Source organism: Miscanthus floridulus, chromosome 10 (genome assembly GCF_019320115.1).
Source record: "Miscanthus floridulus cultivar M001 chromosome 10, ASM1932011v1, whole genome shotgun sequence".
In the NCBI taxonomy this organism is placed as follows: Eukaryota; Viridiplantae; Streptophyta; class Magnoliopsida; order Poales; family Poaceae; genus Miscanthus; species Miscanthus floridulus.
In genome coordinates, this window is record NC_089589.1 from 96,987,394 (window position 1) to 97,059,482 (window position 72,089).

The following is a 72,089-nucleotide window of genomic DNA, read 5'->3' on the forward strand; positions in this document are numbered from 1 at the left end:
GGTCACCTGTAAAGCCCCTGTTTAGATGGACTATGCTAATTTTGGATAATTTTTAGCTTGCTAATAATTAGACTTTGGTAGCCCAACATGTTCTTATCCTAGTACAATTTTTTTTTAAAAAAATCGTGCAATTAGAAATCCCAAAAATTCAATCGCCAGTATTAGTTTGACTATTGAAAGCCTAATGTGGCACAGGTGCATTTGTTCTCGAGCCAGGCGTACATGGTTTTCCTTGTTTTTTTAGAGTTGGGGCCAATTTTGGGGTGTGTCTGGATCTGGTTTGGGCCGAATTACTGGGGCCGAACGTACTTTTCTTCCGAGAAAACGCCCATCAGCGTGATGCTAACACGTGTGGAGCAATCACAATAGCGTCACGGTTCACGGGTTATTAACCCCCTCCACACCTTGTCCAATTAAAAAAAAAATACCCCGCTCCACGTAAACACCTTCTAATATTTTTTCACGACCATGTCACTTATAGGCACGTACATCTTCTTCTTCTACGACTAAAAAGAACAATACTAAGACAATTTTTGTTGCGACATTTATTTTGGGGTCGCCGCTCTGTCGAGTCGTGCGATCGCTCGGCTCGGATCGTCAGGCGCCCGCAGGTGGGACTTTCCTCCAAATGCCACTCTTCAACGGTCCCATGTGATCCATCTTCGCTGAATGCCACCCGGTAGCCACGCGACACGACCAAGATAAAAAAGAAAGAAAAACTCCCGAGCGTCTCCACCACCGCCATCCGCGCGCCCCTCCGTCCTCCCCACCGTCGCCGCCCTGGCCCTCGCAACGCCTCCAATGACAGCGGCCATGATTTTCGCCGCCACCTCGATTCCTACCGCCCCTACGCCATCGCCGAGTCCCGTCGGCGACGATCCCCGCCGCTGTGGTGGTCGTGGAAGCTGGCCGGATGGGACAAGGGGTTGTTCATGATTTTTTGGTGAGTGTGGATAAACTCGATTTGGGGTGGATTCGACGTTGGCTATCCGACTACAACGACCACAAGGTTACTGCGCCTTAGCAACAGGTACACCGGCTCCGATTGTGATGTTCTTGCCGTGCCAAGAACACCATGAACCTACAAGCAACCGAGAACAAGCAAGAACAAGCAAATAACTCACGGATTTAAGTCAAAGGCTGAATCTGAATCATAAGTTCGGGTCTTGAAACAAGCAAATCGGGTGGTCTAGTCGACACACGCGTTTACAAGGAAGAAGCAGCAGCTATCTTGCATCTAAACAAAACCCACCCTCATTCTGATGGCTGCTGGTTCTATTTATAAGGAGGAGAGCACAAGGGGGAGTGGGAAACCCTAATCTGGGCGTCCCTCAATGGGATGTAGTCAGTACAAGGCCCAGGCCCAAGCTATAGGTCTGTGCGTCCTTTTGCTTGCTGCGCACAGCTTCGGTAGATTCTGATAGTGGGGTTGGACCCATCTGAAAGAGGACGATGCGCTCTTTCCAACAAGTCAAAAACCAGCTTCATTGGATCTCGTATCAAGGAGTTATGGTACTTTTGATGGAGTGTTTCCTGCTGTCTCGAGATGAGCTGAGCGCCCCATTAATGATGATTCCCACTTGTTCGGCTGCTCCATCCTCATCATGGGGTCTAAACATGAGGCAATGGGGTCTTGACCAACATTCCTAAGAATAAGACAATCATCACCATGATTTAGTAGCATCCAATTCTGAGACGAGTTTGTATGAACAGCGAGGAACAACTTTACCTGATAATTAAGTTGTCGTGCTCGAGCTCTTGTCATCGGACCTTGTTGTGCAGCAGGTGTGGTTGTATCAATGGAAGGGATGTCCTCATCATCCTCCCCTTCTTGCATTTGAGTCGTCCTCGACTCTAGTTCATCCTCTTCTCACAAATATGGCTTCAAATCTGCAATGTTAAATGTGGGGCTAACCCCAAAAGCTGCAGGTAGCTCAAGTCTGTATGCATTATCATTAATCCTTTCTAACACTTTAAAAGGACCATCGGCTCTAGGCAGCAACTTAGACTTTCGCAAATCAGGGAACCTATCTTTTCTCAAATGGAGCCAAACTAGATCACCTGGTTCAAAAATGACATGTTTCTTCCCTTTGCTACCAGCTAGTTTATACTTCACATTCATGCACTCTATTGTCTCTTTAGTGGTTTCATGTAATTTTAACATCAGTTCAGCACGTTGTTTAGCATCAAAGTTCACTTGCTCCGAGGTCGGAAGAGGTAACAAATCAATAGGAGCACGTGGCACAAACCCATAAACAATCTGAAAAGGGCTTTTCTTAGTGGTAGAATGTTGTGAACGATTATAAGCAAACTCAACATAAGGCAAGCACTCTTCCCACATTTTTATGTTTTTTTTCAAAACAGCCCTAAGCAAAGTAGATAATGTTCTATTGACAACCTCAGTTTGTCCATCAGTTTGGGGATGACAAGTAGTGAAAAATAAAAGCTTAGTCTCTAGCTTAGCCCACAAAGTTCTCCAAAAATGACTAAGAAATTTTGCATCCCAATCAGAAACAATGGTGTTAGGCACACCGTGCAATCGAACAATCTCACGAAAGAATAAATCAGCAACATGTGTAGCATCATCGCTCTTATGACATGGTATGAAATGTGCTATTTTAGAAAATCTGTCCACAACAACAAACACACTATCCCTCTCCTTCTTTGTTCTAGGCAATCCTAAAATAAAGTCCATTGAAATATCTTCCCACGGTGCACTTGGAATAGGAAGAGGCATGCATAAACCATGAGGATTAAGGCGTGACTTAGCTTTCTAGCACGTTGTGCAGCGAGCAACGAACCTCTCCATGTCTCTCCTCATCTTGGGCCAAAAAAAAATGACCAGCAAGGATGTCCTCTGTCTTTTTCACACCAAAATGTCCCATGAGTCCTTCTCCATGTGCTTCCTGCAACAATAACAAACGCACAGAGCTAGCTGGAATGCATGGCTTGTTAGCTCTAAAGACAAACCCGTCGGTGAGGATGAATCTGTTCCATGTTTTCCCCTCTTAGCAATTCAGCAATACATCTTTGAAATCATTGTCATGTGCATATTGTTCCTTAATAGTTTCCAAACCAAATATTTTAAAGTCAAGTTGTGAAAGCATGGTGTAACATCTAGACAAAGCATCAGCAATTATATTTTCCTTCCCCTTTTTGTGTTTGATGACATAAGGAAAGGACTCGATGAATTCAACCCACTTGGCATGTCTACGGTTCAGTTTTGCTTGACTACGGATGTGTTTCAAAGATTCATGATCAGAATGTATGACAAACTCTTTGGGCCATAAATAATGCTGCCATGTTTCCAAAGTCCGAACTAGAGCAAGCAATTCCTTATCATAAGTAGAATAGTTCAAACTAGGGCCACTCAACTTTTCACTGAAATACACCGCAGATTTTCCCTTTTGTAACAGCACACCACCCAACCCAATTCCACTAGCATCACATTCAAGCTCAAAGGTTTTGTTGAAATCAGAAAGTTGGAGTAAAGGTGCGTGTGTTAACTTATCTTTTAGCATGTCGAATGCATTCGTGTGTGCTACAGCCTAAGTGAATGCCACACCCTTCTTGGTGAGCTCATGTAGCGGGGCTGCAATGGTGCAAAAGTCCCTCACAAAGCGGCGATAGAACCCCGCAAGTCCTAGAAAACTTCTTATTTGTGTGATCATAGTGGGAACTGGCCAGCTATGAATTGCATCGACCTTGGCTTGATCAACTTCAATACCCTGTGGGGTCACAACATAGCCAAGGAAAGAGACTCGATCTGTGCAAAACGTGCACTTCTCAAGATTACCAAATAATTGAGCATTACGTAAAGCATAAAAAACAACACATAAATGATCAAGATGTTCCTCCAAAGTTTTGCTATATATCAGAATGTCATCAAAGTATACCATCACAAATCTACCAATGAAAGCACATAAAACTTCATTCATTAATCTCATGAAAGTGTTGGGTGCATTAGTGAGGCCAAAAGGCATGACTAACCACTCATATAGACTGAACTTGGTTTTAAATGTTGTTTTCCATTCATCTCCTAACTTCATGCGAATCTAGTGGTAACCGCTACGCAAATCAATTTTAGAGAACACAATTGAGCCGCTCAATTCATCAAGCATATCATCTAGTCTAGGAATTGGATGACGACATCTAATTGTGATATTATTAATCGCTCTACAATCCACACACATGCGCCAGGATCCATCTTTCTTAGGAACTAAAAGTACGGGAACAACGCAAGGGCTAAAAGACTCACGCACATAACCTTTGTCAAGCAATTCTTGCACTTGGCACTGTATCTCTTTAGTTTCCTCTGGGTTGGTCCTATAAGGAGCACGATTTGGCAAGGAGGCCCCAGGAATGAGGTCAATCTGGTGCTCAATTCCCCGAATTGGTGGTAGTCCCGGTGGTACCTCCTTTGGGAAAACATCGGCGTACTCCTGCAAAAGGTTAGTGACAGCAGGAGGCAAAGAAATAGGAGTATCCTCAAGTGAAAACAAAGTTTCTTTGCAATCCAAAGCATAGCATATAGTAGTGCAAGTATCAATCTCATCCAAATCAGATTTCGTGGCAAAGTAACAAGAACCTTTCAGCTTGATCTCATTTTTATTATGATGAACATATTTGCTAGACTTCTTCTTATGTTTCTCAAGTTCATTAGCGACAATCTGATTTTCACTAGCAATAGCCTGATTCTTAAGTTTGCTAGCTCTTGCAAGTTCATCTCTTAGAATAGCCTCAAGGGACATGGGGTGCAACACAATCTTCTTGTCATTATGCACAAAAGAGTATTGATTTGTTTTACCAAAGTGCAAGGAATCTTTATCAAACTGCCATGGTCTACCTAACAACATAGAGCATGCTTGCATAGGCACAACATCGCAGTCAATGGAATCATGATAAGAACCAATGGCAAACTCTACCCTTACCAATCGTGTTACCTTCACCTTGCCGCTGCTGTTAAGCCACTGAATGTAGTAAGGCTGTGGGTGTGGTTTTGTGCTCAACGAAAGCTTCTCCACCATTTCAGCACTTGCCAAGTTGTTGTAGCTTCCTCCATCTATGATCACACGGCAAGAGCGTTCCTTGATCACACACTTGGTTTGAAACAAAGTGTGGCACTGATTTTGTTCAGCCCTCTCCATTTGGGCACTTAGCACCCGCTGCACCACGAGGCGCTCATAATGCTCAGCAGCTTCAGCCCCAATGTGCTCTTTGTCTTGTTGGAAATCATCTCCTTCTGCTACATTGTTAGCAGCAAGCAAAGAATATGTTTCTTCATCAAAATCACTAGCAGAGGAGTACCCACCATCAGCTCGCACAACCATCACATGTGTGCTTGGGCCGTCCTTACGTACGTGGCCATATCCTTTGCAGCATAGGCACTGAATATCCCTTGTTCTCCCCGTGGGTACCACCGAGGATGAACTCTTGGCAGATGTAGCCGTTGCTCCTCTAGTTGGTTCACTTGGGCATGGTACAAAATTTGTTGTAGAGGAGCGTGGCTTGATGGTTGAGGAAGATTGTGTGGGAGCACGTGTTGACGGTGCAGCTGCATTGGAGGGTGTCCATGGGCTAGCATGACCTACAGGAATGTTAGCCCTCATGCTAGCTCATTGTCCCTGCACTTCTTGTTCAGCTTTACAAGCAAGGTGAAATAAACGATTGACAGAATTATATTCCTTGTAAGCTAGAATGTCCTGAATCTCCTGGTTCAGCCCACCCATAAATCTAGCTATGGCACCATCCTCATTTTCCTCTAGCCCACAACGAAGCATACCCATTTGTAGCTCTTGATAGTACTCTTCTACAGTTTTGGATCCTTGCCTCAATTGTTGCAACTTATGTAAAAGATCACGGGCATAATAAGAAGGAACAAATCTAGCCCGCATGACCCGTTTCAAAGCATCCCAAGTTGGTGTGTTATTTGGGTTCTTATGATGGTATTCAGACCACCAAACAGAGGCAAAGTCAGTAAACTCACTAGTGGCAGCCCTAACACGTTTGTCCTTAGGGAAATCATGGCAAGTAAATTTTTGATCAACAGCTAATTCCCAACTAAGGTACATATCGGGATTATACCTACCATCAAAAGCAGGTATGGTGAATTTAATCTTGCCAAATGAGTCAGTGGCACGTACCTCTTGCCGTGGTGGGTGAGGACCTATCTCATGGTGGCGGCGATGTTGTTCGATGCATCGATGACCATTCACCTCCTCATCTAGCTCAGTGTCCACTGCATATTCTTCTTCATCATGACCAGCAGCACTGCCCATGGTGTTGTTGTTGTTGTGATTGCGTCGTTCGAAACCATCACATCGATTTTGTTCCATCCTCTCCAATCGCTCCAAGACACCTACAAGAGATGTATTAACAGAACCAAGAGTGCCTTCCAAGGAAGCCAACTTGGTGTTGGTCTCAATCTGAGCCATCTCCAATTGACCAAGGCGCTCATTGGTGACACGAACATCCTCATCAAGGTGTTCAGCATGGAGCCTCACTTTGCGTTCAAAGTGTTGCAGCAAGGCTTTTGATCGAGGTGATTGTGGAGGGGTCCTTTCACCTTCTCCTACCATGGTTAGTATGTAGCAAGGGAATCACAAGAAAATATGTCCTACCAACTAACTGAATTAGGTGACAACAATTTTCATTCTCTCAGCATGTGCAACCGAGTTCTTACATGTCCTTACCTTGCTATGCAGATGGTGTTGGCGACGACAAGAACAACACAAGTAGTAGCAAGTAGAACCCTGTGACATTGTAGATAATTTGTGGAGCTGTAGGTGGCTTAAAAATCAAGGTACAGCTGGAACCACATTAGTCAATGCAAGTTGAATAAGTGTTCAAAGATAGTACCGTGCTGGTCCTAGGCTAACCCGTGCTAGAGACGCGAGCCTAGACACAAATGTTGTCACCGGACAGTAGCAAACAATGGAAATGATGAGAGTAAATAGCATCAACTTAACCCTTCTTTTTTTTGTTTCTTTCTTTTCTCCTTTTCCTTTCTTTTTCTTTTCTATTTTCTATTGTGTTTTCTTTTTCTTTTCTTTTCTTTTCGACAAGCAGCACAAACTGAACTTTTGCAATATGATTATAACAAGAATGCAGCAAGTAGCGTAGACTTTCTTTTACTAGGGATAAGGATTGCAACAAGTAGTATAAATATGCAATTTGAACTCTCTTATTTTCAAAACTGAGTGTACTCAGATTTGCACCAAAAGGACATGTGCATAAGGTAGTGTTTGTGTAGGCGCGGCTGAAGGTGATGGTGGTGAGGGTTTCAGCGAAAAGGTCGAGAGAGCAGCAGTGCTTTTGGTGGTGGTATCGGTGGAGATTGCAGCGTCTGAAGTGGGGGGAAAGGCAACAACGGATTGTGTGGTGACTGAAACGTGACAAGAACTCGAAACTCTAAAGGATTAGAACCTAAGAACCAGCACTTGACACCACGATGTAAACCACAAACTCAACAAACAAAGAACTAAGCAGATCAGCAAAGGCTCAAACTTGTGTTTGGAATTTTAGTTCTATCCTATTTTTATATTTCTGGACTATAGGTAAAGTAATGAACGGTAAATCACTCACCAAAGAACCTTGCTCTGATTACCACATGATGGGACAAGGGGTTGTTCCTAATCTTTTGGTGAGTGTGGATAAACTCGATTTGGGTTGGATTCGACGTTGGCTGTCCGACTACAACGACCACAAGGTTGCTGCGCCTTAGCAACAGATACACCGGCTCCGATTGTGATGTTCTTGCCGTGCCAAGAACACCATGAACCTGCAAGCAACCAAGAACAAGCAAGAACAAGATGAACAAGCAAATAACTCACGGATTTAAGCCAAAGGCTAAATCTGAATCACAAGTTGGGGTCTTGAAACAAGCAAATCGGGTGGTCTAGTCGACACACGCGTTTACAAGGAAGAAGCAGCAACTATCTTGCATCTAAACAAAACCCACCCTCATTCTGATGGCTGCTGGTTCTATTTATAAGGAGGAGAGCACAAGGGGGAGTAGGAAACCCTAATCTGGGCGTCCCTCAATGGGCTGTAGTAAGTACAAGGCCCAGGCCCAAGCTATAGGTCTGTGCGTCCTTTTGCTTGCTGTGCACAGCTTCGGTAGATTCTGATAGTGGGGTTGGACCCATCTGAAAGAGGACGATGTGCTCTTTCCAACAAGTCAAAAACCAGCTTCATTGGATCTCGTATCAAGGAGTTATGGCACTTTTAATGGAGTGTTTCCTGATGTCTCGAGATGAGCTGAGCGCCCCATTAATGATGATTCCCACTTGTTCGGCTGCTCCATCCTCATCATGGGGTCTAAACATGAGGCAATGGGGTCTTGACCAACATTCTTAAGAATAAGACAATCATCACCATGATTTAGTAGCATCCAATTATGAGACGAGTTTGTATGAACAACGAGGAACGACTTTACCTGATAATTAAGTTGTCGTGCTCGAGCTCTTGTCATCGGACCTTGTTGTGCAACAGGTGTGGTTGTATCAATGGAAGGGATGTCCTCATCACCCGCCACTGTCGTGGTCGTGGAGGCCGGTCGGGCGGCAGCGGAAGCCGGCAAGCCGCGCACGCGTCCCTCCCCTGATCCAGCTCGTGTATTCGTCGGGCCCTTCACCGGTGACGAGCCCGCGGCAGCGGAAGCCGGTAGGGCTCGAGCATGTCCTTCCCCCGATCCAGCTCGTGTCTCCGTCGGTCCTGCTGCGCTGCCAAATCCTCCGCTCCTGCCGCACTTCCATCTCCCTCACGTCCTGCCTGCGAGTAGCACCACCAGGTGTGCCAATCCCTTCTCTTCCCTTCCTGTTGTGCGAAACCGACCACCCAAACCCTACCTTAAGCTAATTGGCTATTTGTATTCGGATCTGATCTAATTACATGTATTATGCCTGCTAACTTGGATCCCTTTCAAAGGTTATCATCCGTACATGTGCACAGCCATGTCCTTTACTGGATCTGTGCCTGCAGATCTTTGTTCTTGCACTAAACCGAGAACTTCTGCTCTTCATCCTCCCCACCTTGGTGATATCTTTATTTTTAATATTTGTCATGTGCACTATGTTGCAGGTTAAGCAAACAGTTACTGTTTAATATTTGGAAGCAAAGTTGGAAGCCATCCATGCTCCTGCTGTAGGTACCTCCCCGATATTCTCTCTCCCTCTGTCTAATGTGTGGAAGGATTGGGATGGGTTATGACTAATATTTAGTTTAGTTTATATTCTATTCGGTAGACTATCTACGAATTGGCTCTTCCGGCATAGATGGCCAGGGCGATGTCAGCATGAGTTAAAACAGATTATTTTATCTTTTAACTTTGTACACCTTTTGGTTAATTGCCCAAGATAGCTTTGTGTTTACAAACACGGAAGAAGTTTTTGTAATTCAGTGCATTGGAAATAAAAGAAGTCACATGTTTTCATGTATTTTCATATGTCCTCTTGGCAGCTTATGAATCTACATCTCATAGCCTTTCATTCAGCAAAGTTCTCCGGATATTACATTAGTTTTAGTAATTCAGTGATCAGTGCCCTGGAAAAAAACAAGCCACATGTTTTCATGTATTTTCATATAATATCCTCTTGGCAGTCTATGAATCTACATCTCATAGGCTGTCTTTCATTCAGCAAAGGTGTCCAGTTATTACCTGATCCGTCCGCCCTTTGGTACTTATGCTGAAGTCTAAAGCAAGCATAGCAGATAAAAGGACTGTGAAAAAGTTTGCCTTGCAATATGAGAACTGTGTAGCATTCAGTCTCCAACCTACATATTTTTTCGCATCTCTAAATATGTCTATCTTTTCAATTTCATTTCTGTTTTGATAGTACAATGGAGGATTCATTTAATAGCCAGCTAATTGCAATACCTCCACCATCTAATGGATGATGTTTTGCTGTTTTTTATTCAGATAGTGAACCATGGTAATAGGCCGCCGATTTCTCAAGGTCTGGCACTGATTCTCGTCCTCCGCTAAATTAGCCTTGCACCGACCCATTCTTGAACGACGCCTCTGCTCAGCGTCTCTCATCCCCAGGCATCACGCCAACTAGCAGGCCAGAGGTACGTACCCAGAGAAGCTGCTGGCAAAGTATGGATGCATTAGATTTGTACTTTTCTATTGTTGATACATATGAAGGTATTTTAACACAACCTATCTATTTAATCAATAGACTGCATTCAGTAAGCTAGTCAGAATTATTCTGTTCGGCTGGTTGTTTCAGAGCATCGACGGTAGTTGTAAGGTCGAGACTGCGGACTAGAGGGGATGAATAGTCCTTTCAAAAATTAATCGTGTCGGCTAATCGAAACAAGTGCGAAATTAAAACTACCGGTCTAGCCAAAACTACACCCCTCTATTTATGTTCTCTAGCACCTTCCAAAGATACTAATTAAGCAACAAAGGTACCGGGCTAGCGAGAGCTCACCTAACCAATTCTAGAAGCAAGATCACACAAACCTATGCCACTATTAATTCAAGCAACAAGGGAGCTCATACACATGGTAGTAAGCAAAAACACAAAACCAACTAAGTTCACTAGCAATGCTCAATAACAAGGCAACCAATGCCAAATTAGAGAGCGCAAATACTTAGCTACATAAACTAAGCAATGTGACTAACAAGATTACACAAACCAAATTAGCCACGTAAGGGAGCTACTTCTATGCTACACAAACACGAAGGTAACTAGTGAGCTACACAAGCTAACTAACTACAAGAACAACTACACAAGCACAAAGTATATGAAAGTAAATACAAGCTTATGTAAGGGGATAGCAAACCAACGGGAAGAACAATGTTGACACGGTGATTTTCTTTCGAGGTTTACGTGCTTGCCAACAAGCTACGCCCCCATTGTGTCGACCACTCACTTGATGGTTCGGCGACTAATTGGCATCACCCGCCAAGCCCGCACGTCGGGCACCACAAGAACCTACTCCGAAAGTGAGGGTAGCTCAATGACACGCTCAACTAGAGTTGCTCTTCGCGGCTCTCATGGGGTGAGCACAATACCCATCACAAAGCTTTTCTCCGGAGCACCGCACAAGCTTCTTGTGGGCTTCGACGGGGACCACCACCAAGCCATCTAGGATGTGGCAACCTCTAAGAGTAAGAAGCACCATCGGCTTATAACTCGATCACCTAGTGCCACTCGATGCAACCTCACGATGCAATCGCACTAGAATCGCTTACTCACATAATCGGATGATCACTATCAAGCATATGTGAGATGGAGGGCTCCTAAGCACTCTCAAGCATGGACACAAAGTCCCTCAAGGTGCTCAGCACGAGCCATGGCCGAGACCACCTTCTATTTATAGCCCCTACCCCTTCACTGGGCAAATTTCAGGATGACCGAACGCTCCGATCAGATCGACCGGACACACCCAGCCAGCGTCTGGTCACTCTACGCCGTCCACATGTCCCTCTGCGTTCAACCGAAGCCGCCCGATCTCAACGATTAAGTTGCGATTGGATGCTGCACAGTGAATGACCGGACGCTGCTGCGCCTGAGTCCGGTCGTTTCCAGAGAGCTCCCCGAGCCTCTGTTTTGCGACCGGACGTGTCCGGTCCACCATGACCGGACGTAGACCAGCGTCCGATCAGTTCTATGCACGCGCGCCTAACTCAAGCGCCGCCTACGTCACCATACGTCAGCACTGACCAGACACAAACCTTGAGCCCCTGGTCACTCTTCGTGCCAACGTCCGGTCACGAGACCGAGACCGTGCGCTCACTGTTGCCACTGACTAGACGCGCAGGTCCTGCCGAGACCAGCGTCCGATCAGTTCTGCGAACCCCTATCTTTTCTGTACAGGGTGTCGGTGGCACCATCGGACTGTCCGCACTCTACGGGCGGACACTCCGCCGGTGGAGTTTCGAACCTTTCTCGCCTCCGTTCTATCGCCAAGTTTATCCACATCAACTCCAACTTCATCTCCTTTGTAAATATGCCAACACCATCAAGTGTACACCACCATGTGTATGTGTGTTAGCATTTTCACAATCATTTTCTAAAGGATTAGCCACTCAACTTGCCACGCCACTCAATCCTAGCAACGATACAAAGTTAGATCACTCGAGTGGCACTAGATGACCGATATGCAAACAAGTTTGCCCCTCTTGATAGTACGACCATCTATCCTAAACCCGGTCATCAACTTCTCTACACACCTATGACCGGTGAAATGAAATGCCCTAGGTTATACCTTTGCCTTGTGTATTCCATTCCATCTCCTCCAATGTCGATGCAACGCATGCACCAACATGATCAACAATGATATGATCCACTTCATATCATCACGTGATCATATTGGTTCATCGATTTTGACTTCACTTGTTTTTCACTGTTGTCGTCGTCCATCGGCACCAAGTCTTGCTCAAGCTTTACCGCCACGCGGTCCATCGCTCCAAAGCCTCCGACTTGCCCTTCACGCTTGCAACCGGTCCATCAAGCCAAGTCATGTCTTATCTTCTCTACCTTGATCACATGACTCAATGTCTTGTCTCATGTGCAATAAGCTCCTTCATCATCACATGTGTGAGCTTTGCAACATCTTTGCGTCATTTTTACCTTCATGGCATATGTTGCTCACACACATGTACCTGTGGACTAATCACCTGTGTATCTCATATAAACATGATTAGTCCACCTAGATTGTCACTCAATTACCAAAACCACACAAGGATCTTTTAGTAGTGTGTGGTTGTTCTCTGTCTTACAAAATAGTGTGCATACAGCAGCAGCCGACTAGCTTTTAGTTACAGACAATGGGTTGATATTCTGCTTTATGCCAACAGAACATAACTATAGATTAATAGCTCTACTAAACTTAGAATCTTCATGTCCTGTGAACGCACCGACCTTATGGCTTCTGATGTCTTTTTTATGTTATTGTTGGTGCTTGTGCCATGATGAGAACATATCTGCAGCATCTTTAATTCGTTCTTTCCAAGCACCTTCTACAGTGACAAGTCAATAAGGCCTGGTTTAGTTACTAAAAATTTTCACCCCAAACTATCACATTGAATCTTGCGGCACATGCATGGAGTATTAAATATAGACGAAAAAAAACTAATTGCACAGTTTGGCTGGAAATCGCGAGACGAATGTTTTAAGACTAATTAGTCCATGATTAGCCATAAGTGCTACAGTAACTAACATGCGCTAATGATGGATTAATTAGGCTTAATAAATTCGTCTTGCAGTTTCCAGGCGAGCTATGTAATTAGTTTTTTATTAGTATCCGAAAACCCCTTCCGATATCTCCCGAAACATCCGATGTGACATCCAAAATTTTTTATTTCGCGAACTAAACGCAGCCTAACACAAAACATTCGTGGAATCTTCAGTCCCACTCTCTGCGTGCGCGGCTGCTGGGGACCGACGAGGAGGATTGCCGCGTCGCGCTCGTGGTCTCACTGCGCCTTGCCCTCACCCTCTCGACGGTGCGTGCGCTACTGGGCTTGGCGACAAGGGCTGCCGCGGCAGCGCTCACCATTGCCGCTGTTTCTTTTGTTTTCCCCCCATGGAATTTTGCGCCTGCGCCTAGCTCCACGGACGGAGGATCCATTGTGAGATACACTACGTAAAAAACGATTTTTAGCAACGGTTCAATTTTTTTGTAGGGACGGCTGGTGATGGAGCCGCCCCTACAGTGGCATGCTCGGGTGTCCAGACACCAGCCGCCCCTACAAATAGAACAACAGGGGCGGCTGGTGTTACGAGCCGCCCCTACAAATGGGGTCTGATTTGTAGGGGCGGCTCAATCACCAGTCGCTCCTGGAAATGCTATTTGTAGAGGCGACTGGTGATTGAGCCGCCCCTACAAATGGCCCCGTATTTATAGCTCTGATTTGTAGGGTCGGCTCAATCACCGGCCGCCCCTACAAATGCCCCCCATATAAAACATATGCATCACCTTCTTTCTCCTCGGGTCACTCACTCTAACCCATAAAAAAGGTGGGGAGACCTTGGGCACCTCCCAAAAATTGCTCTACTAAGGGGGGAAGGTTTTGGTCTTAAATCCTTTGATGGAGAGGTTGTAGAAGGTAAGAAAATGCTATTCCATACTTTTTTTAAAGTTTTAATGGTTGGTTAGTAAGTAATTAGAGTTTTGTTTTTCTCTCTCTTTTATGGTGCTTGAGCTACTTATGAAGCAAATTAGACCCAAGTTTTAAATGTACTAGGGTAATTAGGGAGGGGAACAAGATCATACCCTTATTTGGTCCATGTTTCTTGATTTTGGTGAACAATTTGTTAGTTTTATGGATGTTTCATGTGCATGTGGATCTAGATCTAGGGTTTGGTTTTTTTTATTAATTTCGTTTTTGTAAATTTATGTTTGATGAAATTGGACTAGGGTTTGTATGAAAGATATTGGGTAAAGTATAATTGTTGCTAATTGTTGTCTTTGATATTGGGTAAAGAGGTACCAGAGAATACAAAGAATGCACTATGGGATAGGCAGCTGAAGGTCAATTTTAGATTTCCGGAGGATAAGCACGAATTGATAAAAAAATGCTATCAGGATGATGGGAGAGTCATTCCGACGTTGGAGGTCGGAGCTCAACACGAAGTATATCCAAAAGGGGGTTAACTCCCTTCAACGAGTTCGGCAAAATAACTCCTAGTCAATGGGAGGAGCTCGTGGCTCAGAAGACTTCACCGGAGGCATTGGAGCTCAGTGCCCGTAACACCGAGTTGGCGAAGAGGAACAAACACCACCATCATCTAGGCCCCGGTGGCTACTATGCCAAGGAAGAACAGTTTAGGAAGATGGACGAAGAGGCCGCAGCTGCTGGGAATATCGATGTGACGAATTTGAAGGTATGCTCAAGGAACTGGATATATGCGAGGAGTACAGAATCATCCGACAGTAATCTTAAGTTTGATAAGCCAGAGACCCAAGAGGCGGTATCGAGGATACTGAAATATGCTGAAGACAAGGAGAAGGGCTCATTCAATCCTTCTAGAGAGAGGGACGAGCTTAGCATTGGCTTGAGAAACAAGGAGCACACGGGCCACACCAGGGGGCTAGGGAAAAGGATGACCTGGAAGCAAGGATTCGAAGAGGACAGGCACATGTATAAGAAACATGGCCGAGACCGGGAGACTAGTCTTGAGCTCCAAGTGAAGGCTCTAGTTGCAAAGGCGCTGGAGGAGCAAGGACTGTCTATAGAGCCACGGATATTAGAGACGCCACCGGGAGAACTGGCATTAGTTGGCAGCCCTCCAAAAGTTCCTAGCAGCCATGGTTCCACTGCAGCCACAACCCTAGTCGATCGCATACGGGAACCAACTAGTTGCACCTTGGTGTTTCTCAGCAGCCGGTAGAACACTGTGATGGAGGTGGCAACGGGTGTGGCATATCCTCCCGGTGGCTTACACCACAATAATAAGATACCTCCGGACTACACTAGGGTCGAGGTGCATACAATGAAGCCCGAGTTCATGCAGTGGAGGATAGACTATGCAACTCCCGAGGGGCTAGTGTTACTTGGAGACATTATGGGGCAGTTCATCCTCTGGCACAAACGGGACATTGTATTGACTGCTTCTTCGCCGTCTCCCCCTCTCCCAAATTTGGAGCGAGTTGTTGAGGTCAGGGAGATATTTTCACCGTCTCGTGACCCCCACATTCCTGAGATGCCACATTCTTCCCTGCCTGCTAGCGAGCATGTGCCTGATGAGATGCCACAACCTTCTCTAGCTTGTACCGAGCAAGTGCATCATGAGATACCATATTCTTCTCAACTAGCACAGCCGATACATGAACAACGAGTGCCTCCTGAAGAAGCTACAGCACAAGAAGATGAGGACGTGCCTAAATGGGAACTTCGAAAGAAGCATCCAATCACCATAAGGCCAGTTTATGTTCCGATCAAAGACGTCTCATCGGTGTCCAAGTGGTATTTCCATGACCAGTTCAAGCCTGAGAACCAAGTTAAAAAAGTCCCATCACGGGGTTCTGAGGAGGCCGCCACTAGCAAACTCCACCAAATTGCAAAGCAGTATCCAAATGTTGATGCCATCAAATGGTCAAAGGATTGCCCGAAAACATATGAAAGAGGCAAGCCCTTTCTACCAAACCGAGACATCCAGCGCCTACCACTTGGAATGAGAAGGTTCCATGATTGGTACTTGCGTGTTCTCCCAACGAGCATAGATATCATACAAGCATGCTTTCTCACCGGCACATTTGGAAGCCCAGCCGGAAAAATTGTCTTTGACTTCAATGACATGCAAACATGCTTTCACCTAGGAGAAATAGAGATGAATCTAATTCGCATGTGGTGCCTGTAAGTCCTTGTCCTCTCAATATGATATGAATGTAATCTTTGAATTTTGTTGTAACTAACCCACGCCGTGATTTGTAGAATGCAAGTGCACATTGTCAAACAAATGCCAAGTGTAAAAGTCGGGTATGTGGACCCTCAAGCTATAGCCCAAACAAATTTCAATTACCCTAAATGGTGGACACTTGATGCCAAAAAGCTAGCTGATGCAAAGACTCTTTAGGAGAAAGAGCACATCCGTACGACAAAACTAAGGGAAGAGTCTCTTAAGGTTACGACATACATTGCCCTGGCTTTCAAAAATCTCTAACAACACTCTACTATATGGCTACCATACAACTTCGAGTAAGCTCAACTCTATATTTAAAGCTTTGTTCGATATATTTTATTCGATGCAAAAGAGCTTATCTAGTTCTATGATTAAATCCATGCAGCAACCACTGGATTTGTATAGCCGTCGATGTCGGGAGGAGCATGGCATGGGTCTTTGATTCATTAGATAAGGGGGAGATTGAAAGCTCTAGTTTGGTTTTGGTTAATTGATAAAACCCTAAGTGCTAACCTAGTTTATCAAAGTGATTATGAGATAGGTAGCACTACTCCAAGTGATGAAGCAATGACGAAGATCATGACAATGGTGATAGCATGGTGATGATCAAATGCTTGAACTTGGAAAAGAAGAAAGAGAAAAACAAAAGACTCAAGGCAAAGGTATAAAATGTAGGAGCCATTTTGTTTTAGTGATCAAGACACTTAGTGAGTGTGATCACATTTAGGATAGATAGCCGTACTATTAAGAGGAGTGAAACTCGTATCGGAATGCGGTTATCAAAGTGCCACTAGATGCTCTAACTCATTGCATATGCATTTAGGATCTAGTGGAGTGCTAACACCCTTGATAATATTTGTGAAAATATGCTAACACATGTGCACAAGGTGTTCGCAAGCTCGGCGGGATTCGGCGCTTTTGGGAAAATGAAATATCTATTTTCTATTGCGCTGGATGCAAAATTCTTGGTGGTTGGCACATTTGAGCAAGGGTGAAGAAGTTAGAGTTGAAATGGAGTTGGTCGAAATGATGCTGGCGTCGGTCTACTGACCGGACGCTGGGTCACTCAGCGACCGAACGCTGAAAGGCTATGTCCGGTCGAGCTGTCAGACGGCACAGTGGCTAGGGTTGAGCACCGGACGCTGGTCTGCGTCCGGTCAAGGTGGACCGGACGCGTCCGGTCAAAAAAACATGCCTCGGGGAGCTTACTGGAAACGACCGGACGCTGGGGCTTCAGCGTCCGGTCAGTTTTGACCGGAGCGTCCGGTCATCTTCGTAGCCGTTGAAATCTGACGAACAGCGTTTGAAGCTGGTGACGCGTGGCGTCCATCGGGCGACCGGACGCTGAGGGCCAGCGTCCGGTCGGTATGACCGGAGCGTCCGGTCAGAGCGTGTTTTGCCCAGTGATGGGGTACAACGGCTCTATTTGATGGGGGCTCTATTTATAGCCCCATGGCCGGCTCAAAGGATAACTCTTGCACATTTTCATTGACATAGCAACCTTGTGAGCTTAGCCAAAGCCCTCCCACTCATCTCCATCATTGATTCATCATCTTTGTGAGATTGGGAGAGAATCCAAGTGCATTGCTTGAGTGATTGCATCTAGAGGCACTTGGTATTCGTGTTGCGCTACGGATTTCGCTTGTTTCTCTTGGTGGTTGCCACCACCTAGATGGTTGGAGCAGTGGTGGAGGATCGGCACGAGTTGGTGATTGTTCGTGGCCATCTCCGGTGATTGTGAGGGGAGTTGTACCTTCCCCGGCAGAGCGCCGAAAGGTAACTCTAGTAAATTGCTCGTGTCATTGAGTTACCTCACTTGTGGGTCGGTTCTTGCGGTGTCCAATCGTGTGGACGAGGTTTGTGAAACACCTCTTAGCCGCCGAACTACCAAGTGTTGGTCGACACAACGGGGACGTAGCGTGTTGGCAAGCACGTGAACCTCGAGAGAAAATCGATTGTCTCTTGTCTTTGGCATTCTCCCGGTGATTGGCTATATATTCATCTTGTGATTGGTTCATCTCCTACACGGCGGTATAATCACCCTACTCACTTATTTACATTCTTGCAAATTAGTTGATACAAGCTCTTTAGTGTAATTAGAATTGAGAGCTTGCTTTATTATTTACATTCATCTAGTTGAGCTCTTTAGAATAGCAAGTTTGAGAGCTCTTAGTGAGTAGTTACATAGCAAATTTGTGTGCCTAAGTAATCATTGCAACTAGAATTGTTGGATAGGTGGCTTGCAACCCTTGTAGAGCTAGAGCAAGTTTGCATTACGCTATTTGTCATACTAATCAAATTGCTCTAGTGGATTTATAGATTTTTAAATAGGCTATTCACCCCCCTCTAGCCATATTAGGACTTTTCACCCGGCGACATACAAAGACTTCATATCGATTCTCAAGACATATACATATCGACAATCCTCATTAGCTTATATGTTTATATACATACTTGTAACGTTCACTTTTGGATAATAACAAGTTGTATTTGCTAAAATAATTCGAATATGGCATTTAGGTTCTATGTCACTAATCATCATGGAAGGCATGATCCAGCAAGGAAGGAAAAGCTGGCTATAAAAACACTATGTGCGGTAAGTGTAACTTACTTCTTCAGTACTCCATTACATGGCTGTCAAAAGCATTACTTAACATTTTCATATGCAAAACACACAGTGCCCTAAGCAGAAGCCTAGGAGTGTACATTGTGGATACTATATATATTCTATAATGAGTAACACCGGTGCCTACAGGAGACACTCCTTAAGGGTAAGTTTAAACCTCTTCACCCGTAGTATAAAAACTTCGTAAATTGTATGAAATACTAAACTGAAACTTGTTCTCTTGTAGTGGAGATAAGAGAAAGGAATGAAAAGAGACCCATACAAGGATGACCAACTCTTAGAGCTCGTCGGTGACCTTTGCAACTTCATATTGGACCAGATTGTACACGTCAGATGTGCCTACCATGACCGAGAGTCTGAGTTAGGTACAAATCCTCAGTACCAACACCTTCATGAGACTGAAAGACTAGCTCTAGGATGTTGGTAACAATGTGTATGGAATTTATATATTTAATGATGGATTGTATATATTCTTGTGAATTGGACTTGTAATTGTAGTTTATAGAATACTCTTGTGCTTGTAGTCGCGGTCGAGGGCGTTCGGCAGCGCGAACGCGGTTCAGAACGCTGGTCGTGGGACGTTCGGCAATGCGAACGCGGTTCGAAATGTTGGTCGCGGGGCGTTCGGCAACGCGAACGCGGTTCGGAACGTTGGTCGTGGCACGTTCGACAACGCGATTTTGAATTGTAAATTTGATTTTTTTGTAGGAAAACGTACTGTAGGGGCGGTTCTAGATTGAACCGCCCCTATAAATGCATGTTTATAGGGGCGGCTGGTAATACGAGCCGCCCCTACAAATCTATTTGTAGGGACGGCTGGTAATACGACCCGCCCCTACAAATCGATTTGTAGGGACGGCTAGAAATACCAGCCGCCCCTACAAATCGATCTGTAGGGGTGGCCTGGGAACCGCCCCTACAAATACATGATTAGTAGAGACCCTTGCGTAGGGGCGGCTGGGCAAACTACCCCTACAAATAGTCTATAACCGCTCTAAAAACCCTTTTTGACGTAGTGATATGGCTAGCTAGGCTCTGTTTGTTCGTCGATTTGACAGGTCCTCAAATGGAGTGCGAAGATAATGTCCTCCTCCCCCCACCGAATTTGGATCTATACAATAGTGATGGATGCAGCACGTTCATATTTGGCTAGCTATGTTTAGCATGCTTATAGACCTTAGGTAATGTTCTTGGAGGCAGCACTTCCAGGACTGGTCTGTTTGTACAGGCAGACATAAGTTTAGTCGCATTCAATATTTCATGATCGCATAGATTTGTGTCGATTTCGTGTACAGCTCTGTTTCGCATGCCATTTTTCTCTATGTCGATTTTGGGAAACGGAAAGCAGATTCTTCTGCTACTTGCATAGTTAGTAAGTACCAAGCAATTCTTAGGGATCTCCTTTCTCTCAAGAGAGAGCAGCTCATCTGCTTCTTTATGGGAAAGCCAGATTTATCCAGGCTCTAGGGGTCAGCCGTTGGTTGTGAGGAGCAAGGGCTGTGCGGCAGCAATACTGTTTACCTCTCCAATTCTAATAATATGTATATTTCTGTAATTTGTTTTATTTTTCTTTACTTTAGTACTACAGTTCAGGGTATGTTTTTATTTTTGAACCTTGTCATTCTAGATAGTAAATTGCTTCTTGGTGGATTATTTATTGGTGAGCCCTAGGGGTACATTTTAGATCGGATTCTTTGTCATTCGATAGTTTAGCTTAAGCGTGGTGCCAATTCTCAATTAAGTTGTCGTAAAATGCAGAGTTCAGCTGACATGCACACGACAGCATATTTGGTGCTAGAGGACACCATCCCTCACACCTGAGCAAATTTTCCACTATACCCTATCTGTTGCTATCATGGCTGCACAAGCACCACAATACACATCATATAAATGATGGTCAGTATACTTGCTTTGTCTATAGCTGATCTGAATTTGTCTGTCTTTAGTATGTGTCTGCAAAGTTTCTGTTTCATGTTCGTTTTTCTGCTTACCAGGGAAGGGGAAGATACAATGTTTGCTTCCTTATGATTGTTGCCCAAATTTCTCTACTGTAAACACTACCCAGCAGAAGGTGATCCATAGTTTCCAGCGCCTGGTCACAGATGATGCACTCATCAGAGCTCTGCAACCCATGACAATGTCTCCTAGCAACAGTCCAACAACATCCATGCATCACCAGCTAAAAGAAAATTTGGACTCATAGGAGGACATCGCTTTTCCAGATTTGCTTAGCCCTAGGCAGTTTTGATGAACCATAGAACATTGCGACATAGGCTGAGGCTGCAGAATACTGCTGGTTGCTGGACAAGCACCAGGAGGTCAAGACACTAGTAATGTCACACACACATGCCCGTTGTGGAATTGCTTCCGCCGCTCCCTAGCCACTGCCGCGAACAGCGCTATAGGAATTTCTCAGTTTGGAGTTTTTGATATTTTGTATATTTTCCCAACAGGCTTCACTTGAACAGATCAGGACGCTATAGGAATTTCTGAGTTTGGAGGTTTTGATATTTATCTCAACAGGCTTCACTTGAGCAAATCAAGATAGAAGGCATATGTGTTACTGAGTTCGGGATATCAGATATCACAAATGCACTGGCTTAGAGCAACATAAGAGTCGTGATGTCTGGTTTGAATTTTTTTGGGGGAGAGAATATGGTCCAACAGTATTGCTATCTTGAATTCCAGAATGTTATTTTTTTGTCATGGTAAAATACACGTACAACCTTCAATTGTCTTGACTTTATTTTTTTTCTCTTGCAACGCACGGGCATTAACTTTTGTATTAAAAACACATGGATCACACGATAAGATAACAATACTGTAAAATTAAATGACGTTAAAGTGATATTTAATCCAAAAAGCGAACTTAAAGTGATATTTAATAAAAAAAAGTTCGTGAAATTAACACAGTCACGGAGAGTGCGGCGTCACAGGCTCATAAACTTTACTGTATAAACGTTTTCGCGATGTGGTTAAGATAATGTGTTTTATATCGGCAGAAAGAAATCTCCGATATCTATTTCTTTCGTGCACTAATAAATATATTCCGCCGCATCTCTATACATCATGTACCATGAAATTAAATATCCGAGAGATTTTTTTCTGCCGATGTAAAACATTATATTAGCCGCATCAGGAAAAGGTTAGAGTTTATGAGCCTACGACGGTGTGCTCTCCGTGACTGTGTTAATTTTACAAACTTTGCTTTTAGTTAAATGTTCACAGTATTGTTATCTTATCGTGCGATCCGTGTATTTTTAGTACGAAGTTTAACTGTCCCGTAGAAACCTGCACGGGGACGCTAACTAGTTTCATTAAGAGGAATTAGAAGTGCATTGCAAGTTGTCCACTTATTGGTAAACACCTATTAATAATATAACTATATAAGCAACTAAAAGAGCCTGTGGTACAGAATTCATATCTCTCCATATATTTGATTTCTCCAGCTTCGAATAGGATAGAAAGAGGAATACGCTAAAAAAAGCACGTGTTAAGATTTTATTTTTGGCGAATGTGTTACGGCGGGGCGCTGCATCGGACGAAACCGGCAAAGCACGAGCTGCAGAGCTGGCGGGCTGGCCCATGCAGACTGGAGCCGAGAAAACGAGAGCATGAGCGCGTGGAGTGGGCCGGCTGGCCGCTGGACCATGCGGAGGAAACGCGAGCGCCCAGAGAGTGGGCCGGCTGGCCCATGCGGACGGGAGCGGAGAGCGGGACAGGCGTCGGCGAGGCGCATGCTGCCGACCAGGTCGGCACCTAGGCGTCCCCTATTTCTCTGATCCGCCCGCTCCATCGGAATCGAATCGGAGGCGGAGAGAGCCCAAACCCTAGACCAGCTCATCGTCGATCTCCTCCTCTGCGACCTCCTCGCCGTAGATGGCCGCCTCCGCGCTGGCGGCCGCTCGCGCGGTCATCCATCGCCTGGCGCACAACGCCGCCGCCGCCACCTCCTCGCCGCCTTCCTCTTCGGCATGGGGCGCCCTGGACGTGGCGGTTGCGTCGTTCCGAGGACATCTGCCGAGGAACTTGTCCCTGGATGCCTACTACGCCGCTTTGCTTCCTCTGCCGACCGCGGCTCCTGCGTCTATCACGGAGATCGACCCTTCTGCTGCATCCTCCCCTTCATCGACGAAGGCGACCGTGACCCCACCACCAGCAGCGCTTAAGGTATATACATGTTCGGTAAATCAGAATGATGGTCATAGGGGAGTTGTAGCATCTAGTCCACATCTTTGAATTGTACGAGTTACAGTAATTGCCTACCAAAATCAGATCAGGGTGCATTGTTGGTACAAGCGTAGTATCCAGTGATTATTTAGCTGACTGGGTAAGTTGAGTGGCTGTTTTACCAACAGATGAGCTGTTGTGGTCTTGATGTCAATTTACACTAGGAGGCTCTGGAGAATTGGTGTTGAAATGTCACCCTTTGTGGGCCATATTATTTTTATTGCGGGGTTCTTAGAATTAGGGTCATACATTTTTTTATTGCCGCAATGCTGCATCCTGGAGCTTTTACAAGCCCCTCTTGGACAGCTGAAGGTATATCACCAGCTGACCCTTTAGGCAACTAGTGATGTTCTCATGAACTGTTTTGGCATTTTATTTGTTTATTTATGTCATTCTGTGGTGCTCATAAATCATAGTTATCGTGAAAAGGTAGTGTTTGAGCAAATGATGGTGCGTGTGAGGTTTCTGTATTCGGGACTAAATTAACACTGTCTTCTATATGTACAGAACCTGTGCTTCTCTACCGCCCCCCTCAGTGCCTCATGGTCGTTCTCATCAGCGGTGGCGACCCCAACGCCACCTCCGCCCCCTACTTCACTAAGCCCAAGAGTAAGCTTTGCATGCCTCAATATTGCTTTGCATGTCTGTATGATAATCCTGCATTAGACCTTATGTAGCTACATGACAATTTTATTTCAGTTCAGTGTTCCTTAACTCTCCAGTTTCGCTTTAGGAAGAACATAGGAAGCAAAAATTCCGTGTCAAGTAGACAGCAGTACTGATCTTTGGCATAAAGTAATTTGCCTTGCTGCTTTGCATGTCTCAATATAATTTGCCTTGATGCTTTACAGAGAATCCTGTTTGTCATTGACTTGCTCAACGGACCGGTGCTAACTAAAGATGAGGAACTTATGTTTAGAAAAGCTTTTAATGAGAAGTTCCCTCACTTCAAGGTTTTATTCTAAACTGTTGTAAAATAATTGTGAAATTTAGTTTAGAATCAAAATTAGGAATATTTTTTTCCTTTTATATATATAATAGTATATAAATAATAAAGTAGAGCTGGAGAGAGATGAAAAAGATGAACAAGGAATACGGTATTTTCGCGTCGTGGACCTGGCGCGCTGGTTGCCTGGTTCTATGAGGGCCCCAAATCCCAATTTTCATGTTTAAAAAGAAAGTAACCTCCAGCGTGTTCATCAGCAAAAGAAATCAGATTTCCTTCAAAAAAAATGCACACATGTGAGATCACGCAAAGTAAAGAAGTACATATATTATGAACCATTCATTCAGTTGAAACCCAGCGAGGACAGCAATATCTATTCTAGACAAATCATGCCAAAGTGGCACCTATTACTCAGATACTAGGTCAAAGCAACCAAGTGATATTGCGCCACAACCTTACAAACATAAGCATTTTATATGAAAGATAAGTCATCCACGAGTGCCAAGTGTGGCAAAAAACCTTCCTACGTTCCTCCACCTTAGATTCGCTTCTTATCATAAATTTAGTTTACACTCGGTAACTTTTGCCAGGGAAAAAGAAAACTAATTCAGTTGAAGCTAAACTCCTTGTGGGCGCCCACTGGTCAATCAAGTTCACCAATGCTTCGGGCTGGTGTAAGCTGTACACTCCACGCATCTTGTACAGTTTTTTAGATCTTATTAAGAAAATACTGGAGGTCACAAGTAATTTGACATATGATTAGCAGTCCATTCACAATATGAGCAACAACATTAAAAATGCATCATATGGCTTAACTTTTCTTACCTACAGTCCTATAAAAATAGTAATGAGTTTCTTGAGGAATTTGAGCTTCGTTACGTTCCTGTAAAGATGCTTGTATCAGTACAACAGTAAAATCAACTGAAATAAGACAGGGAATTTCAAAAGTCTTACAGTTTCTTGCCGAAGACTTCAATAGTTCTCCATTCCCCCTTATTGGAGACCTAGGATTTCTGCATTGCCCTCAGTCACCTTCTTGTTAAGAAGATCAACCTTAGTCTCAATTCGTGTCATCATAGGATCCTTGTCAATCTCATCATTGCTGGAAGATAGATTTATAACCTAAAAGAATTTTACACAAGCCAAGTCAACAAAAACAAGAGCTATAGAGATTTGTATTTAACAAAGTGAGTTCAGTTTAATTCTCAAGTACCTCTTGGGTAAGCAAGTCTGCTAGCTCCTTGTTCTGACCCAATTTGGAGTAAATGATTCTCAGCAGTAAAGAATGTTCCTCAACCGTGAACTCATTCTCAAGTCTCATCCTCAGCAGAAAAGAGTACCACCTTTAGAATGAGAAGTTCACGGTTGAGGAATACTCTTTCTTGCTAAGAATCATTTACTCTAAATTGGGTCAGAACAAGGAGCTAGCAGACTTGCTTACACAAGAGGTATTTGAGAATTAAATTGAACTCACTTTGTTAAATACAAATCTCTGTAGCTCTTGTTTTTGTTGACTTGGCTTGTGTAAAATTCTTTTAGGATATAAATCTATCTTCCAGCAATGATGAGATTGACAAGGATCCTATGATGACACAAATTGAGGCTAAGGTTGATCTTAACAAGAAGGTGATTGAGGGCAATGAGAAAGTGTGTGTAGGTCTCCAATAAGGAGGAATGGAGAACTATTGAAGTCTTCGGGAAGAAACTGTAAGACTTGTGAAATTCCCTGTCTTATTTCAGTTGATTTTACTGTTGTATTGATACAAGCATCTTTACAGGGATGTAACGAAGCTTGAATTCCTCAAGAAACTCATTATTATTTTACAGGACTGTAGATAAGAAAAGTTAAGCCATATGATGCATTTTTAATGTTGCTGCTCATATTGTGAATGGACTGCTAATCCTATGTCAAATTACTTGTGACCTCCAGTATTTTCTTAATGAGATCTGAAAAACTGTACAAGATGCGTGGAGTGTACAACTTACACCTGTTCGAAGCATTGGTGAACTTAATTGACCAGTGGGCGCCCACAAGGAATTTAGCTTCAACTGAATGAGTTTTCTTTTTCCGTGGCAAAAGTTACCGAGTGTAAATTGAATTTAGGATAAGAAGCGAATATAAGGTGGAGGTACCTAGGAAGGTTTTTGGTCGGACTTGCACCGATGAATAACTTGTCTTTCATATAAAATGCTTGATGTTTGTAAGGTTGTGGCGCAATGTCACTTGGTTGCTTTGACTTAGTATCTGAGTAATAGGTGCCATTCCGGCATGATTTGTCTAGAATAGATATTACTGTCCTCGCTGGGTTTCAACTGAATGATGATTCATAATATCTGCACTTCTTTACTTTGCGTGATCTCACATGTGTGCATTTTTGGACGGAAATCTGATTTTTTTTGCTGATGAACACACTGGAGGTTACTTTCTTTTTGAACATGGAAATTGGGATTTGGGGCCCTCATAGAACCAGGCAACCATCACGCTAGGTCTAGGACGCGAAAATACCGTATTCCTTGTTTTCATCTCTCCCCAGCTCTACTTTATTATTTATATACTATTATATATATATATATATATATATATGTTTATATATGATGAAAAAATCTATTTATATTATTTTATATGTTTTTTATTATGCATATATATATGAGAAAAAAATTTATAAGAAGGTTTCGGCTCGCTGTTCATTTTCGTCAAAGCTCCCTTTGTGACCTTAACGGTGTTATCGCATCGCAATCTCTGGCGTGCCGCTCCACGTGACCCGTTGCCCGCCAGAACAGAAGCGCTTGCCACCACCATGTCGCCGCTGCTCTCCTATTCGCATCATCACCGTTCATCGCCCATTTGCGTCATCTATAGGGTTGTCGGCCACTTCGGGTCGGGAGGTATCCCTCGTACACCTGTAGTCCTGCTTGCTCCTTTCGCCTGGTCCAGGCGTCCAGCGTGGACGTACGTCGCCATCTGGTGGCGGAGGTGGACACAGATCCCTGATGGTGAGCCTCGTAAGTTGGAAGGGCGCGGTCGACTGACGACGAGGCCCAAAATGGTGAGCCTCCGAGGGGCATGGCCGGAGCCTCTGTCGCACCGGCACCGACGCTGGGTGGCCTCGCCTGCCATTCGCGTGGGGACTGGGACCATCTGGCCTGGCGGCGACGGTTGTAGGCAGCCGTGCTCGGCCGTGGCTGAGGTCGCACCGCCCGGCCGGCCTCGAGAGCGGAGCCAATCCGGTGGTGTTCCCACCCTCGCCCATCAGTGGCCACGAGCCGGCGTCCACGTCCTACGTTTCATCCTGAGTGAAATTTACACTTACATGCCTTTGATCAATAAAGAGAGCCGCATGTGTTCTAATTTGAGCTAACACAAACCCCCTATTGAAGCCTTAATCATACCTTGTCATTTGTGGTTTCTATACCTACGATGGTCATTTAGATACAACTATAGATAGCACAGTTCTACTGACATTTGGATGGGCACATAAATTGTTTATATGATTGAGCAAGGGTGAAACTGAACCCTCTCATTGCCTCAATATTGATAGCACTATTTTGCTAGACATTTAAAATATTTTCTTTCTATCTTTACATCTTTGAAACTGTAACAGAATTGTTCAATTTATAAGAGCACAAGTACAATAGCAATCACCGAAGCGATCAAACCATCATACTTAAACCTATATAAACCCGGTAGTCCGATGAAATCACGAAGGATCTAAAACAAACCAACGTACAAACCAAGATCGTACATGATTCAACACAACCAGTCACATGTTACAACAGGTTCACAAATAGTTCTCATACATCGGAGTTTCAACGAAGTTATTACAACTCAATTTAGAAATAGTGGAAGCAACATAGTTTTGAAACAACGTCATGATAGTTTAAATACATAGCCAGTTTAAGATCATCTCCAACAAAAGCATACAGGTGAGATGATATAGAATGACCATGCCCTTGGTCTTACTCTCCATCCACAGCAGGAGTTATGCAATACTTGCAGTAACCATGGTACATCACGTCATCTGCAACAAATGGGAATAAGCCCTGAGTACGAGAATGTACTCAGTTAGACTTACCCGTCATAAACTAAAATAATAAGACACCAAGGAGTATGTATGGCTGTAAAGGTGGAGTTAGCTTGGCAACATTTTGCATAAAAGCTTATGTAACATAATTTGGAGATTTAGTACCTATAGCATCAATTTGAATACCTATTCAATTAAGCATCTCTAGATTAGTACCTGCACTAGAGCAATCACTTGATTAAACTAACTAACATTAGTAACCATATCCGGTATAAGAATAATTCAAGCATCGTCATAACCATCAAGTTCAATTAATGCTTCTACGTTGCCGCTGCTCAGTCAAGTTCTCATTATTCGGAAGAGATGTCGATTCGAATTGATTCCTACCCAGCTGAGAAATTTATTCATAACACAAATCGAGGCACACCCCGCGAAGGTAGCCCCAGGTCACCTTTGGTACAATTCAGGACTAACTCGTGGGTCTGATCAGTGCCGCACCCTTAGAGATTCTACCAATCTGTCAGGAAGATCGGGATCCGGTCCCACCCTTGGACTCACGCCATTGGCTCTCCGCATATCCTTACTGTCTCTAGTGTGCACACTTTCACTTATAGGGGTCTGGTCTGAATTGAGCTACTCGGCTTTGTGGTCCTATCATCAGATTCGGCCAACTAAGTGCTAGGAATGCGTTCAACATGACTTGAGGATGTACAGCGAATCGGTCCTTAACCGACACAGACGGGGATAGATAGGCATCCAAGACCCCCATGCCTTGTTGCTTTCCTATCACGATTCCACACGGTCTCCTTTATTCATTGACACATGGTTATATTCCACGCTAGCACATATAGCCAACCGTGATTAGTTATCAGCCTATATCATGCAGGTGACAGGTAATCATCCGACTTCTACCGACTAAGCATGACTAAGCATATATTCGATCCTGAACCTACATAGGATTCAAGATATGTATATCTAGACAAGGAAGATATATGCAACATGAAAGCATCTAGGCCCCTAGTTGGATTTCGGTGATTAATGACAATACAAGATTACTATGACTAACGTGTGTTTTGCAGAGGCAATTAAGTTAGGTCATGGTAATGGAGATCAATTGGGCAATCAATGTTGTCATGCCCCTACGATGGAAATCGTTTCGGTTTTCAAAGGATGGACGACAAGGTTAAGGATAACTAGTTCTAAGTGTCGATTGGAGTTGGAGAGACACTTAGAGTAGTTTAGGACTTTGTTTTTCCTTTGGCCGTACTATTAAGGGGGATATGAACGGGTAACTTGACTTAGGTGAGTCTAGTGAGTTAGGTGTGGTGTACACTTGTTAAAACTAGCACTAGGTAGCTCCTCAATATGCCTAAGATCCTTTGGAGCAAACTTCATTCACATATGATTGAGAGTTAGAAGTGAATGGAGGGTCAAATGCTGACCGAACGCTGGCTCCGGTGCGACCGGACGCTGGCCACAGGGTCCGGTCAGTTCATTTGACCAAGGAGATTGCGTTCGGTGTGACCGGACGCTGAGGTCCAACGTCCGGTCAACTCTAGTAAGGTTCCAGAAGAGGATATCTACGATCGGACGCGTCCGGTCAGTACTGACCGGACCCTGGGGGTTCAGCGTCTAGTCAACACTTAAACACTGGTGTGCAGGTTGAACTGACCGGAGCATCCGGTCAACAGGACCAGAGCGTCCGGTCACCCCGCAGAAGCTCATAACGGTTCGTTTTTCAGACTGCCTTATAAATAGAAGCTCCACTCGTGTGTGGAGTTACTTTTCCTCATTCCAACAGCTGAGAAACACGTTTGTGAGTGCTAAGAAGAGCAAGGTCCTAGTGAGGTGATTGAGATTTGAGAATCCAAGAGAGTAGCCTCATTAGTGAATCAAGAGTAGCAAAGTGTGCATCCACCATTCTCATTAGGCTTCGTGTGGTTAAGTGAGTTCGTGCTTGTTACTCTTGGTGATCGTCATCACCTAGACGGCTTGGTGGTGATTGGTAGCTTAGTGATCACCCGGCGGAGCTTGTGGGTGACCCAACTCAAATTGTGAGCGGTTTTGGGTGATTCACCGCGACGGAGTGTCGAAGAATCAACCCATAGAGAGCACTTGATCCTTGCGTGGATCAAGGAGAGCTACACCCTTGCGCGGGTGCTCCAACGAGGACTAGTGGGGAGTGGCGACTCTCCGATACCTCAGCAAAACATCGTCGCTTTCCTCTCTCTCTATTTACTTTGAGCAATTCAATACTTGTTTTTACATTCATAGAATTGCCAGATAGAGTAAGTTTGGAACATAGGTTGCAAGTTCTTTGTGCGTTAGATTAATAGAAACACTTTTCTAGGCACAAGGGGTTAATTGGGCTAACCATAGGATTTAATTATTGCAAGAAAATTTAGAATTAGCCTAATTCACCCCCCCTCTTGGGCATCTTGATCCTTTCAATTGGTATCAAAGCCTCATGCTCATATTTTTAAGCTTAATCGCTTAGAGTAAGATGTCTTACGGGGATGGACCTCCTCCTATCTTTGTGGGAGATGACTTTCTATATTGGAAAATCCGCATGGAGGCGTACTTAGAAGCTCTAGACGTTGGTATTCTTAGAGCCGCCTCACAAGGCTTTCCAAAACCTCAGGATGCTACTAACTTACAAGGTGATGAGGTTAATTATGAAAAGTAGAATGCAAAGGCTCGAAACACCATCTTTAGAGGCCTTTACAAAGATGTGTTCAACTACGTAAGGAACCACAAAGACGTCCATGCACTATGGTCGGACGTTTGTGCGCTCCATGAGGGAACCAAGAGTGAGCATGAGGAATGCTATCATCTTGTGATTAAAAAGCTAAATTCATTTGAGATACTTTCCAAAGAATGTGCTAATGAGATGTATTTATGTTTAAATGTTCTTGTAGAGGAAGTCAATGGGCTTGGACTTACTCAAATGTCACCATCCGGCGTTGTGAGAAAGATCTTGAGTGTCCTCCCCATTGACAAATATGGGCATATTGTGACCGTGCTACACCAAGGTGATCTTTCCACCGCTACATCGACACAAATCTTGGGAAAGATCAATGCTCATGAGATGTACATGCACATCACGCCACAAGATGGCTCATCCTCTACCAAGAAGAAAGAGAAGGACTTAGCATTCAAAGCTAGCCAAGATAAGGGCAAAGCAAAACTTGAGTATGAGAGCTCAAGTGATGAAGAAGATGAAGATGAAAATCTTGCTCTCATGGTGAAGAAAGCCGCCAAGATGCTAAAGAAGCTAAACAAGAGTGGCATCAAGTTCGACGGCAAGGAGAAGAAGTTCTTCACAAGCTCTAGAAGAAAGCCAATCTCCGAAATGGATTGCTTCAATTATGGTGAACTTGGTCATCTAGCACATCAATGCCCCAAGCCCAAGAAAGACAAGTTCAAGAACAAGAACAAGACTAAGAAAGATGATTCAAGTAATGAGGATGAATATGAGAAGAAGAAGAACAAGCCATACAAGAAGAGAGATGGCAAAAAGAGGGACTTCCACAAGAAGAAGAAGAGTGAAAAGGCCTATATTGTCGGTGATTGGCTCACGAACATTGATTCATCTAGTAGATCATCCGATGATGATAGTGACAATGAGAAGGTAGCCGTCATTGCCATTGATCTTCCATCTTCACCGCCACCATCGTCATCATCCTCTACACACCTATGCCTTATGGTCAAGGGTGAACGCAAGGTAACTAATAATGATGATAGTAGTGATGATGATGAGCCACGACATTAGGTATATCCCTCGTACCGCCATTAAGTCTTAAGCTCTCATGGATTTTGTTGCCGAATGGACGGAGGTCCAGCTACCAACCCCAGATGTCACCCACGAGTACTGGACAATGTACTTCGACAGGTTCGTCATGGCGCCCGGATTGGCGGCTAGAGTGGTTTTGATCGGCCAGCAATTATTGATGATGTCGAAAAATTATAGAAGAATTGTTTAATTATGCCAAACTGAATTTACTAGAGAGAATATAAATTCATACAATAAAATAGAGGCACAATAATTTATTTCTACAACCATAACATCACCAATTATATTACTTAACATCATTCTCAATGCATTCCGTATATGTCAAATTGCTTGCCAACTCAACAGTCCTTCATTAAAAGTACAACCACAACATGGATTACATGCAAGGTTTCAAGAGTACATCAAAGGGTACACCATGAGATTGAACTAAATTACGAGTTCATTACATAAATGATTGAAGATAGGGAGCTAACGCATCTAGTTAGATACTATAACTAAGCTACTCCTCGGGGTGGTCGCTGTCGATGTCGGACACACCATCACCGTGGTCGTCCTCAAAAGGCTCAATCTCATCTTCAGGCTCAGCCTTGGCGTCCACCTCCATGCCATCGTCCTCGGCAATCAACACATTGGGATCTTCATCCACCGCTGGTGCATCTAGAGGAAGAGTTGTCTTCACTATGTTGTTGAGACGATGAACATCCAGCTGAAGTTCCTCAACCTGGTGTATGAATTCCTGCTCTTTGCGATCAAACTCCATTGCCTACCTAGCAGCTTGAAACACCATCTGGATTCTAGTTGTCTCCCTGGACTCAGCTATGCCTTGTCTCTCTACGCACGGATCCCCTAAACTTCTGCGATGGCTGCATCCCTCTCAGCAATAGCACAGACAAACTGCCTCCTACGAGCTTCCAAGGCTGTCATATAATTACCTATCTCATTCTGAGTTGCTCTAACTGCCCTTTGGTGCCTACGCACACGTTCTCGCATCCTACGCTATGCAGCCTGGGTTCTTTGGAGCTCTCGCATACAACTGATGTAGCTATCCTGGTGAGAGTAAAACATCTTCATAACAGCATATAGGGCACTCGTGGCAGCATTACTACTTCTTGCTCTTTCATCCCGGTCTCTTACCAAAGCATTACCGCCTGGTTGGGTCCAAACGGTTTGCAAGGGGTCCACTCGAGGAAAGGATCCGACAAGACTGTTGACAAGCTCATCCCCAAACTCCTGACATATCTCACTGAGGACCTTGAAAGCTGCAACTTGGGCACCCTCCTAAGGTGTCTGTCCATCTAACTCCACACTCCAGCCTTGCCACTGTGGGTGATCAGCACGGGCTGGGACAGTCACCTGTACGTCATACCACTTTTGTCCCGTAGTTACCACTTCGCTTCAAAAGTAGCGAGGCGGTTCCGCATACCCGACCGAGTGCAGTACCCTCCACAGTAGGGTGGGAGTTCCAAGCAGTGCCAAAAAGGTGTCGCTTGCAATAGGGACTCCTAGGGCTACCATTTGTATCAAAATGGTATCACTCCTGTGAGACAACGCGATCATAGAAAAGGGTTACATAACATGATCTGAAACTTATAAGGGGAGAAACAACGTAATGATATGAATGAATGATTTATCATGATGCATGCACGTTCCATACGTCCTCACAAACTTGGAAAAATTAAATCCTTAATGATATATACGGTGGCATACATACGTTCTCTCAATATAATCGTAACTAAACGAGCTACATGTTTCGTTGTTAGTGTATCTGCAGAAGATTCATTTCAGCCTATCCCAACAATTAAATGTACAAGAATGTAATCTGGGCTCTAGGTTGAATATATGAGAGCGGTAAACTAAATACTTCTATATATATATATATATCCCTATATATATATTTCTGTATCAAAGCTACCCGATGATAATTTATTACCCATAATTAAATAAGCACCATACACACATGCAAGCATGCATATACAACCATATCAAAGCTAGCTCTCCCCGACCGTATGCTCACATCTTGCGGTCATGTCACTCATCAACTTACCTTCTTATCTGGACGTAGAGGTATTCAATCTATACATTACCACTCAAGTAAATAACATCCATACAATAGCACGCCTTTTGGACAACGAAGTAAAAACCCATCCCCTGTTAGTACTTAAATAGCCATCTAATAGTTCTTAACTGGGCATAAGGAGATGACCACTGGTATACTTTATAATTTTAAAATTAAAACCTTTGTTTTAAATACACATATGACAAGTTTAATGTTGAACCTTGCTCCGATGCCAGCTATAACAGAACTATCCAATTATAAGAGCACAAGTATAATAGCAATCATCGAAGCGATGAAACCATCATACTTGAACCCATATAAACCCGGTAGTCCGATGAAATCACGAAGGATCTCAAACAAACCAACGTATAAACCAAGATCGTATATGATTCAACACAACCAGTCACATGTTACAACAGGTTCACAAATAGTTCTCATACATCAGAGTTTCAACGAAGTTTTTACAACTCAATTTAGAAATAACGGAAGTAACATAGTTTTGAAACAACGTCATGATAGTTCAAATACATAGCCAGTTTAAGATCATCTCCAACAAAAGCATATGGGTGAGATGATATAGAATGACCATGCCCTTGGTCTTACTCTCCATTCATAGTAGGAGTTATGCAATGCTTGCAGTAACCATGGTACATCACGTCATCTGCAACAAATGGGAATAAGCCCTGAGTACGAGAATGTACTCAGCTAGACTTACCCATCATAAACCAAAATAATAAGACACCAAGGAGTATGCATGGCTTTAAAGGTGGAGTTAGCTTGGCAACATTTTGCATAAAAGCTTAGGTAACATAATTTGGAGATTTAGTACCTCTAGCATCAATTTGAATACCTATTCAATTAAGCATCTTTAGATTAGCACCTATACTAGAGCAATCACTTGATTAAGCTAACTAGCATTAGTAACCATATCCGGTATAAGAATAATTCGAGCGTCACCATAACCATCAAGTTTCAATTAATGCTTCTACGTTGTCGTTGCTCAGTCAAGTTCTCACTATCCGGGAGAGATGGTGATTCGAATCGATTCCTACCCAGCTAGGGAATTTATTCATAACACAAATCGAGGCACACCCCATGAAGGTAGCCTTAGGTCACCATTGGTACAATTCAACACTAACTCGTGGGTCCGTTCAGCGCCGCACCCTCTGAATGCTCTAGTTTGGTTTTGGTGAATTGATGAAACCCTAAGTGCTAACCTAGTTTATCAAGTGATTATGAGATAAGGTAGCACATTCCAAGTGGTGAAGCAAATGAAGATTATGACATGATGATGGTGATGCCATGGTGATGATCAAGTGCTTGGACTTGGAAAAGAAGAAAGAAAAACAAAAGGCTCAAGGCAAAGGTATAAATGGTAGGAGCCTTTTCATTTCGGTGATCAAGACACTTAGCGAGTATGATCACATTTAGGTTTGATAGCCGTACTATTAAGAGGAGTGAAACTCATATCAAAATGTGGTTATCAAAGTGCCACTAGATGCTTTAACTCATTGCATATGCATTTAGGATCTAGTGGAGTGCTAACACCCTTGAAAATGTTTGTGAAAATATGCTAACACATGTGCACATGGTGATACACATTGTGTTTAGCACATGTGAGCAAGTGTAAGAAACTTCACCGACGGAGTGTCCGCCCATAGAGTGCGGACAGTCCAACGGTGCCACCGACGCCCTATACAAAAAAGACAGGGTCTCATAGAAAGCACCGGGCGCTGGTCTCAACTGGACCGGAGCGTCCGGTCAGTGGAAGTAGTGAAGATGCTGGCGTCGGTCTTCGACCGAATGCTGGGTCACTTCGTGATCGGACGCTGGCTGGGTGCATCCAGTCCCACTGACGTGGCAGCACAGAGGAGACAGTGAGTGTCTGGACACTGGGTGAGTTCGGTCGGGCATGACCGGACACGTCCGGTTGCGACTGGAACCTTACTAGAAACCATCGGACGCTGGGGTCCTACATTCGGTCACTTTCAAGCAGCGCGTCCGGTCACAACTTAAGCGCACCGATGACCGTTGAGATCAGGCAATCAGCGTTTGAAGCCGATGACACATGATATGCATCGGGTGACCAGATGCTGAGGTCCTGCATCCGGTCGATCTGACCGGCGCGTCCGGTCACCCCGAATAGTGGCCAGTGAAGGGGTACAATGGCTCTATTTTGTGGGGGCTGCTATTTAAGCTCCATAGCCGGCTCAAGCTCACTCTCTTGGTCATTTGCATTGACATAGCAACCTTGTGAGCGTAGCCAAAGCCTTCCCACTCATCCCCATCATTGATTCAACATCTTTGTGAGATTGGGAGTGAATCCAAGTGCATTGCTTGAGTGTTTGCATCTAGTGGCACTTGGTGTTCGTGTTTCACTGCAGGATTTGCTTGTTACTCTTGGTGATTGCCGTCAACTAGACGGCTTGGAGCAGCGAAGATCGTCGAGCGGAGGTTGGTGATTGTCTCCGGCTCCGATCGTGGTGATTGTGAGGGGTTCTTGACCTTTCCCCGACGGAGAGTCAAAAGGTACTCTAGTAAATTGCTCGTGGCTTGTGTGATCCTCATCTTGTGTTGGTTGTGCGGCACCCTATTGAGGGTTTGGCGTGTGAACCTCTAAGTGAGTGAATCACCACAACGAGGACTAGCTTGCCGGCAAGCAAGTGAACCTCGGTAAAAAATCATTGTGTCATCATTTGATTTCGAGGTGATTGGTCTTCATTGATATTTATTCTTGTGATTGATTGGTTCACTCCTTGACTCGGCGGTATAACCATCTTGCTCACTCTATCTACATTACCGCAAACTAGTTGTCAAGCTTTTTAGTGTAGCTAGTTGTGAGAGCTTGTTAGTTTGGTTAGTATGGCTCTTTAGTTAGCCTTTGAGAGCACACTAACTTAGTGTAGTGACATAGCTATTGTGTAGATAGAAACTATATAAACTAGAATTGTGGTAGGTGACTTGCAATTTTAGTAGGCTAGCGCAACGCTTGCTTCGCCTAAGAATTGTCTAACCGGTTTGTTAAGTATTATTGTAGAAAATTTTTATAGGCTATTGAAGGGACCGTGACGCCTAAGAGGGGGGGGGGTGAATTAGGCAACTTAAAATTCTAACTCTAAACTATGGTCTCTTTTTCTAACCCTAGCAAAACCAATGCAATAGATAAGCTATCTAGATGTGCAACTATAGTTTTGCTAGAGTATTGCTATCTCTACCGCAAACGTAGTAAAGTAATCAATGTAAATGCAGAAGCTAAAGAGCAAGGTAGAGATATGCAAACTCTCGTCGATGACTTCGGTATTTTTACTGAGGTATCGAGAAGCGCGCAAGCTTCCCCCTAGTCCTCGTTGGAGTCCCTCGCAAGGAATCCGTCGCAAGGGCCAAGCTCCCGGTCGGGTAACTCTGTGGATAGCCTCGGGCCTTCCCCACGCGCAAGTGGGTCTACGATGTGCCTCTCAGCAAGCCTCTCCCAGATGCTCCCCGCCGTCTTCACTATCAAGCTTCCGGCCAAAACGCCGCGGGCCTTGTTCCCTCCGGTACACGGTGGCGGCCACACCACAAACGCGGTTGGTGTGATCTCGAGACTTCAAGCTCCTTCGATGTACAACACTTGTGCTCGCAAGCACGGGGTGGCAAGAGGTATGCAAACCTCACTAAACACTAGGCATACACCTAGAGCAAGCGTATAAGCGGTGGTCTAATCAACCTAAAGCACTTCGCAAAGCACTTATGCTAATCACCTAATAAAACACTAAGCACTATGTATGTGGAGGTCACTAAAATGGTGTATCAACACTCTTGGTATGTTTCCTTTGCTCCACTTCACTCAAATGACCGGTTGGGGGTTGTATTTATAAGCCCCACTGAGAAAGTAGCCGTTGGGATCGAATTCCCATGAAACTGCTACTGACCAGACGCTGAGACGTCCTGACCGAACGCATCTGGTCGTTTCGACCGTTGAGCCGGCAAAACACCGATCGGATGCTGGCTAGCGTCCGGTCGCCTGCCACCGGACGCGTCCGGTCAAAGATATGTCACACTGGAACCTTTCTGTACTCGATCGGACACTGTGTTTCTGTGTCCGGTCGGTTGCCGCCAGTGTCTGGTCCTCGTGTCCGGTCGCCTGTCTGCCGAGCCACCGGTCTAGCGTCCGGTCGTGCTTCCAGTGTCCGGTCCTTGCGTTCGGTCGCATCTGCGAGCTTATTTCTTCATGATCTTGCGTATGGCTTGGTTCCTTTCTTAATGCTTGGACTTTGCTTGATCTCTTGGGTCCTCTCTTATGCTCCTAAGGTCTTGCTTGAGGTGTTGATCATCAGATCATCACGTCGCCTTCGTCCAAATCACGTCTTACACCCTATTGAACTACAAAACAAACACTTGCAAATTCATTAGTCCAATTTGGTTGTGTTGATCATCAAACACCAAAATCCAAAGTAAATGGGCCAAGGGTCTATTTTCCTTACAATCTCTCCCTTTTTGGTGATTGATGCAAATACAACCAAAGCAAGCAAATAATAAGAATTTGGAAGTTAAAAACTACCTACTTGCTAGGATGCAATGCAAAGGGCAAGGTTATATGATACTAATTGATAGATACTAATTGAAACTTTACTTAAAAGCTTGTCTTGCCCTTGCAAATGTCCCCATATGATATTATGGATTAAAGCCTAGCTTTCTAAAAAAAATCTCCCATTACTTAGACTAATCCATAATTCACTTTCCTCCCTTTCTCGGACCATTCCACTTGTAGACATCAACTTGATGCTTGCCTTTGGTCCTTCAAATTCTCCTCCTTTGGCATCAAACACCGAAAAGGAAGACATTAGTAGCATAAGGGAGGATCAAATTTCGTGATCCTTTGTATAAAGAGTGAAATGGATCACAAAATTTTACTCTCACATTATATAGACTAAGCTCCCCCTAAACATATGCATACATATGGTAGAAAGCAAAGCACATGCATAATTAGCAATTTATTTTACTAGAGAGTTTAATCTATATAATGCATAGAGAAAGCATATAAATATAAAATGAAATCAACATGATGATTCCAATTGAAGAATGATGCTTAACTCCGGGGACTCCAATTTTCTTACAATGAGACTACTACACATGTGATAGGTTAAAAATTGATACCATTTGAACAAGTGTTAGTCTCAAAGCATCCAAGTTGTAGATTAAGCTCCCCCTAAATTTGTGCACACAAGTGTTGAATACTTGTAAAACTTGTGCACATTGATTTAAGTATCAAAATACCACTTAAGATGATATTTGGGAGAGATTATCTACAATTTGGACTTTGACACATATTAGATAATTAATTGTAAAACAAGCTATGTGCCGTGCTCCTTAACAATTTTAAACCTTGTAGGTTTGCTCCAAGGGTTGATAATGAAACCGAGCAAGCCTACCATATGATATACCTATTGAATGCATGACAAAAAATTTTAAGCATGTAAATGCAAACATTAGACATGAAAGATAACTAGATGCTTTAAGAGTATATCAATTGAAAAACAAAACCAAATGAAATGAATACTAATTGAAGGTAATGACATCTAGTTACCTAACATGGGAAGGGGAATTTGGGTCCATAGTATTCACTAACCTACTTGGCAATGACTATGTCCATCATGATGCACCCCATGAAATGCATCCAAACTTTGCCAAGTCTCCAAATTCCCCGTAGTCCGACGGACTTCTTACTTCTCTTTCGGAATCCAAACCTTCTTGGTGCTCTTAATGTTGGAAATGATTTTCTTTGGCACCCAAAAGCGTTTGACCTTATTGTTGGCTTGCTTGTTCACCTTGATGGCCACCACCTTGTCATTTTTCTTCTTCTTCAAGAGATAAGGTGTGGAGGCCTTCTTGTCCACCTTGTTGGTGTAGGTGTTGGAGAGCTTGCTCGTTTGCTTTTTCTCCTTCTTCTTTGATCCTTCCACATTCTTCACCTTGCACTCATAGGACTTGTGATCTTCCTTGTGACACACGTAACAAACCACGGTTTGTCCTTCATCAAGCTTCTTCACTCCCTTGGCGGTGTTATCTTGATGAAGTTGGGTTTGCTTCGCCTTGCCTTTTACTTGAGTCAAGTCCTTGGTGAGGCGAGCTACTTCTTGCTTAAGTTTCTCATTCTCCTTTGCAACCTCTTGTGTGCATGTATATACAATAACTTTCTCAACACAAACTTGGTTGCACAAAGGTGAGTTTAAACATAAATCATTATAAGAAATAGAGGCATCCTTTTTAGACATGTTAAAGATAGAACTTTTCTTTTTAGATGTCTTGGTGGGGTTTGTGCTAATGGCTTCAAGATTAGCAACTTTATTAGTTAGCTCATCACAATGTTTGTATATGGTTTCCATTTTAGCAAGCAAACTATTATATGCTTCTTGTGAGCTAGCTAACTTTTCTTTTAATTTTTCATTTTTCTTTAAAAGTTGCTCATCATTAATTGTGCATGCATTTGTTGTTGCACTAGCCTCAAGTTGCTCAATTTTAGTGGATAGTTCAATATTGAGATTTGCAAAGTTTTCATATTATTCAAGCAAATTTTTGTATGCTTCTTGTGAACTACCTAGCTCTTCTTTTAAGTTTTTGAGCTTCTTCTGTTGACTAGTGTAAACTTTAGCATATTTAAGATTTTGTTGCACAATTGTATTATAAGAAGGCAAATCATCATCACTATCGCTCACACTAGAGGATGAGCTTTCGTTACCTTATGCCATAAGGCACACACGTGAAGAGCTTGATGATGAGTGCTTGCGGCCTCGCCTCTTGTGATGGTATTCTTCTTCACTTGAAGAATCATCCCATGACCTTATTGATGTGAGGGCTTGGTTCTTGCATGCCTTCTTTTTTGTCTTGGGTGTGGGCTTGTTTGGACAAACTTCCACAAAGTGTCCCAACTCACCGCATCCGTAGCATCTTTTTTTTCTTTGCTCATTTCTTTGATTGGTGAAAATGAGATCTTGAATTTGGATGGGCACACCCTTGATATTGAGCATTTGTATCATCTTCTCCACCTTGTTGATTAATTTGATTGATTCTTCATCAAGGTCGGAGGTGGAGGAGGAAGATTGATCATCATCACTTGAATCTTCATCATCATCATCCTCATCCTCATCTTCTTCTTCTTCACTTGAGGAGCTTGAGCTTGAGCTTGACTCAACTTTCTTGCCCTTCATCTTTTTCTTCTTGCTACAAGCGAGAGCTTTGCCTTTGCTTGATGAAGAAGCTTCTTCTTGCCCCATCTTACGTGACATTTCAAATGCCACTAACTTGCCAATGGCTATGCCTGGGGTCATATTGCTCAAGTCCTCCATGTTGTGAAGGATGGTGATGATGCTTGCATATTTCTTTTGTGGTAGCACGGAGATGATCTTCCTCACGATGTCCGCATCATCTAGCTTTAATAATCCTATAGAATGGAGCTCATTGATAATTAGATTCAAACGAGAATACATATCATGCAGGTGATTAGTTATCAGCCTATATCATGCTAGCACATATAGCCAACCGTGATTAGTTATCAGCCTATATCATGCAGGTGATAGGTAATCACCCGACTTCTACCGACTAAGCATGGCTAAGCATATATTCGATCCTGAACCTACATAGGATTCAAGATATGTATATCTAGACAAGGAAGATATATGCAGCAAGTGGTTCCAATCAACTTCTAGTACTTAATGCATCAACATAAAAGGACTCAAGTTGATAGTTTGAAAACATAGGAGGCTTAGAATGCTCTGGGGCTTGCCTTTCACAAAGGTTGAGGGCTGGTGATCTGGGCACTCAGGCAATTGTTCTTTGTTCGGCTCGCCTTCTCCTAGGGCCTCCTGTTGCTGCACTTCCTGATGCTCTTCCTAGGGATCGGCCTCATACTCCAACACGGTGATTTCTTCCATCGCACCTATTGCATGCATATGCAAAAAGTGAGAATCATGAATGCATAAGAAGGGTCATGGATGACATGTCATGATAATGCACATGGTTAAATGATGACTATATTAGGTCATTAGAATGATAACAAGGTTAATGTCGGTGTTTCGGATCGGGGGGTCCTCAACCGACTAGTGAATTTAATCTGCGTGCCCCTAATCCCGGATGGTGATGTAAAGAGACACAAGGTTTATACTGGTTTAGGCAATCGATGCCCTATGTCCAGTCTGAGAGATTGATCTTGTATTCCTTGCACCGAAGTGCTTGTAGTAGGGGGTTACAAGCTAGGTGAGAGAGGGAGCTAGTCCCAGGTCTCGGTAAGGTGTCGTGTGGGCTGCTTGAGATGTTGCTCTTAGGCGGCTGGGATGCGCACGTGTGTGTTACAGGGTGTTCTTCTCCGTTCGTCCCCCTCTAAGTGGCCCAAGTCCTCTCCTTTTATAGTTGAAGGGAGGACAAGGATAGTACATGTGCTAACTATACGGCATCGTGCCCACAGGGGCAGCATGTCCGAGCCCTGTGGCCTGTTCCTGTGGTGGCATGGTCGTTGGAGTGGTCTGTCCTTGGAGCACTGGGGCGGCGTGTTGGTCCCATCCGATCCTGTGTGTCATGGGAGCCCCGGGACTGCCTCGGAGTGGGTGCGGCGGTGAACATGTGAGCCGCTGTGGACCGACTGTGCATGAGACCGAGGCTCGATCGGTGCCGAGGCTGCACCGCAGTGGGGGGGTCTCGACGGACATGAACCCTGAGATAGCCGAGATCTAGGTGCACAGTGCCGAGGCCCCGAGAGGGCGACTGATCTGGTGCGCTGGCTTGGAGGCGGTGATGACCCGGGCCAATTTGTCCATGCAATGTTGTTTTCGAGGCGGGGATCGCGGGGCATAGTGTAGTGTGGGCGCTAATCATGGGCACAACGTCAGAACATAGTGGCCGGTAATCCCTGCCATGCCCTGTCCCAGCCGGTATGACGCTGATGCGACCACAGGTCCCGTCGGCCATTCTGCGGTGTCGAACCATCGTCCGGCTGAGATTGCGGGAGTGGTTGATGTATTAATGGGACATGACGTGCTATCGGGAGGGTCGGTCGAGGCGGGGGGCGACGGGCTATGGATGAACTGGCCTCAAGCGATATGGAGAATGAGGCCTCATACGAGACGGAGATCGAACTCCTTGCCGAGGCCTTCCGCGAGAGGCCTCGCGCGAGGCGGAGATTGCACTCCTTGCTGAGGCCTTTCGTGAAAGGCCTCACGCGAGGCGGAGATTGCGTCAGGACGCCAAGACCTCCTGTCCGAGCCTTAAGGCGGGGCGGAGGGCATGGTAGGCTCGGACGTGGCCGGTGAGGAGCCTACGGCCTAGCTTCTAGCTTTGCTTTCTAATGGGATTTAAGCGACCCTTTTGATGTTTGCTGGGGGTACCCAGTTCTATGGTACCCGACCATAGCCCTCGAGCCCCCGGAGGAGTGCGTGCACTCTCCTGGGGGTTTGCCGAGGCTTGATTTATAGCCGCTCCCATAGGAATTGGGTTTTGTTTCTTGAGGTTTCGGTGGGTGCGCGCGAGTGCACCCGCCGGGTGTAGCCCTCGAGGCCCTAGAGGAGTGGAGTTACTCCTCTAGGGGCTTTTTTTGTTTCGCGTTTGAGTGAGGAGTTTTTATCGTACTTGCCGAGCCCACAAATGTAAATTCGGGTCGTGGGGGTCTCGGCGAGGTTGCAGGAAAAGCCCTCTAGCCTCCGCACAGAGCGAGAGGTCCACCAGGGGTCCCCCTGGCTTTTGGTACGACCCTCATGCTTCCTTTTTGTTCGGAAGGAGGGGTGGAATGTGCCAGGCTACCCTCGATGGGCATGAGCGTGGGCACTTCCTGGTGAGCTGTTATCGGGTAGTCCGAGTGGAGGCCCGTGCCCCGTTCGCTAGGGGATGGCTAATGGTCTAGAGACGCACTCCAAGAGTACTAGAGGGTTTCTCTAGTGGGTGCCGAGGCCGTTCGCTAGGCCTCGATGGCGCGATGCCTCCCTACGTTGGGATCCCATTCAGAGACTTCCCTGCCGGTCTCGGACACGACTTAGGATGCCCCAAGCGATTGTTCGCTCGGGCCTCGGCCATTCGTAGGCTCACCCCAAAGTCATCCCTGACTCTGTTGCCCTGGGGCGGCTGTCGAAACCTCTGAGGGCCCAGCCTTCGAACCCCTAGACCGTAACGGGCTTGGTGCCCTTTATCATATTTGTAACGAAACTTCTAGCATGAACTTAGATCATTTGTCTTTGTCTTGGGCATAGGAAGAGCCCCTGAGCCTCCGCTCGGAGCACGAGGGCGATCAGGGGTCCCCTGGCTTTTTTATTCGACTCTCTCATGTCCCTTTCGTTCGGACGGAGGGTTTATTTGCCAAGCCCATTCGGGTGCGAGCGGGAGCCGCTGGGTCTTGGCATGGTTGCAGGAAGAGCCCCTAGCCTCTGCACGGAGCAAGAGGGCCGTCGGGAGCTTCCCTGGCTTTTTATACGCCCCTCGCGCATGAGGGTTTGTTTGCCGAGCCCATTCGGGTGCGAGCCAGAGCCGCTGGGTCTCGACAAGGTTGCAGGAAGAGCCCCTTAGCCTCTATGAAAAGCGAGAAGGCCGTCAGGGGTTCCCCTAACTTTTTGTATGACCCTCACGCTTCCTTTTCGCTCAGAAGGAGGGGTGGAAGGTGCCTCGCTACCCTCGGTGGGTACGAGCGGTGGCACTTCCGGTGAGCTGTTATCGGGTAGTCTGAGTGGAGGCCCGAACCCCATTCGCTAGGGGACGGCTAGCGGTCCAGAGACACACTCCAAGAGTACTAGAGGGTTTCTCCAGTGGGTGCCGAGGCTATTCGCTGGGCCTCGGTGGCTCGGTGCCTCCCTACGGTGGGATCCCATTCAGAGACTTCCCTACCGGTCTCAGATACGACTTTGGGCGTCCCAAGCGTTTCGCTTGCTTGGGCCTCGACCCCGTATAGGCTCGCCTGTGGTCGTCCCTGACTCTGTTATCCTGGGGCGGCTGTCGAAACCTCTTGGGGCCCAGCCTTCGAACCCCTGGACCGTAATAGGCTTAGAGCCTAGTTCCTTCGTATGAAAGGAGTAGGCCGGGGGGAATATCTTCCCCATTGGCTCGGCAATGGGTGGCGCGCCTTTTGTGGCGGTTTCCTGGGGAGGCGAAACGACGCCTGCTGCCATAGTGGTCGAGCGTGACGTGGTGGATGGGACGTAACTGTTCCCGCATTTAATGAGAAAGACATGGGCGCGTGGGCCGGCGAAATCGGCTCGTGGTTAACTACGCCAGATCGGGGGGAAACTTCCCCAATTTCATCGCCCGTTCGTTTCGCCTTCCCCCTGCATAAATACTCAAAGAGCCTCGCCCCTCCTCACCTTACCTTGCCTGCATTAGCTCAGCCTCCGTCAAGCCGTCGCTAGAGCAGCGGGTGCCGGGAAGAAGAGGGGAGAAGAGCGAGCCTAGGGAGAAAGCAAGAAAAAAGCGAGAGCGTGGGAGAGAGAAAAACTCACCGCTGCATCCGCTCCCTCCATCGCACTTATGGCCGGCGACGTCGTCGTTGTCGAGGTGGACCCTTAGGATCCGTCGGACGTTACTGAGGAGATGCTTTAGTCACTTGTCAACGGTGGACTCCTTCGCCCGGTGATGGATCCCACCAGGCCGGAGTGGATTGCTCCGTACGGCGAGCCAGAGCCGAGGCCTCACGTCGGCTACATCGTGAGCTTCATCTCCTTTCACGAGCGCGGCCTCGGTGTCCATGCGGATCGGTTCATGCGGGTGCTCCCGCACTACTATGGCGTGGAGCTCCACAACTTCAATCCCAACTCCATCACTCAGGCGGCTATCTTCGTTGTCATCTGCGAGGGGTATTTGGGGATTGCTCCCCATTGGGAGTTGTGGCTCCACCTATTCTGGGCGGGGCACACCACCAAGCCGACGGGCACGTCGGGTACGAGGAAGGCGATGAGGGCCGGCGGCTGCACTCTCCAAGTGCGCCAGGACCGCCAGCACCTCTACATCCTGGCCCAGCTCGCGTCCTCCAACCGCCGGTGGTACATGAGCTGGTTCTACCTTCCTAACGATGACGGAGGACTTCCCCCTTACACTGGGCGGATTGTGGGGAGCTGCCCAGAGAGATGGAAGTACGGCATCCCGAAGGATGACTAGCCCAAGCTGCAACCGCTTCTGGAGGGGTTGGCGAGGCTGCGGGGCCATGGTCTTACCATGGCTGTGGTCGTGGCCGCCTTCCACCACCGGAGGGTGCTGTCGCTGATGGCTCGGTGGCGGCGGCTGTTCGAGATGAAGCCAAGCGAGCCCATTGAGGGCATCCGGATGTCCTCCTCCGCCCTTTCCGATGAGGAAATTCTTCGTCGGGTGGGGGAGACGGTAGAGGCGAAGCTGAGGGGCGGCAACTTGACCCCTATCGTGATGCGGCCGTCCCGGGGGTTCCTCTCGTTGGTAAGTCGTGTGCCGCTGTAGCCTCTGAGCCTCCTCAGTCTCCCCTTACCCCTTGTTCCCTTACGCACGACCGTCGTTCTTGCAGGGGATGAGGGACATGCGTTCCTCTCCGCCGCCCGTTCCCGAGGACGCAAGGCGGCGGGCGATCAACTGTGCGCACGCCGATGCATAGAAAAAACAGAAAGACGCCAAGGTGGTGAAGCGCACAAAGCAAATCCTCGTACATGAGGAGCTGGATAAGCGCCGCCGTCAACAAAGGAAGGATGGTCTCCCGCTGGAGGAGTCCCCGTCGCCGTCGCTGTCGATGGAGGCCTCAGATGGGGATGGTGAGGGTGAGGTGGGGCGAGGTCATCTGGACCATCTCCCTGACATAGTGGAGGTGGTGCTCAGGGCGTCGACAAGTAGCCTGGCACTCCCGGGAGGAGGAGCGGACCCGAGGTCGGCGATTGCCTGCCCCGGGGTCAAGGCCAACACGCCCGAGGCGCGGGCGTTGGGCAAACGCGCCATCAGCCCGGTGGGCTCGATGGCGATGGTGGAACAAGTGGCGGCGAAGGCGACGCTTCTGCCCCCGTAGAGGACCGACGGGGCGCCGGGGCCCTTTGAGGACCGGCCAGCGCCGATGGACACGGAGACGGTGCCTCTGTCACCGCCTCCACCTTTGCGGATGAGGTTTGCCGTGGCGAAGCGGTTGCCGCCCCGTTCAAGGTAGGTGTATTTTTGGCAGGGTCATAGTGCCTTCCGTTCGCCTTTTGGCCTCGCGCTGACCTTGTAGGTTATTTTTCCTTAGTCGGAAGCGGCCTGCGGACGAGCTTCCCTTGGCACCCCTTAAGGCGCTCAAGGCGAGCCCCGGCTCCTCCGCCCACTGGGTGGCAGAGGCACAAGCCGCTATTCAACGCGGCGCGGCGTCGGCGAGGGCCGACCTGAAGGAGCCGGCCGCCCAAGGAGGGGCCGCCGAGGCGACCCCTACGCAGACGAGGGAGGGAGTGCTTCCGCCCTGCGAGTATGAGGCTCACGAGTCGGATGGGGCCGGCGTGCCCTTGGTTGCCGAGGCCCCCGGGGTCTCCGAAGCTGAGGCGACGGAGGCCAGGGCGCTCAAGACCGCCGAGACCACAGTGGCCACGGTCGGTGTTTCCGCGTCCACCGAGGCCACGATGGCAGAGGCCGGAGCCCCCGAGACCATCGAGGCCATAATTGCGGAGGCCGAAGCCCCCGAGATCACCAAGGCCGTCGTGATGGCGATGAGGCCGTCTGTCTAGGAGGCGAAGATGAAGGCGGCAGAGGCCTCGGTGGCGCCCTTGGTTCAGGGCCCGCCGTTGTTGCGAGAGAGCGCCCGGGAAGCGGAGGTCTATCCGATCTCCTCCAACGATACTTCCTAGGCACAGGAGGGGGTCGACGTCGAGGAGACCGATGCCGTGGAACAGCCGGCGCCGATCTTGGACGAGGGAAACTCGGCCCTCGTGCGGGCGCGACCCGAGCCTCGCGGGTGGGATCACCCGCGGGTACTGTGGCAGAGCCGGGATGACCCTAAGGGGGAGCCTCTGTTCACCCTCGAGGACGCAGTCGAGGGCGGGCGCTGGGGCACCTTCGAGCAATACCACCAGCTAGCGGAGCGGTCGCTACGGACGGCGCTGTCCATGGTGGCCGACGAACTGCTCGGAGTCGCCCAGGTTCGCATTTTCCTTTCTTGCGCGACGTTGTCTTTTTCTGGGTTTTGTTGCAATCAATGACCCCTGTTTTGCTTCCCCAGGAGCTTGAGACCCGGTCCCTTGGGAAGTCAGTCTTTCTCTGGCGGGAGAGGGGCGTCTGGGGCCAGCTTCAGCAGCAGAAGGGCCTTCTTGCTGGCGCCAATGAGCTCCGATCGGTGCAGAGCGCGGAGGTAGAGGACCTCTGCCTTCATTGTGCCGACGCGAAGGTCGAGGCGGCCACGGCCCAGACGCAGCTCGCCCCTCTGGCGACGTGGGTCAAGGAGTTGGAGGAGGAGCTCACCTACGCAGTCAGCGATCGGGATGCCTTCAGGGGCCGAGCCGTTGAAGCTACGGCCTCGGCCATGGCTCTCGCAGGGCAGCTGGGGGTGGAACAGAATGCGCACCAGCTAACGAAAGGTGCCTTGGATGAGGCCCTTGCTGCAGCTGAGGCCTCGCGAACCGAGGCTGTGGTTTGGAGGGGGACGGTCGAGGGTGAGTTTTAGTCCCCTCATTTTGTTTTCTTTTCCTTATATTCGCTCCCTATCTCCCTTGTGTGACGCAGAGCTAGGGAGTGAAGCTTCCAGGGCAGCCGAGGCTTCTCGGGTCGAGGCCCAGCGCTTGAAGGAGGAGGCCGAGGCTTCCCGGGCCGAGGCCCTGCGCTGGAAGGAGAAAGCCGAGGTCTATCAGGTCGAGACCCGACACTGGGAGCTGAAGGCCAAGGGTGAGTTCCGTGGGCTTCCGCTCCTAATTTAGGTTGTTTTTTCCCTCGCTCAACCTTATTCTGTTCTCCATGGTGCATAGTCAGAGGCGGAGGTTACTCGGGTAGCCGAGGCTTCCAGCGCGGTGCAGACGGTGCTCGAGACCGAAATCAGGGAGCACGAGGCGCTGAAATGTGCCGCCCTTTCTGCCTGCGAGGCCTTGGAGGTTGAGGGGGTTCAGTCAGGCAGCTCCCTAGGGAGCCGTTTGATCACGCTAAGCAGCTAGATGTGCGAGCGACACCGAGGGGCGCTGCACACAGGTGTCAAGCGCGCGCTGGCCGTCATCTCTTCTCCCTACGTCGGCGTCGACCTCCCGGCCATCAGTGATGGGTATGTCCTGCCTGATGATGAGGAGGAGGCCGATGCGGCGGTCACGAAGCTAATGGAGGCGGCGGAAGGCCTTGGCATGGCGCTGGCGACACTCTTCGAGGAGGAGGTGGTCCCTCCCCTACCATCTGCCGATGCTGGAGGCCCTGAGCCTTGACCTAGGCCCCAGGGGCCATGTAATAAGTAGAGTAGGAATTATTTTTGTATCATAACACTTGTGGCCATCGAGGCCTTTCTTTTTTTTTGAAGTATTTGTGTTTCTTAGTTATTTTTCTCATGTTTCCGAGCCTCTGCCCTCTTGTTGCTCCTGATCAGATTTTGTTTGCAAAACACCTCCTTGGAGCCTAAGCCGTCCCTTGGGTGAGAGGTAGTGAGGGAGTGCCGTAGCCCGGAGGCGTAGGCCGTCTCATGACTCTACCGGCCTCTTGCTTAGGAAACAGACTTTGGTCCAAGGGGTTTTTACAACCGATTCGTCCGAGCATGCTAAGGACTTGGCATAGGAATTTTTTTAAAAAACGACTAAAGAATGGTGCGTGGGACTTAGGGGGAGTCCCCCATCTAGCCCCCGAGGGAGGTTTGGTTCTACCGAGGCAGAGCCGAGTCTCCCTTACCGTGTTATTGTATTGCCGAGACCCACGATGGGCTCGGGGGGTTTCTCAAAAAATTAGACCAACTAAAGAACGCTTTTTAATTGTATTCCGAGAAACAACATATACAATGCTTGGAAATTTAGGGATAAAAGTGACGTAGCTGTTCTATGTTCCAAGCGTTGGTGAAGATTTCGCCCTTCTCATTGGCTAGCTTGTAGGTCCCGGGCTTCAGTACCTGGGCGATGATGTATGGTCCTTCCCATGGTGGGGTCAGCTTGTGGCGGCCCTTGTTGCTCTGTGCTAGCCTCAACACTAGGTCACCTACCTTCAAGTCTCGGGCTCGGACGTGTCGGGCCTGATAGCGCCATAGGCTCTGCTGTTATTTAGCCGAGTGTAGTAGCGCGACATCTTGGGCTTCCTCTAGTTGATCGAGGGCGTCCTCTCGGGTGGTGTGGTTACTTTGTTTGTTATAGGCTTGCAGCCTTGGGGAACCATATTCCAAATCAGTGGGGAGGATGGCCTCGGCCCCATAGACCAGGAAGAAAGGCATGAACCCCGTGGCTTGGCTTGGAGTGTTTCTCAGGCTCCAGATGATCGATGGGAATTTGGCGAGCCATTTCTTGCCAAACTTTTTCAACCGGTTGTGAATCCTTGGCTTGAGGCCATGTAGGATCATGCCGTTGGCACGCTCTACTTGGCTGTTGGTCCTTGGGTGTCCTACGGCTGACCAGGCCACACGGATGTGGTGGTCGTCGCAAAATGTCAGGAACTTTTTGCCGGTGAACTGTGTCCCGTTGTCGGTGATGATGGTGTTGGGGACCCCAAATTTGTGGATAATGTTAGTGAAGAACAGCACTACCTGTTCGGATTTGATTCGATTGATTGGACGAGCCTTGATCCATTTGGAGAACTTGTCGATTGATACCAGTAGATGGGTGTAGCCTCCAGGGGCCTTTTGTAGAGGCCCGACCATGTTAAGCCCCCATACGGCAAACGGCCACGTGATGGGGATGGTTTGGAGGGCTAGGGCCGGGAGATGTGTTTGTCGAGCATAGTACTGACATCCTTCGCATGAGCGTACTAGCTTGGTGGCGTCGGCGACCGCCGTCGGCCAGTAAAACCCTTGGCGGAAAGCGTTTCCTACGAGCGTCCAAGGCGCCGCATGGTGCCCACAGGCGCCTGCGTGCAAGTCCCAAAGCAGGGCTTGGCCCGCCTCGGTAGTGATACATCGTTGGAGGACACCTGAGGGACTTCGCCTATACAATTCGTCATTGTAGAGGACGTAGGTCTTGGCTCGGCGCACAAGCCGTCGTGCTTCGGTCCTGTCACCAGGAAGCCCCCCCCCGATCGAGCCAATTGAGGAACGGGATTCACCAATCCGAGTCCTGATCAGTCTGCGGAGGCTCGGTGTTGACTTCCATGACCTCGGGCTCGGTCGAGGGGGTCTCGGTAGCAGAGGGGGTGTCGAGCTTCGCCGTGGTTTCCACAGGTGGGCCCTCCTCTGTTATCAAGGTGTAATCAATGGAAGGTTTACGGAGGTCCCTGGCAAAGACGTTCGGGGGGGGACTGGGGCCCATGCCGAGGCCATCTTTGCCAGCTCGTCGGCGGCCTCGTTGTGCTTCTACGCGACGTGGTTTAGTTCGAGGCCGTCGAACTTGTCTTCTAGGCAACATACCAACTTGCAGTAAGCCTCCATTTTGGGGTCGAGGCAATTTGACTTCTTCATCACTTGATCTACGACGAGCTGCGAGTCGCCTCGGACATCGAGATGCCGTGCCCCAAGTTTGATGGCGACTTGTAAGCTATTGATGAGGGCCTCGTACTCGGCCATGTTGTTGGAAGCAGCGAAGTGGAGCTGCACCATGTAGCGCATGTGTACTCCGAGGGGCGAGATGAAGAGCAGACCCGTGCCTGCCCCGGTCTTCATCAGGGATCTATCGAAGTACATGGTCCAGCACTCCATCTGAATTTGAGCAGGTGGTAGTGGGTGTCTGTCCACTCAGCCACGAAATCGGCCAAGACCTGAGACTTGATTGCTTTTCGAGGCACAAAAGTCAAGGTTTCCCCCATAAGCTCGATGGCCCACTTGGCTACCCTGCCTGAGGCCTCCTGGTTATGAACTATCTCCCCCAGGGGGAAAGATGATACCATAGTCACTGGGTGAGACTCGAAGTAGTGACGCAGTTTGCGCCGGGCCAGGACCATGGTGTAGACCAGCTTCTGGATGTGGGGGTAGCATGCTTTGGTCTCGGAGAGCACCTCGCTGATGAAATAAATAGGTCATTGGGTGGGTAGAGCATGTCCCTCTTCCTGCCTCTCTACTACTATGGCAGTGCTGACCACTTGGGTTGTCGCGGCGACGTAGAGTAAGAGGGCCTCGTCCCTAGTCAGGGGTACCAAGACGGGAGGATTTGTGAGCAGCGCTTTGAGTCTATCGAGGGCTTCTTCGGCCTTGGGGGTCCAAGAAAAACGCTCGGATTTTCTCAAGAGTCGGTACAGAGGCAGACCCTTTTCGCCGAGGCGCGAGATGAAGCGGCTCAGGGCCGCAAGACATCCCATAACCCTCTGTACACCCTTGAGGTCTCTGATTGGCCCCATGCTGGTTATGGCCGAGACCTTCTCCGGGTTGGCTTCGATGCCGCGCTCTGAGACTATGAATCCCAAGAGCATGCCTCGGGGGACCCCGAATACACATTTCTCGGGATTGAGCTTGATGCCCTTCTCTCTAAGGCATCTGAAGGCTATCCTCAAGTCGTCGACGAGGTTCCCATCCTTTCTGGTTTTTACTACGATGTCATCCACATAGGCCTCGACGGTCCACCCAATGTGGTCGCCAAAGACCTGGGTCATGCATCGCTGGTACATGGCCCCTGCGTTTCTAAGGCCAAAAGGCATAGTCACGTAGCAGTACATGCCGAATGGTGTGATAAAAGAAGTTGCAAGCTGGTCGGACTCCTTCATCTTGATTTGATGGTAACCAGAATACGCATCAAGGAAAGACAGGGTCTCGCACCCTGCAGTGGAATCAACGATTTGATCGATTCGGGGTAATGGGAAGGGGACTTTTGGACAGGCTTTTTCAAACCGGTATAGTCTGCACACATCCTCCATTTCCCATTTTTCTTCCTAACTAACATGGGGTTAGCTAACCACTCCGGGTGGGACACTTCCTTGATGAACCCAGCCGCCAAAAGTTTCTGCACCTCTTCATCGATGGCCCTACGCTTTTTCTCGTCGAAGCGGCGCAGGCGTTGCCTCGCCGGTCTAGAGCCGGCCCGGATGTCCAAGGCGTGCTCGGTGACCTCCCTCGGTATGCCCGGCATGTCCGAGGGACTCCATGCGAATATGTCGGCATTTGCACAGAGGAAGTCGATGAGCATGGCTTCCTATTTGATATCGAGGGTGGTGCTGATCCTCAGCGCCTGGTCATCGGGGCAGGCGGGGTTGACTGGGACGAGCTTGATGGCCTCCATGGGCTCGAACGTCCCTGTGTGGTGCTTGGAGTCAGGCGCCTCGCCACTGAGTTGGTCGAGGTTAGCGATGAGGGTCTCGGCCTCGGCGAGGGCCTCGGCGTACTCGATGCACTCGACGTCATAGTCGTATGCACGTTCGTACATGGACTCAATCGTGATAATACCACTGGGGCCTGACATCTTGAGCTTGAGGTAGGTATAATTGGGAACTGCCATGAACTTGGCGTAGCACGGCCGCCCCAAGATGGCGTGGTAGGTTCCTCCAAACCCGACCACCTCGAAGGTAAGGACTTCCTTGCGGTAGTTGGAGGGGGTGCCAAAGCAGACGGGAAGGTCGACGCGCCCGAGGGATCGTGTGCGTTTCCCTGGCACGATGCCGTGGAAGGGTGCGACGTCACCTCGGAGCATTGATCGGTCAATCTCCAAGAGCTCCAGGGTGTTGGCGTATAGGATATTGAGGCCACTGCCTCCGTCCATCAACACCTTGGAGAGTCGGGTGTTGCCGATGATGGGGTCGACAACAAGTGGGTACTGACCGGGATTCGGAACATGGTCGGGGTGGTCGTCTTGATCAAAGGTGATCGCCTCTCGAGACCAGTCGAGGTACCGGGGAGTGGCCACCTTGACCGAGAAGACCTCTCGGCGTTCCCTCTTTCGCTGCCGCACCGTAAGGCACGCCGAGGGTCCACTGAAGATCATGAAGACGTTATGTACCTCAGGGAACCCATCGTCCTTGTCTTCATCCCGACCGTCGGTGCCCTTCTGCTTGGCATCATCATCGGGGGACCTAAGCCTAGCGTAGTAACGCCGCAGCATGGAGCAATCCTCGAGGGCACACTTGACCGGGCCTTGGTGGTAAGGGCAGGGTTTCTTAAGCATGTCGTTGAAAGGCCTAGGGCCTTTGAGGCCTCGGGGATTCTTGTGTTCTGCGGCGGCGACCAGATCGGCCCCTAGGACCTCCTGCCTCCCCAGGCGCCCCTTCTTCTTTCTCTTGGGGAGGCGGGAGGCCGAGGCCTCGGGGGCCTCATCCCTCTGCTTACCCTTGGCGTCGCTGTCGGGGAAGATGGCTCCAATAGCCTCCTCACCCGAGGCGAAGTTGGTGGCAATGTCGAGGAGCGCGGCACGTTCTGACCTAACTCTCGAACCAAGTCTCGGCAGGTGGTGCCGAAGAGGAAAGCCTAGACGATCTCTGAGTCGCCGACGCTGGGCAACTCGGTGCACTGTTTGGAGAAGCGTCGGATGAAGTCTCGAAGAGACTCATTCGGTTTCTAGCGATAGTTTTTAAGATCCTAGGAGTTCCTAGGGCGCACGTATGTGCCTTGGAAGTTCCCGACGAAGATCCTAACCAAGTCGCGCCAGTCATGGATTTGTGAGGGAGGAAGGTGCTCGAGCCAGGCTCGCGCTGAGTCTGACAAGAGCAAGGGGAGGTTGTGGATGATGAGCAGGTCATCGTCCGCGCCATCTAGCTGGAAGGCTAGGCGATAATCGGCAAGCCAGAGTTTGGGGTTGGTCTCGCCGCTATACTTCGCAAGATTGGCTGGTTGCCGAAACCGGGCCGGGAAAAGGGCAGCGCGGATGGCCCTGCTGAAGACCCGAGGGCCTGGTGGTTCAAGAGAAGGACTGCGTTCCTCCTTGCTATCATAGCGGCCACCTCAGTGTGGGTGGTAACCCCGAGCGGGCCCCTCGTTGTCGTGGCGCCATCGCCTGCTGACCACCTCATGGTCTCAATGCACCTCGCGTCGATTGCTGAGGCGGTCAAGAAGCATGGGGACCCTGTGGGCTATCGGTGCTTGAGCAGGCTCGGGATGAAATGAGGCTTCCCTATCCTGCTGAGGCTGTGTTGTGGGCAAGTTTGAGGCGCCCGGGTGCCGTCAGGAGGCAGAACTTTCGGCCTATTGTACTGCGACGGTCTCTAGGAGATCTCGGAGCTCGCCGCGGACCCACCACCCCTCCGTGGTAGAAGGCTCGGGCATTGCACAGACCAGCATTGCCATAGCCGCGACGTTCTGGCTAGCGCGATTGAAGACTGGGGGTTGCTCACTCCCTTCGTCGTCGTGGATGCGGTGATGCACATCACGGGCCCTCCGTCGGGCTCCTCTGCCTTCGCCGCGACCTCGCTGCTCCTGTTCGAGAGAGTCTCGAAGCTGCTGTAAAAGAAGTCGGTCTTGTTTGACCTTGGCCTAGAGCTCACGGAGTTGTTCCTAGTCTAGGCGTTGAGTCGTGCATGAGCGGGTTTCTCGTTTCGTGCGGCCGGCTGGACATTGCGCGGAGGTGTGGCGGCGCCTGTACCTGGGTGAAGTGGGGAACGGCTGCCCACCCCCTCGTCCTCCTCGCCCGCCCTCGGCATCCCAAGCCCGACATGAAAACACTCATGAGTGGGGTCATAGGTGCCCTCATCGTCGGAGTCGGAGTAGCCGAAGCAGTAGTCGCTTGCGGCCAGGAAACGACGCATAGCTCCAGGGTCGTGGAGTCCAGAGAAATCCATTCCGGGCCACGCCTCCTCCTCCTCTGAGGAGTCGGCGTGGGCGTCCAGGTCAAGAGCGAAGCGCTGGCGATGTCCCAAGGCATCCTCGTGAGCGGCAGCGTAAGCATAAGCATAAGAGGCAGTGGCATTTCTCAACCCAAAGGGGTATAGGGATGTTGCCACCGCCGAGCTTTGCTCCACCGGAGTTGGGTTCTCAGGGGGTGGTGGAGCGGAGCTTGATGACTGGGCATTGCTGCGTTCCACCATCGTTTTTCCCTTGTCCAAGCTCAAGCTAGACAGGTCCCTGACCAGGGACCTTGCGCCAATAGCTAGTCATAGGATATCGACGGGGAGAGGCGTGTCGCCCTAGATTCGCGTAGCGTCGGGGTGAGCTTGCTCGCGTCGTGCCTGGCGAGCGCGGCGAGAGCGGCCGCCCGGGCGTCGCCTACGCCTGGGCTGCTAGTGCGTGACTTCGTCGTCGGTTGGTGGGGCTCGAGGAGTGAGAAGTACCATGTCGTACTCATGCCCTAGAGACATGAACTCTAGGCTCCCAAACCAAACCACCGTGCCGAGACGCAATGGTCATACGGGGTCTGCCATCCAGAACTTGCTGGGATGATGAAACTGACACGCAGAGGCCCCTACCTGGCGTGCCAACTGTCGGTGTTTCGGACCGAGGGGTCCTCAACCGACTAGTGAATTTAATCTACGTGCCCCTAATCCCGGATGGTGATGCAAAGAGACACAAGATTTATACTGGTTTAGGCAATCGATGTCCCACGTCTAGTTTGAGAGATCGATCTTGTATTCCTTGCACCGAAGTGCTTGTAGTAGGGGGTTACAAGCTAGGTGAGAGAGAGAGCTAGTCCCAGGTCTCGGCGAGGTGTCGTGTGGGCTGCTTGAGCTGTTGCTCTCATGCGGCTGGGATGCGCGTGTGTGTGTGTTACAAGGTGTTCTTCTCCATCCATCCTCCTCTAAGTGGCCCAAGTCCTCTCCTTTTATAGTTGAAGGGAGGACAAGGACAGTACATGTGCAAACTATACGGCGTCGTGCCAACAGGGGTGGCATGTTCGAGCCCTGTGGCCTATTCCTGTGGCGGCGTGGTCGTCGGAGTGGTCCATCCTTGGAGCACTGGGGCGGCGTGCTGGTCCCATCCGATCCTATGCGTCATGGGAGCCCCGAGACTGCCTCGGAGTGGGTGCGGCGGTGAACATGTGAGCCGCTGTGGACCGACTGTGCACGAGACCGAGGCTCGGTCGGTGCCGAGGCTGTACCGCAGTGGGGGGTCTCAGCGGACACGAACCCCGAGATAGCCGAGACCTAGGTGCACAGTGCCGAGGCCCCGAGAGGGCGGCTGATCTGGTGCGCTGGCTTGGAGGCGGTATGACCCGGGCCAATTTGTCCATGCAATGTTGTTTTCGAGGCGGGGATCACGGGGCATAGTGTAGTGTGGGCGCTGATCGTGGGCACAGCGTCAGAACATAGTGGTCGGTAATCCCCACCGTGCCCTGTCCCAGCCGGTATGACGCTGATGCGACCTCAGGTCCTGTCGGCCATTCTGCGGTGTCGAACCATCGTCCGGCTGAGATTGCGGGAGTGGTTGATGTATTAATGGGACATGACATGCTGTCGGGAGGGTCGGTCAAGGCGGGGGGCGACGGGCTATGGACGAACCGGCCTCGAGCGATATGGAGAATGAGGCCTCGTGCGAGACAAAGATCGGACTCCTTGCCGAGGCCTTCCGCGAGAGGCCTCGCGCGAGGCAGAGATTGCACTCCCTGCCAAGACCTTTCGTGAAAGGCCTCGCGCGAGGTGGAGATTGCGTCAGGACGCCGAGACCTCCTGTCCGAGCCTTGAGGCAGGGCGGAGGGCTTGGTAGGCTCGGACGTGGCCGGTGAGGAGCCTACGGCTTAGCTTCTAGCTTTGCTTTCTGATGGGATTTAAGCGACCCTTTTGATGTTTGCTGGGGGTACCCGGTTCTATGGTACCCGACAGTTAAATTCTTATTTACTGAGTAAGTGCATACGTCTTCTCAAGAAATTCCAAGAATCCACACTAAGTTCATTTCTAGACCACCACACAACAGCTGTAAGTTTAGATCATAGCTGGAGTTCTACTCAACCAAATGTTATGATCCTAGACTTTCTGGAAAGCTTATAAAATTTTCTACAACTTTTATTTAATCACCAAAAGCAGATTCAACCACTATCCTAGCCAAAATAGATAAACTTTCTAGGTCTTTCAAGAAATTCCAGAGAGTAAGCATTTCGAAAGACCAACCTCTAAGAGCTATAACCCTCAAACCATTTGGTCTATTGCCTTAAACTTTTGACACAAACTAGAAAAATAAATTCTCTACAACTTTGTTATTAACCATTTTTATAGTAAACTCTATTTTGCCTATGCAAAACACCTAACAACAGAATCTATCCAAAACAACTTCTATAATTAAATTTTAGAGCCATAATATTTTACTGCATACAAGAAATCAAAATTGGGCACAACTAAAGGTACCAACAGTTTATAGGCCTCATACACACTCTACAAAATTTGATGGTCAAGCCCAAATAGTTTATTTAAATGCCTTTATTAATTCATTTGGACACTAAGGTGAAATAAAGAAAATATATCAAAATGCACAATAAATTATGAGAAAATTACAGTGGTTCATATATGAGCCTAATAAGCTACTGTAAAAATTTCATGCCAAATAGACAAGTACAACACACTCTACATAAATGACAAGTTATAAGGACTGATTTTAGTAAAAATACTTATCCCTATTGAAAAGTGTCAAACAACATATTTCATATTTTTCTTCGCTTCCTTAAAACCCATTAACATTGTACAAAAATTTGCATGGCAATATTTTACTTATTTTTATCCTTATGAATTTCCTCAGAAAACACCATTTATTAAAAAGATAAATAGCAAGACCCTATTCCAATCAAGTTTACTGCAAGTTCAACATTTTTCCTAACTAGAGCAAGTCAACATAAGATCAGCAAAATTGGAATCACAATTTTATCACTTTCCTAGCTCAAGTTATGCATTTTACAAGATTGCAAACAATTTAAAAACACTTATCTAGCTCCATTTAATTCTCCTGGAAAAACATCCCAAACAGTATATTTCATATTTTTATCAAATACTACACTTCATGATGAAACCAACCAAATTTGGTTTACTCCATTTGGATACTCCTAGCTCTAGATATGAATTTTTGAAGTTGGTATTCAAATCTGTGAAAAATAAGAAAATCAAAACAAACACACAGACTGACAGATGGGGCCCGCTGGTCAGTAGGACCCACGTGTCAGCGATACAGAAACAGAGGAGGTGCTCCGGCTAGCCACATCTCGTCGGCGGTGAGATCACCGGCAACGACGGTGACACCAACATGTTCCCCACAACGAGCCTCGTCGGTTGGTGGTGAAGACACGACCTAGGGTTCACCGGAGACAGCTCGCCGGCGGCAATGGCGGACGGTGGAGGTAGCACAGCGGTACACTAGCGTTCTCTGGCCATCATGGGCTCCGGTGAGGCGCACTATGACTTCGTGGAATCCTAGCGAAGCTATCTAGGGTGGTTAGGGTTCCGGTGAGGCGGTGATGAGCTCCGACTGCGTGCATGCCACGGCGGCGGTGCACAGAGCACGGTGGTGCTCTTGCCATTCTAGCTAGACGGTGGCGAAAGGCAGGTCTCCATCATACCATCCACTAGGTCTAGGCTTACTCAACCTAAGGCACGCGAGAGGGAAGGGAGGAGATGGGCCAGCTCAGCAACAGCGAGCTCGAGTGCCCGACGGCCATGGCGGTCGTGGCGAAAGCGGCGGTGTGTTCCCGCACGACCACGTAATAGCATCTAACCTAGTTCCTGCCTAAGCACAAGGATCACAAAGTGGCTACAAATCGGAGAAGAGGAGGATAGGAGGTGCGAGGGGATGGTGTGGCCACGGTGAGCCGAGCGCGACACGACGCTCCAACGAAATCGTGGCGATGGCGATGCGAAATGCGCCCTTACCCTAACTCGGCAAGTTGGGCTAGCGGGTCAGGGTGGAAGAGGTGACGATGGCGGAGCTGCTGGCGAGCTGGATTGGGCAATGGTGTAGCAACGACGGCGCGCGAGCGGGTGGAGCACGGTGGCGGCAATGGCAGGCACGGTCGCCTCGGTGCGGCGTGGAAAAGAGAGCAGTGAGCGAGAGATGAAATGGGAGCAGCAGCAGCACGTCGCTCAGTTCCTCTACTTCGGCACGGCGTCGTGGGGCCAACGGCGGCGTACGGGCGCCACGCGGCGGGCGCGCACTGCGCGCGCTGCGCGCGGTCGGCCATGACCAGCGCTGATTTGAATCAGCTCAGCTGATTCAGTCAGCCCAGTGTTCGACTGACAGCGTGATTTTGTGGTCGTTAAACTCCAATTCTGTGGCGATTAAGCGAAAACCGTAATAATCGAAGTTGTAGAGCTACATGTAAACTCCAACTTTGCTTTAGGGAACAACCTCTAATTCGCCATAGTTTTCAAAATACAGAGCTCCAAAGTAGGTCACTTGAAACTGAAATCACAATTAACACTTAGCCAAAACTGCTAAGTGTAGCAACAACATTTCTAGGCTACTTGAGAGCTGTTTTTGAGCATGCTATGCACCGAACTAGGTCTTGACCCAAAAATAAAAGTTGTTACTCTAGTCAAGTACTACAACTTTGTTTAAGGGTGTACAGCCATGCAAACACTCTATGCTATAGTTCAACTTAGGTCAAACATACAACTTGAAAATGGTAACTTACACTATAACCATGACTTGGCCCAATTGGTCCAAGTCATGAATATCAAAGTTGTTCCATGTGACATTGTAAACATGTTTAAGGTACTCCTAAGGTCCCACAAGCATTTTATACATTGGTCACATGTAAACCCTAGCATATGTAAAGCATTTAGTGACAACACATGTGATATAAGCAATCATAGAGATAAAATTTGAGATGCTCATGCTCATGAATGATCAATGATGCTTGTGCTTGTGCAATGCCAATGCCAAATGCATGCTTAACACCAGGGTGTTACAGAAACTATTATCAGCTTAAAAATAATAATCTAGAGAATTGAACACGTGCTCAATTCAAAACTGAGTACTGAGATATGCTCTTCCATGCATTTATGCGGACACCCTCTGGGGGCTACAACAGGAATCAAACTAGGAGAAGAACTGTTCCTTTTTTTTTGGCTGAACTTAGACACGAGCATTTGAAAATAATATCTATCCACATGTATGACATACATATAACATTTAATCAATGATGATACTATAATTGTTGTCATCTCCGCCATCCTTTGTGAGCAGACACACACAGGACATAAGAGGTGAAAGATAGAAAAGCAGTACTTGATTAGCCATAGGTTCACTCCAAACACTTACTTATTATCTGTAGTTATCTCAAATCACATCCAACCATAGGCCCTTGGATACAACATTTCTGTACTTAATCGTACACTTTTACTGAAAATGTGATGTTGTCTTATCCTATTTCTCTGCAATCGATCTGAGCAGTTCACTCATCGTGCAACAAAACTTATATACTGTCTCTCCATTAAATTCTAAAGCTCTTTGACCTAATACAAAATCAATATTGGCCATATACACATGTTTTGTTGTTTTCCCAATAATTTTTGGATTTATAATGACTGTGCTGTTCAAATTTTCACATAGAAAATTAGTCTAACCCTTAGGCTTTCTCTTCTCATAGACCATCTATATTCGTGCAGTTCATGTTTATATATAAGACATTAACACCCATCTACGCTCGAGTTGGGATTGCTCTATGAGTCACATCTGTTCATCCATATATTGTATTGGATATAGTGGCCTGATTTTACTCCTTTTTTAAAAAAAATGTCTACTTTGTATTTTACCACCTTTATGATTCTGCATATAAGCTCATGCAGGAAGGCACTCACAGCAGTTTAAATAATCTTCTTGATGCCATTTTTTGTGTTGCGCAAAGTCACCATTTCAAATGCTAAATTAAATTGAACTAAGAAGCACTTGTTGCCCTGTGCCAAAATATAGTGACCTGTGTTTTTCTACAGTGTGTCCAATATAAAACAATTAGTGTAATGTGTAAACCAATTTCAATGGTCCATGTTGCTCCAACAATCAACTGGTGAGGTAACCTTATACCATTCCCCTTCGATTTGTTGATTCACCATCATCTCACTGGTTGTACATGCATTTTGTTCACTAATTGGAAAGCTCGCAATTTTTCCTTATAACAGAAGTGTGACCTGATGATTAAAATGCATACATTGTACAATGACATGTAGAGTTGGGTGAGAAAGGAAAAACAGCAATTTGAATTATACATCAATCACCACAATGGGCTATCACTGTAATACTCTCTGAATTATCATATCAATGATGCTATAGTTTATGCCACCTTATATTCTTCCATGTTTCACATACATTTTTCTGGAATTACATAACTCATTGTCGGCACAATTTGTGTTGAACAACTGCCTTGAAAAACTCAGGGTCTTTGGCTGTGTCATGCATTGGAGGTGTATGAGGGAGGGAGGGAGAGGTAGCAGATATATTCATATATGCACTGAAGGACAATGTAAATGCTTTCATATATATATGCACTGAAATCCATGGTTGCTATTCCTGCACTCGATTATGCCACCGAACGCGTCCGGTCGCAATTTCGCTGCTCTGGAACCTCTCTGTACTTGATCGGACGCTACAGTCCCTGCGTTCGGTCGATTAGCCCTCAGCGTCCGGTCAGTGCTGAATCTGTTGCCGAGATGATGAACAGTGCCATCGGTGCGTCCGGTCACTTTCAGTCTTCAGTGTCTGGTCGCTGCTGCTGACGTCTTCTGTTGCCGAGCAACTGATCGGAGCGTCCGGTCGCTATAAGGACAACGTCCGGTGCTGCGTCCGGTCACCTCTGTGAGCTCGTTTCTTCGCGATCTTGCGTCCGGCTTGGTTTATATCTTCGTGCTTGGACTTTGCTTGATATCTTGGGTCTTCTCTTGTGCTCATAGGGTCTTGCTTATGGTGTTGATCATCGGATCATCACATTGTCTTCGTCCAAGTCACGTCTTGCACCCTATTGAACTACAAAACAATCACTTGCAAATTCATTAGTCCAATTTGGTTGTGTTGGTCATCAAACACCAAAATTCAAAGTAAATGGGCCTAGGGTCCATTTTTCTTATAGGCTCCTGCTGCAGTTCCCCTCCCCATGTCATCTCTAGTGGTGGTCCTCCACCTCCTCTCCTGCGGGTCTTGTTTAGTTCCTTCCTCTAAAGTTTAGTCCCTATCTCATCGGATGTTTGGACACATACATGGAGTATGAAATATATACTAAAAAATAACTAATTACACAGATTGTGTCTAATTTATGAGACAAATCTTTTAAGCCTAATTAGTCCATGATTTGGCAATGTGTTGCTACAGTAAAGCTACAGTGTAGGGATCCAATTTAAGGGGTGGTTGGTGGATCGCTAGGATAAGGAAATACATGGATAGGGAAAATTGACTATATTTGTAAAAAATACTAGCAACATTTATATAAATGTCTCCAAATAAGCTTATTATGATGAAAACATATACATCAAGTAATCTAATGATACCTATCACACACCATAAATATTAATAACCTCTTGTATTATTTCGTCAAAGTTGAAATTGTTTACCGCTTCTAGGAAGTGAGAATGACATTCTTTGGCTTTGCGCGATGAAGGGAGTATGATAGTAGTAGTAAATTGACAAGTAACTTGGCGTGTGTTTGGTTTTGGGACTAGAAGGGATGGGTTGGACCGATTTCTTGTTTGGTTAGGGGTCAGGTCGATCCTAAATTTTTTGTTTCGTTCTAGTGTTGGCTTGAGATGGATTGAACATTTGACAAGCAAGGCCCACACGCCATTCTATGAGCCTTTCTTCTTCCTTCCCCTCCTCTCTCTCCTTCTGGTTGCCTCTGTGCCACCCGCGCCACTCCCGCGTGATCCGACACTCCTCTGAACACGTGCGGCCCGTTGCCGCTGCTCCAACGTGTCGTGCGGCCATGGCCATCACTCCTCTGTGCATCACGCTACCATCGTTCCCACTCATATGTGCGTCGTCGTCACGAACACGAAGTGGGTTCTCCGTTTCGAAGGGATAAGGTGAGCCCGCATTTAGAGAGAATATTCTTTACGTGGGATGACCTTAATTTAACCAACTACTCTCTGAACTAAATACTCCAAAAAATAGGTCCAACCAATTCCAACGCACTTCAACCCTAGAGCCAAACACATGATTAGTTCCTAGCATTAGCACCCCTTAAAACCAATTGATTTTCCACAATAGCTAAAATGCTTCGTTACTTTCCAAATCAAACGTAGTGCCTACTTTTACCTAATCAAATTGACAATGTTTCTCCGAAAAAAATAAGGAACCATGTTCTGTTATAGTATAAATAAACTAAAATTTAAAACTGTTCGTTATTTTGTCCACAAATGCAAAAATCATTCCCGTACTATATAGGTTTTTTTTACAACAAACAAAATTATATTAGCAGCATGAAGCTGAAAGTATGGTTACAGCTTGCATGTTTACAGAATTCAGTGCAACCGAAAGCAGGCACTTATGATGGTGATGCAAATAAGAGCACGCAGGCTTGAAATTGGAACCAGAAGTAGAGAGAGCCAGTCTAGCCAGGCTATCAGCAGTTGAGTTTAGGTTCCTACTGATCTTGAAGACTGTTCATGCCTCCGAGCTAAGCAAAGTGAATAGCTGAGTGAAGAACTTGATTCTCCAATCTGGAGGATGAGTGTGGTCATCTTGGTTGTGCTTATGTGAAAATGTACCTCTAAGATATGTTTGCACACTCAAGAACCACATTTCATCATCAAAGGAGACATCTGTCTTTCCTTCCTGGTGAGAGTATTGATGTCTGGTCATTATAGATGGTTTTTTCCTCACGTGGTAGTTTTATTATATGCTACCTCATGGATATTAAAATATGAAACCATAGAATTATCTAATCGTTCTGAAGAAATCGAGCCCTTTCATTTGGCTGCACTATATTTCTAAAAATAGTAATTATAGTCATTTCATCATTTCTAAGAATTGAATTCTTCTGTTTGTTTCAACAAGGTCCCACTGATCATTCTCTGTTCATCTGTTGACATTCATTTATGCATGCATTTCTTCTCTTTCCCTTTTTTTTGAGTGGATCTTCTCTTTCCCATTTATTAGGCCTTGTTCGGGTTGGGCCAAAAATGGCCGGGGTCAGCGCGCAAAGATGCACCCGCCGTGGGTCTTACCCCGGCCCACGATGGAATTCGCGTTCGATTAGACCACCACACAGCGTCAACACGCGTGGAAGAAAGAAATCCTCGCCTGACGAGAGCCCATGCGAAGGTGGAAGCACTAGCCGCTGGGCTTGTATTACATGACCAAAGAGTGAATTTGTGTCAGTAGATTTCAGTGTACAATGATCGGATAAAAAGAAAAGGAAAACATCCATTTTATCTCCCTGAACTATTCTTAAAGTCTAGTTTTCCTTCCTGAACTCCAAAACCAGGTAACCACCTCCCTCAACTTTTAAAACCATTCATTTTACCTCCTGATCCGGCTACACGTGGTTTCAAATGCGGTTTTGTCTTTTTCTTTTATTTATATTGGCCGAATTTTGTAAAAATCATAGTAAATCACAGAAAAATATAAAATATAAAATCCAATTTTATTGGACTCCACATAAGTAGATCTACACAGTGAATATATAATATGATATGCTTTAGTATGAAGTTTTTGCTGTAGGTTTAGATCTATGCTTTTTAGTAATTAATTCAAAGCTGCAGTTTCTATGGTCCAATTGTGATGAAATTTTTATGGTGGGCTAATTATTATGTGATTGAACTATAGTAAAAGTTTAATGCTCAATAGATCATGTATAACTGAGTTATAGATCTATTTTTTATAATTGTTAAATTGCTTTATTTTTATGCTTGTTAAATAGCTTTAAAATAGTTAAAAGTGTGTAAAAATAGAAATAAGTATGAAATTTTTATTATAGTTAAAGCATACAATAATTAGACTATCATAAATATTTCACCACAATTGGACCATAGAAATTGCAGCTATGAATTAATTACAAAAAATCATAGATCTAAAACTACAACAAAAAATTGGTACTAAAGTATACCATATTATATGTTTAATGTGTAGATCTACTCATGATGAGTCTAATAAAATTGGATTTTCCATTTTATGATTTTTCTATAATTTACTATGATTTTTCCAATATTCAACAAAAATAAATAAAAAAGAAAAAGACAAAACCGTCTTTGAAAACCACCTATAATCAGGCCAGGGAGGAAAAATGAACGGTTTGAAAAGTTGAGAGATGGAGTTTACCTGGTTTTCGAGTTTAGGGAGGGAAACTAAACGTCGATGATAGTTTAGGGAGGTAAAATAGACTTTTTTCAAAATAAAATCCTTATTTCCACCGCTATGGGCCAAAAGGGCAAAGCCCAACTTAGTTGGGCCAACAAGCTCATAGGGCCCACCATCCTACCGTGCTCGCCGATATATAGCGGGCCATGGGTGGTGGCCCTTCCCGAACTAGCTGAATCCGGATCGCTCTCAAAATCGAAAAATATATTAAAAACTTGGTAGCGTGCTCATGTATTGCTACGGGACAACTAAATCTTTTGTACTAAAAACACACGGACCGCACGATAAGATAACAATACTATTAAATTAAATACCGATGTCAAAGTGACATTTATTTCAAAAAGCAAAGTTCTTGAAATTAACACAGTCACAGAGAGCGCGACGTCGCAGGCTCACAAACTCTACTGTATAGACTTTTTGGTGATACAGCTAAGATAATATTTTATATCTGTAGAAAGAATTCTACGATATCCATTTCTTTCATGCGCCAATAAATCCATGAATAAGTTCCGCTGCATCTCCATATAATCATGTACACACAGGTTCGAGTATATATGTAAATAAGTTGGTGCCCATGCGTTGCTACGGGACAGCTAAACTTTTGTACTAAAAACACATAGATCACACGATAAGATAATAATACTGTAAAAGTATATTACCGCTGTTAAAGTGACATTTAATCCAAAAACCTAAGTTCGTGAAATTTACACTGTTACAGAGAGCGTGGCGTCGTAGGCTCACAAACTCTACTGTGTAGATCTTTCCGTGATGCGGCTAAGATCATTTTTTATACCGGCAGGAAGAGATTTTCGATATCCATTTCTTTCATGCGCTAATAAATCCACGAATAAGTTTCACCACATCTCCATACCATCCTGTACACGGCGCTAGCAAGCGAATTAGCCGCACCTTATGTAACTAGTTTTATAATTAGCTCATATTTAGTCCTCCTAATTGATATCTAAAAATTCAATGTGACAGGGACTAAAGTTTAGTCCTGGGATCCAAACACCCCCTAACTCTCGACTCCTGCTGGCTGCTCACATGCACCACCATGCCTATGTGTTTGCACGTATATACTCTAATGCCAGAACATCTAAGATGGTCTTTATTGTCCACTCTTTGAAAATATCATAACTTTAAGGTTGCTATTTGTGTGTACTGTAGGATTGTGATGCTTTTCACTGATCCATGAGGGTGTCCATGAGAGTCAAAATTTTTTATGTCATTATGATGTCTAAGCTTACCAATCAGACAGAGATGAACTTGATTGTTAAAATATTTTTAACACTGCTTTCATATACTCCCTCTGTCCCAAAATAGAATTCATTCTCGCTTCCCGAGAAGTCAACTTTTTTTAAACTTCAACCAATTATATATAAAAGAATATTAATATTTATAATACATAATTAGTATCATTACATAGACCATTGAATATATTTTCATAATAAACTTATTTGGAGATATAAATGTTGCACTTATTTTTTACAAACCTAGTTAAAGTTGAGAAAGTTTGACTTGCACGCATTTCATAACGACTTATATTTTAGGGCAGAGGAAGTATATGCTAATAGGAGTAGTCAACTGGAAGTCGTGATGAACACAACAATACTTTCATATTATATGCTAATGGGAGCACGATAAAACGCAAGGGAATGGACCTATATACTAATGGTGCGAATATTCATTTAGGAAATTGCAGAAGGTTCACCAGTCTCACCATGTATAACCTGCACATATTTCATTTGGCACCACTGATGTTCTTAAGGAGCAACAACTTTTTAATTTTAGGTCTGCATGCTGGAAACACTAAAATTAAGGGCCAACCTCATTGAGTCATCTTGCTTGATCTTTGCCAATTGTCTTGCTTGAGCTTTGCGAACAAATTATACCATTAGCAAAGACTAACACATAAAGAGGTAGAAGTTGTAAGAATAAAGCTAGGTGGCCTACTATGCACCCAGCCTAAATTTAATACCCTCCAAATTATGGACAATACCATATGAACTATTGTAACTGACATGTTAACTCCATCATGTAGTAGACCTAAGTATTGACCATGCACATGCATGGTTTTTTTATCATAGAATATATTTTTGTCAAAAGAGACAACATAAATTTTTTTCCAAGTGACAGCAGAGAGCCCCAAAATATTAGACAGAAACTCTTATTTTACTATCTCTGTATCTGCTAAAAATTTAACTAAAGTTTAGTTAATCCACGAAATAATTTGGATTGTGCCTTTTGTACTGCCTCAACAATTCTTTTACCAAGCATATACAAAATCTAGTTAATAGCATTCGATCCACAATCAAAATTCATTACCTTGATATTCGAGGATCATAATACAGAAGGTTTGCTGAGTGCTTGAGATTTGACACTCGGCAAACGCGCCGTGACTGTTTCCACTCCGTTATGTTACTTTTTTCGCCGAGTGTCGGTTTCAGCTCTCGGCAAAGTCTTTGCCGAGTGCCCGATAGAAAACACTCGGCAAAGAGTCGTTTGCCGGCACTGTAGATGCCGTGTGCTGTTTGTCGAGTGTTACACTCAGAAAATCCTTTGCCAAGTGTTTTTTGGGCTTTGTCGAGTGCCTATGGCACACGACAAAGCGACTGTTTCCGGTAGTGGTGGTGACCTGTAGCACAACTGGTAACCTGGCACGTCGACGATAATTGCGCAGGAAAAGTAAATTTGGCATTCTACATGCTATTGAGACATATCTTTGGCTTAACTGCAGTTGCTTCATCTTTCTCCCACATAAATTCTTCAACAAGCTAAGGTGCACCAAAAGCCACTACATCATAATCTGAAAGGAGCTGCAACATTTACACACAAAAAAATACAATTATTATATTGAAACTAACAAATTGCAAAATCTTGTGTTGAATTCTATTGAATTACTCCATAAAAATCTTACACTGTGCTCTTGGATTGGTGCATATCAATGAAGATATCTTCTCATGTCGCTTCGAAAGACAATCTACAGACTACACCAATAAGCAAAAAATCCACAACTTAGAGATTCTGTTTTTTTGTTCTCAAACAAGCATATTTAGTCCAATCATCTATGACTATTAGGACCTGTGATGTTCCAAACTTTTCAACTACCACTACTATTCCAGCTCCAGCCTTGCTTATTAGCTATGAAAAGTTCTGAAGGTGTCCACTCTTAGTGCCACAAATGTTGCTTAAGTTTCATCAACATGCTCTAATTTTCTTGTGTGAAGCTGACGATTCAGTTTTGCTATACTTCACTTTGCATAGCACTATGTTCCCTCCTCCCTCCCTCTCTCTCTCGTGTTAGAAACTTAAACTGCAGTATGCATAACTAAAGGTTTAGGTGCCTCTGCTGGATCAATTATTGTTGGTTGAAAGGCTTTCATTGATGAGGCCTGATCAATTGTGTCTCAAGTATAAAGTTCAATGATTTCTTTTCTAAGAGGAAAAAGAACTGCACAGATCATGTAGCAAAGAAAATCTGAATACTATATACCTCCAGGCAAGGAAAGGAATGTATAAGATGTATTATTTTAAAAATTCATATTGTCGGGTTCATAAACTTAGGGTCCCTCATGGACCGGCTTCCCAACAAGGGCTCGGCCCAACAGACAACGTTGCGAGCAGTGCGCTACTCATGGGCCAGCCAAAATACCTAGACGATAGGCCAAGAGGACGATCCATTCTCCCACCGAAAGGCTTGGCCGAGGAGGAACGACGCCCGCTTCCGACTCCGGCGCACCTCTCCAACCGAAGCGCTCGCTTCGGTCTCCAGCCCGCCTCTAGACGACCTCTTCGACCGGAAAGCCTAGCCCAATGGCACTTCTGACTCCAACCCGCTTCTCCAACCGGGGATGCACCGAACCCCTGCTTACAACCCCTCTTCGGCTGGCGCAATCAGAGCCAACTGGGACCAGCCGACCGGGGACGCCCGCTTAGTAGGGACCAGGAAATAGATGGAGAAAGTTAGGTAGGGCACTCAAAGTCAACCACAATACTAAGGACCATACCCTATACACCTATAGGCACTGTTCGCCTAAACGGTCATTTAGCCCGTTTAAACACCGTGTAAACGCTACACGGTGGTGCGCCATTTCTGTTTAATCGCTCGTTTACCTCGTTTAATTGGCCATTTAGCCCGTTTAATGGGACGTTTTGCCTGAATAATGGCTAAACGGTAGGTGACCGACTGTTTACCGTTTAGCGTTTAGGAAAACACTGCCTACAGGACAGTACCCTATGACCTCCCTGGCATAACAGAGCACAAGCAGTGTTGTAGGCGCTAACATTTTCCCCTACAGTGTTGTGGGCGCCATCAACTCCCATACCAGACAAATATGGTAAGGCTCCCCCACGTGCCTCTGAGGCATCGACAGTGTTGTGGGCGCCGGCATTTACCATAGCAGGCAAACACGGTAAAACCCCTCACATGCCTCTGGCATCAACAGTATAGCAGGTACCGACATCTGCCATACCTGAAGAAGACGACGCAACCTCCCACATGCATCTGACATTAAACAGTGTTGTGGGTGCCTACCATCATCTTGTACCGACCGACGTGGGAAGCAAGACTTTGCAGCAAATGTACTCCCTCCCTCTCACTTGTAAGGGCATCCCCTTCATCTATAAAAGGGGATGCGCTCTCTTCCAATAGATAGGTTGATTCAGATCGATCAAGTTCTCCAGTACACAACAACAGAACCTCCAGGTTCAAACCACAAGCACACGATCGAACACTTAGCTCATAGCGGGGCTCCCTCACTCTCAGCCCTTCTGACCAGACCTCTTGTATCCCCCATCTTTCTCCCTCTCGTTTGTAACCCCACTGCAAACTTCGAGCACCTGGGCTCAGGAATAAAGTCACCGACCGACTCAAATTGGACGTAGGGTGTGTTGCCTGAACCAGTATAAACCATGTGTCATTGATTGCTAGGCCACCTCCAATCACAACGTACGGCAAAACTACAAATATTTACATGTTGGTCACTTTCTGCATCGATAGTTGGCGCCATCCGTGGGGAAGACGCTGTACGTTCGACACTTTTTGGTCATCGGATGGCCCACTTTTCCGCCATCTTTGCCATGGTGGGCTCAAGCGATACGACTTGCTTTGGCTCACTGGAGTTTCCCGCATTCCCACCTATTGGGATGTGGGTTCCACCCATCTCCGAGCCATCCCAGGCCTTCCTCTTTCGAAGCCTGGACTTCATCGTCGACCGGTGGCGTACTACACCTCCATGAGGAGGCACTCGTTTGGGCACCCGTTGGAGGGGCACCCTCCATTAGCTCCGGGACGCACGATGACTTCAATGACTAGGCTCCTGTACTTCATTCTGAGTAAACTCTCTGCTCAAACCCGTTGTGAGTAATGCACATGTTGTTATTTACTTGCTATTCTCTATCTTCCACCGATTATCCGGAGGGACCCCGTTGTCCCTACCGCGACCACCATTCGATCGGTTCCCCTACGGCCTCGCGTTCCCTGCGGATGCGTATGCCTGGGGGCTCCAAAGGATGCCGGTGCTGCCCCTCTCACATCCAAATTCATGGGGATGGCGAGCTATGCTCCCACCTATTTCCTCGACCTCATGGATGGTGATGTTGAGAGTGATGGCTCTAGCGTCGACGACGTGGTGCCTAGCCACTGTCTGTCCTGGGAGTATGCTATGGTGGACGCTCTGGGATAGCCATAGGTGGTAACGGAGTCCTTGCAGACTCACACCCCCTGGACCCTCGTGCGGAGACCCCTGCGCTCACATGGGAGCACGGCGAGGAGCTACGACAACAGCAGTTGAACCAGCCACCGACTGCACCAGCGCACTTGGAGCACCACACTGTGCCCCGTGTGCATAAACCGATGAGCGGCGCCCAGGGTCACACCCGTCGGGTCTAGCATAACACCATGGATAGAGGGAATGATCCCCCATAGTTCGCTC

The 72,089-nt window shown here is 46.7% G+C and overlaps 1 protein-coding gene across 2 annotated transcripts; it reads left to right on the forward strand.

Annotated features, from left to right (window-relative positions):
- The first annotated feature begins 22,753 nt into the window (after window positions 1-22,753).
- Window positions 22,754-27,365, forward strand: LOC136485159 (uncharacterized). Of its 2 annotated transcripts, XM_066482096.1 has the most exons (5): window positions 22,754-23,154; window positions 23,722-23,823; window positions 24,066-24,167; window positions 25,939-25,993; window positions 26,089-26,816. In XM_066482096.1, the coding sequence occupies exons 1-4, from the start codon at window positions 22,864-22,866 to the stop codon at window positions 25,954-25,956; spliced, it is 513 nt and encodes a 170-aa protein (XP_066338193.1). In that variant the 5' UTR covers window positions 22,754-22,863; the 3' UTR covers window positions 25,957-25,993; window positions 26,089-26,816. The 2 variants fall into 2 exon arrangements, with proteins under 2 accessions (XP_066338193.1, XP_066338194.1); XM_066482097.1 differs by lacking the exons at window positions 25,939-25,993; window positions 26,089-26,816 and adding an exon at window positions 26,861-27,365.
- The last annotated feature ends 44,724 nt before the right edge of the window (window positions 27,366-72,089 follow it).

Coding starts and splice junctions, on each gene's coding strand:
- LOC136485159 (XM_066482096.1), top strand. CDS start 22,864: ATGGCCGCCTCCGCGCTGGCGGCCGCTCGCGCGGTCATCCATCGCCTG. Junction 23,155..23,721: donor CACCACCAGCAGCGCTTAAG/GTATATACATGT, acceptor CTATATGTACAG/AACCTGTGCTTCTCTACCGC. Junction 23,824..24,065: donor CTACTTCACTAAGCCCAAGA/GTAAGCTTTGCA, acceptor GATGCTTTACAG/AGAATCCTGTTTGTCATTGA.